The 69,785-nt window shown below is 51.3% G+C and overlaps 4 protein-coding genes and 2 pseudogenes across 4 annotated transcripts; all 6 read left to right on the top strand.

Moving 5' to 3' along the window:
* The first annotated feature begins 13,285 nt into the window (after positions 1 to 13,285).
* On the top strand, positions 13,286 to 16,060 carry LOC135460903 (maestro heat-like repeat-containing protein family member 9). The gene is made up of 8 exons (XM_064737873.1): positions 13,286 to 13,383; positions 13,643 to 13,707; positions 13,817 to 13,966; positions 14,150 to 14,298; positions 14,619 to 14,766; positions 15,015 to 15,202; positions 15,296 to 15,433; positions 15,898 to 16,060. Exons 1-8 carry the CDS (start codon positions 13,293 to 13,295, stop codon positions 16,058 to 16,060), a joined length of 1,092 nt encoding a protein of 363 aa, XP_064593943.1. The 5' UTR covers positions 13,286 to 13,292.
* A 218-nt stretch (positions 16,061 to 16,278) lies between these two features.
* LOC135460904 (uncharacterized) lies at positions 16,279 to 18,365 on the top strand. Its single transcript, XM_064737874.1, has 6 exons — positions 16,279 to 16,522; positions 16,657 to 16,809; positions 16,968 to 17,069; positions 17,443 to 17,545; positions 17,823 to 17,879; positions 18,152 to 18,365. The coding sequence occupies exons 1-6, from the start codon at positions 16,355 to 16,357 to the stop codon at positions 18,349 to 18,351; spliced, it is 783 nt and encodes a 260-aa protein (XP_064593944.1). The 5' UTR covers positions 16,279 to 16,354; the 3' UTR covers positions 18,352 to 18,365.
* An 8,584-nt stretch (positions 18,366 to 26,949) lies between these two features.
* On the top strand, positions 26,950 to 33,324 carry LOC135460906 (zinc finger protein 850-like; annotated as a pseudogene).
* Positions 33,325 to 33,933: 609 nt separating this feature from the next.
* Positions 33,934 to 36,406, top strand: LOC135460905 (zinc finger protein 420-like). The gene is made up of 2 exons (XM_064737875.1): positions 33,934 to 34,099; positions 34,470 to 36,406. Exon 2 carries the CDS (start codon positions 34,479 to 34,481, stop codon positions 36,204 to 36,206), a length of 1,728 nt encoding a protein of 575 aa, XP_064593945.1. The 5' UTR covers positions 33,934 to 34,099; positions 34,470 to 34,478; the 3' UTR covers positions 36,207 to 36,406.
* Positions 36,407 to 36,448: 42 nt separating this feature from the next.
* Positions 36,449 to 37,657, top strand: LOC135460902 (uncharacterized; the record flags this gene model as incomplete). The annotated part of the gene is made up of 1 exon (XM_064737871.1): positions 36,449 to 37,657. A coding segment is annotated over exon 1 (1,209 nt), but the record flags the coding sequence as incomplete, so codon positions are not given.
* A 3-nt stretch (positions 37,658 to 37,660) lies between these two features.
* On the top strand, positions 37,661 to 48,551 carry LOC135460901 (zinc finger protein 208-like; annotated as a pseudogene).
* The last annotated feature ends 21,234 nt before the right edge of the window (positions 48,552 to 69,785 follow it).

Below are 69,785 nucleotides of genomic sequence, written 5' to 3'. Positions count from 1 at the left end.
CTCTTTCAGGTTCACTTTTTATATTGTCCTTTTTTCTAAATTCTTGGATGACGTGGTCTGTTTTCTGCGCGTGCTCCTCCTGTTGCTAGGGGTCTTTTTTCTGACTTCTGGTGGTCGTGGGATGAAGGCCCCAAGTCTTCCTCTTTGGCTGCTTTCCTTATAAGGCATACCTATAAGTCCTTTTTTCAAAGCACGGCATTCTTGCAAGGTTAATAATTGTTACCATATGTGTTTCAGAAAGTCTCCTATATCTATAGGGTAGAATTTCTGCAGAGCATGCAATTCTACAAGGTTAGTAATTATTACCAGATGTGACTGAATCTGGTTACAAAGGGGGGGTTTGTAGACTAAGCAGTACTTAAACGTTTCCCATACAGCCCTATAGATATTCTACAAAATCTATTTAGCTATTGTTTTAATTTAAATCATCATCTAGCTATTAATGAATAAATATATTGTTACTTATTACAATCCCCCATTTCTCTTTTTACCAATTTTGTTCATTAAACCTTTTTAGCTCCTTCCTAGCAAGCGCTAACTGATCTATTTCATCAGTTAAGCTCTGTGCATTAATTATACCTGCTAATTTCTTTAGTCTTTTCATCATATTCCAATTCACAACAAATTGAACTGCTGACAATATAAATCCTAGTACAATCAGAAATAAAAGAACCACAATGGGATGGCACATACTGTTTAAGACACCAGTGGCAGTAGGTGGCCATCCGAACAGGGTGTCCCACCACCTATAATTGTTATCTTGCTTCACTCTTTCTACTACCTGGTGTATTTTCTCTACATCATGTTGAACAGTTACTAGGGTCTTCTGTTTGCTTTTCCTGATTTTCTCAAGAATTTTGATCAGATTCTGGTGAAACAATAGTTGTCTCACTAGGGTGAAGTTCATCCCAATCGGGGTGGGCATTAACTTGTGAATCAGCGTGTAGTTGGATTGTAATAGGTGATGAGAGGTAACTGTGGCTTCATAAGTGGTGTCACACCCTGTAATCTTGGTGAAGTTACAAGCACAGAAGTTTGAGTGATTCTTTGTACCCACCATAACATTTTCTACTAGCACAAAATCACAGAGCGTTCTAAAACACGTGCACCCATTGCCTATGTATATAAGAACTGTTTTAGAAACCTCGTTAGGGCGAATCTCAAAATGGCAAATGTTTTGCTCTGTGTCCAAACAGATATCTTGAGCTATAATTACATCGCCCTCGCAAATGAATCCCAACTGTTCTCGTACAATACAAGATTCCAAGTCAACAGTTTGCCATTTGTCACCAAGCTGACGGGCCCATCCTCTATGTTCTGTAGGATAGAGGACAGCTCCGTGATGGTTTATTCCTAATGCAATGACAGGAAAAACTAGATGTACATTGGCATTTTGTATGGTCAAGACAAAGGCAGTGACTGTATTAGAAATAGGGTTATAGGTAAAATTCACCAGTTTCCACCAGGGTTGGAATTCCCTTTCAAATTCAGTGGCATTGTCCCAAATTATTTTCCGAATTTCTGTGGGGAAAGTGCCTTCCTCGCCCTCTCTTATAATTGCAGCAGAGACTGACTGCATCCGTAATTGTGCCTGGATACAGCTGAGGGCTAAGGAGACATTATTTTGTGTGGCACCAAGTGCATCAATCACCAATTTGTGATCGTTCACATTTACTCTTTCCCAATTTGGCAAAAAAATGTTTGACAACGTCCACTGGTGTGTCCCCAAAGCCAGTAGAGATGACCTCAGTGGTTGCTGTAATTTGGACAGATCTCTGGCCGTAGCAGCCAGTTTGTTCATTAGTACCTCCGAATCGATGCTACTCAGAATTCCCAGTCCTGTGCCTAGAACACCAGTCACATCTCTAAGTTTCCTTGTTTTAAAAGAGCTGCGTTTCCTGAGCCAAGTAGTCCAGCCTTCAAAAGATGTTTGCAAAAACGGAGAACAAGCTGGCTGGACTTCTGAAACATTGGTCTGCATTAGCAGTTCGACCTGTTTTAGAGACCATGCTGGATTAAATAATATTTGTTGTTGGCCAGTTTTTTTGATTATATAAGGTCCTATTTTGAAAATTTTTGGTGTGAGTGTGACCGGTGGTGTAGGTGAAACGGTGATAATGTGAGGTTTAGTAGTGGTAGATTGTGTTTTAATATTTATTGTGAATTTAAAGGAAAGGCCTGGTGTATCTTTTGTCCAGAGACAGACTACCTCTGCCGTGTGAGTTAATGTGAAGTTTTGCCAGCAGTCTCGTGCTGGGTATTCACAATTTATTTGTTTATCCTCCTGACCCATGGAAACACTGATTGAGATTGTGTTAGTATAGTCTGATCCATTAACCATTCGACATCCAATATTAATTTGTTCTCCCACTATTCTTTGAAGCTGCCAACTTTTCTGCCTCTTCCATTCGTGTTTGGCATATGGCAGACCGTCATGCAGAACTAAAGTTAGTAAACTCAAACCTGTGGTATTTCCCATAGATCCGGTAAATTGCAAAAAGGCCTGAGACTAGTCAGTGATCAGGGTCCGTTTGACTAGGGTCTTGTTCCCTTTGTAAGGCTGATGGGGGTTTCCCCAGGCAGTCCGGAAGCTCAGGATTATAATGATAAAAATAGCTCGCCAAGCAGGGCAGGGTCCTAGCAACAAATTTTGTTCACCTCTTATAACCATATCTCTTTTACCTGGAGCATTCCTGTGCTCCGTCCCTGTTCCTGTGGCCCGTTGCTCTCCCCCACTCCTCCTTACCTCTCTGCCTCGCCTGCCAGCCCGGGTGCATCGGTCTGCAGGGATCATTATCTTCTCGGCAGCAGGGGTAGTCTTCAGGGGGTGCATTATTTGGGCTATCCCTTTCACTCCTGCCCCCACTCCTAAGGGCAGGCTGTCAGGCCTCCAGGCAAAGGATCTCTCTTATTTTATGGCAGATTCTCTGCCGTTCCTAGCGAGCTTTACAGGGCCTGAGTCCCACTCTCTGGGTTTTTCCTCCGAGCCTTACGGGCTCGTTTCTTATATATTCGGAAGTAGCGGCGTACGGTACTATCCCAATTTCGGGGCTCAACTTGCCACTCTATGGGGACATGAATCTTTTTCCCTTCACACACCTGGCCTAATATCACACTCTGATTTTGGCAGATGATCCTATATGATTGGTGATGTATTGCCCAGGCCAGGGCCCAATGTCTCCTCTGCTCTATATTTTCAATTAATGCTATTGCTTCCCTATAAGGGATTTCTCTTTGTCCTGGGGCTGTTGCAAATTTGCTTAGAGCCGTGTAAGGGTTTTCCCTCCTCCAACCCCAATCACAAGTATGACACCAGATACCCCCACCTAATTGTGATTGGAAAACCCACCATTTGAGCCTACATCCCCCGCAAAATATTTTTATCCATGCCCTACAGATGGGATCACCACATTTAATGCACCCAGGTCTATTAGACAGTGGCCGCCTTATCTCAGCGAGGACCTCAGCCACTGATATCAGATCATCCCATGTGTGCCAAATAAGAGGACACTTCAGTTCCTTTCCCACCCTTTGAATATTGTCTCTGACCAGTAGCTGCAGTCGGTGTTTCTCCCTCTCAGTCATTCATATTACCAGTTGCTATGCGTTCTTATGTTTTCCGAAGAGTCAATCGTAGATCTCCAGGGCGACTGGTCACCTCCCAAGGCGTGTCTGCAATGATGGGTCCTTTCACTCGATTGGCATGTGTCCAGCCTTTTTCAGTAGTTCGGATGGCTGTCTCTGTGGTAAACAGAACAACATAGGGACCTTCCCATTGGGGTGTTAGGGAGGTCTCTTTCCAAGTTTTAATTAGGACTCTATCTCCAGGTTTAAGCTTATGCATTGCTATGTCCAAAGGGGGTCTTTGTACCAATAGCCCTTTTCGTTTTAGTTCCTCCCTTCGTTTCATTAGCTGTTGTATGTAATTCTGAATTTCACTATCTTGGATACAGGGATGGTTTCCTGGTAGCTCTAAGTCGTAAGGCATTCCATAGAGCATTTCAAAGGGAGAAATTCCCACATCCGTCCTTGGTTGGGTTCTAATGTTTAGCAGCACCATGGGTAAACATCTGACCCACGACATTTTAGTTTCCACCATAAGTTTAGTGAGTTGCTTCTTGATTTCTCCATTTGCCCTTTCTACCCTGCCTGAGCTTTGAGGGTGCCAAGGGGTGTGATATTTCCATTTAGTACCTAAGGCCATGGTTACCTCTTTTAGTACTTCATTTGCGAAATGGGGGCCTCTATCAGAGTCTAATATTTCTACTAATCCATACCTAGGGATTATTTCTTCCTGTAAGGTTTTAATCACCACGCTTGTAGTAGCCCGTGATGTAGGATATGCTTCTACAAAGTGGGTTAGATGATCTACCAGTACCAATAAGTACTTGTACCTCCCTACTTTTGGTAGCTCAACTTGTGAAATCTACTTGTACATGTGAAAAAGGTTGGTGTGCCAATTCCCTTCCTCCTGGAATCCTTTCTCGAGCTTGATGCCTATTAACCCTCTGGCATGTTATACATCCCCTAACTACTTGTTTTGCTATATCATAAATTCCTATACACATATTGTCATGGTTTGAGCCTGGCACAGAGCCAGTGCCCCCCCATGAAAATGCCTCACCCTGGTGTCTGCTGTGAGATGTGACCAGGAATAAGCAAAACAGGCTCTAACTTAAACATAAAGGACACTTTATTACTTAAACTACAGAAAATAGGAAGACCCTAGGAAAAGAGAAAAGAATTGAAAACCTTACAAAAAACCATTTTCCTCCTCCCACCACCTGACTTCCATCCAATATTTCCCAAACACCCTGTACAACACTTTAGTATACTCAACATCATGCATGAAAGGAAAGGAGTCCTTCTCGTTCCATAGTTCTCCTGGAAACACCTGAAACTCGTGTGCTTCTCTGTTACTTCGGCACCGCCCTGAAAAAAAAAAAGGTCCTTTCTGCCGCCTTGTAACATCGTCCTTCCATGCCTGTGCTCTACACTGCGCATGCCAGAGCTGCTTTTAGGGTTGTTTTCAGGATGCCTTTCTCACTCCAAAAAGGCACAGTCTCTGCTTTTGGGACTCTGTCCCCCCCATATTTTTCCAACCCCTGGGCGGGGTTCCTCACGAAAGAACCTTCTGGTTTTGAGCACTGTCCCCTAAATGCGTCTGTGTCACAGGAACAACGAGCCATAGCCACGAGAAAAGTCCAGCCAAAAGGCCACTCCAAATCATCTCCCCGATCCTATCATCTCCACATTCATTCTTATCTCCCTTCTTATCACTTCGAGAGATTAGCATTTTTGCAAGGCCCCAATCATGAAAGAAAGGTTAAAAGTTTTCAGTCCTCGGTCCGGAGCGACTCCACGCACGCTGCCACACGCTGCCGCTCCGCGGGACTCTCTCCTTCTCCTTGGCTGGCTGCTCTGCTGATGGGGGGGGCTGCTGCTGAGGCTGACTCTTGGATCTTCCACCCTTCCCTCCTCGAGCCCGAAGCCCTCAAACCCATCATGTCCAGGCCGGGCTACCGCATGGCCGGCCTCCCCGTCCAGACAACAGCTGGGGGGAGAAGATCTGAAATCCCTCGCCGCGATTCCAAAAGAGGAGGTTTCCAAGGGCATGCCTTGCTTTTAACCCTGTGTATTCTGGAGGTTGTTCAATCCCACTGGCCACACCGGACGCCAGTCTCAAACCCAAAACCTTCATTGGTTTGACCACAGCTTCCCAGAATTCCCACTCCTTCCTGGTCAAACCACGACACATATACTTAATAGTAAACTGATCTACTAAGGCTTGGGTTCCCCAGTGAGTCTTTTCATGTAACTGCTGCACTATCCTCTGAGCTACAGACTTTGGCAGCACTTCCCTATCATCTGATAATTTTCAAATACTCTCATTCTCTGTTATTCCCATTCTGTCTAATTTTTCCCTTTCCTGGGCTGTGAAGCTCAGGACACAAACTCTTTCATCATCTCGCATTCTCCTTGTTCCCTGCTCCTGGAATTTTCTGAGGGCAGCTTTCTTTGCTTCTCTGTCTGCTATGTTGTTTCCTCTGATCAGATGGGAGGGACCCTTTTGATGTCCTTTAACATGCACTATTGCTATTCTCTTTGGGCCTCTTAATGCTTGTAATACCTGAGTGATTAGTTCCTGATGTATTAATTCTTTTCCTTGGGAATTTATTAACCCTCTTTCTTCCCAAATTTTTCCAAAAGTATGTATCACTCCAAAGGCATACTTTGAATCCGTATAGATGGTCCCATCCTTAGCTTCCAAGAATTTCAGAGCCCGCAATACCGCATAAAGCTCACAGGCCTGGGCTGACCAACTAGGACTCAGAGGTCCAGATTCTATTATTTCTAAATTTTCACCTCCCACAATGGCATATCCAGAGATTCGCTTTCCCTCAACAACCCTAGAGGAACCATCCACAAATAACTTTTCTCCCTCTTCCAGTTCTTCCTCTTCGAGATCCGGTCTAATTTTTGTTTGTTTCTCTATGCTATGTAAGCAATTATGAGTTAAATTCTCCTGTGGATCTCCAAACAGGAATTCAGCAGGGGTTTGCAGAGAGGTGGTTTCAAGTATCAACCGAGGGGATGACAGTAAAATGCCCTCGTATTTCAAAAGTCTGGAGTCTGTTATCCATTTTTCTGCCTTTTGTTGCAATACTGCCCGTATATTATGGGGAGTAAAAACTTTCAGTTCTCCTCCATAGGTAATTTTGAGAGCTTCCTCCACTAAGAGGGCTGTGGCTACTATAATCTGCAAGCATGTTGGCCATCCCCTACTTACTGGATCCGGTAATTTAGAAATATATGCTACTGGTTTTCGACTGCTGGCCCAGTCCTGAGCAAGTAGCCCCAAATGCTACTCCTGCCTCAGTATTAACGAACAAATAAAAAGGTCTCCTAACATCGGGGAGGCTTAGCACCGGGGCATTAGTCAATTCCTCTTTTAGTTGTTCTAATGATTCTTCATCCTTTTCAGTCCATTTAATCAAACCTTCAGTAGTTAGTTTTTCATACAAGAATTTTACTTTGCCACTAAAGTTTTCAATCCATTGTCTGCAGTATCCTACGAGACCCAATAGCTGTCTAATTTGTCTCTTATTTGTTGAGGGGGGCAGGGAGAGGATTCCCTTAACCCTCTCTGGATCTAGTGTTTTAGTTCCTTTACTGAGTCGGTGTCCCAGGTACTTCACTTCTTCTTCTACGAATTGCAATTTATTTTTGGACACCTTCAGCCCCTGAATGCTCAAAAAGTTTAAAAGCTTAATGCTTTCTTACCTAACTGCTTCCTCACTCTTTCCAGCTATTAACAGATCATCTACATATTGAACAAGGGTTATTCCCGGGTTTGGGGTATAGGTTTGCATTATCTGTTCTAATGCATGCCTAAATAAATTCGGGGACTCAGTATATCCCTGTGGGAGCACGGTCCACCTCAGTTGTTGCTTTCGGTGGGTATCGGGATCTTCCCATTCAAATGCAAAATAGTCCCTACATTCTTCCTTCAAGGGGCATGCCCAAAAGGCGTCTTTTAAATCTATAACACTATACCATTGGTCATCAGGTTTCAATTGACTGAGCAATGTATGGGGATTAGCTACTACAGGGAACCGGGCAATAGTTCTCTTATTTATTTCCTTTAAATCATGTATTAGTCGGTATTTCCCATCTGGTTTTTTTACAGGTAAGATGGGGGTGTTGAAGGGAGACATACAAGGTTCCAGGAGCCCTTGTTGTATTAACTGTTCTATTTCTGGTTTTAGTCCCCTTCGCCCATCGTCTGACATGGGATATTGTTTTATCCTCACCGGGATTTCTGGGTTTTGGATAATAACTGTGAAAGGCTCTATATTCAGTCTCCCTGCTGTGTCAGGGGTATACCAAACCTCCGGGTTTATCTTCTCCTCGTCAGTGGCCCGTAGGGGGCACAGTCGGACTTTCAACTGTTCTTCTTCAATATTTATATTTGTTTCTAATTCCACCATTAAATCCCTACCTAATAAATTGTAATCGGCTTCAGGAACTAGTAGCAAGGATCCTATCCCTATTTTTTTCTCTGATTCTATTAAGACATCTTTAATTACAGGAACTTTGAAAGGTTCCCCTTTTGCCCCAGTAACTTGTACTGTTAAAGGTGAAATCTTACATCCCGGGGGCAAAGACTGAACTGTTCATCTCTCGGCCCCCGTGTCTACAAGGAAGGTTATGGGGGTTTGCTGGGGACCCACTTTAAGTTTTACCAAGGGCTCTGATGACATTTGAGTCCCCAGTAAATAGAGCCCTTGACCCCCCTAATCCTCTTTGAACATTTTCTCATCCCTAAGCCTCTTTCGACATTCCCTCTTCATGTGTCCTTTTCCACCAGAGTAATAGCACACTGTTCCTTCTCTCCCCCCAGCTGGGGGCCCTCCTAAATCCCGGGCACCCCTCCTCATGTCATTTCTTTCCCGTGGCGGAGGGTTGTTTTGCTGCCCCTCCCTTACTGCTGCTACCATCATCCGAACTTGCCTTTTATGTGCTTCTTCCTCCCGTCTAACATATACTTTCTGAGCCTCCCTAAGCAATTCATCAAGTCCTCTGTTCTGCCAGTCCTCTAACTTTTCTAATTTCTTTCAAACATCTTCCCACGATTTAGCTACAAACTGTGTTTTCAGGAGTGCTTGCCCCATAGGCGTCTCTGGATCCACCCCTGAGTATAACTGAAAACTCTTTCTTAATCTTTCCAGCCATTCGGTGGGGGTCTCATTCTTTCCTTGGCACTCTCTGAATGCCTTGCTTATATTTTGTCCCCGGGGCACAGCCTCCTGTATGCCCTGGATTATAATGGTTCTTAAGTCCTGCCTATGACCACGATGGTTGGGGTCCTGATTATTCCAATTAGGATTTTGCAAGGGCCATTTGACATCAGCCGCAGGACCTTGAACATGCTGGGCGTCCCAAATTCTCATTCCTGCCCTTCTAATCATCCCTCTCTCCTATGTTGTAAAAAGTATGCCTAGAATGGACTGTATCTCTACCCAAGTATATACATTTGGTCCCAGGAACTGATCCACCCTTTCTGCTACTCCTATAGGGTCTTCTAATAATTTTCCCATCTCTTTCTTAAACTCACGGACATCTCCTGAGTTTAAGGGGACAGTGACAAACCCCATCCCAGCTTGAGGTCCTCCTAATGCTATCTCCCTAAGAGGGAACAACCCACTGCTCTCTCCTTCCTCAATTACTGTTTTCATTTGGCTCCGAGTATGCCTCCTGTAATCCGGGGAGTCTGTGACCTGCTGTTTGTCAGGGGCTGATGCCGGAGGAATGTTTGGAAGGGATACAGGGGGGGCTGGGGCTGGTGGTGGTACATATGGGGGAGGATAAATAGAAATCTCTTCCGCCACTCGGGACTTTTTCTTTCTATCTTCCTCCCCTTGGCTTCCCTTAAGGGGGAGCAATCTAGTTATTTGCTCATTACTTCCTACCAACCACAATTTAGCATAAGCACTCTCCTCCAGGTTTTCTGGCTCTTTGGAATTCACATAGATATTCAAGGCTTGACAGACCCAGTCCTCAGAGGATCCGAAAATGGGCCAGTATGTATTTCCCGAATCCAGTTTCTTACCCCCCCATATTGCCATGCAATAATTTATCATTTTTGCTTTATCCTTCCCTTTTCTGGAGGGAAAATCATCCCAATACTTAATCATTAATCCTAACGGACTATCCTTAGGTATTGGGGGTAACCGGGGGCCCTCCCCCATGGGGTCAGAAGGCTTGCTTTCCTTCTGCCCCATCTTCCAAGGCACATCCACGCACACACACACACACCCCCCTCGGTCGTGGCTCGCTCCCTCGCGGGCTACGAGAAACGCACTACTGGAGGGTCCCTCTTGTGTTGTCCTCAGTTGGACGTCTCATTCACTGTGCCCGGGGATTCCAACCCCAACCGAGCGGTTCACCCATATACTCACGCGTCCTGCGTCTTCGCTCGGATCTTCGTGCCCAAAGTTTACAGGGTTACCGGTGTTTCCTTGCTTATACTCGAATTTAGGTTCATCGGTCCAGAGGGGGGGTCGGTTGAGAAGATCAGGGCCACCAAAGGGGTGGGGGCGCCCCCCCCGAATTCTCAAACCAACCCTGTCTCAGGATCCGAGTCACGGCACCAAATTGTGATAAACGAATCAACCGAATTTAAGAATTGTACAATAATCTTTATTATGCAAGCAAGAATAAGCAAGATTCAGCGCTGGGCGGCCAGGAGATTTCGCTCCCTTAGGCCCGCCCCTCCCCCCTTTAAAGTTCGCTTTTTATTGTCCTTTTTCTCCGGATTCTTGGATGACGTGGTCTGTTTTCTGCGCGTGCTCCTCCTGTTGCTAGGGGTCTTTTTTCTGACTTCTGGTGGTTGTGGGATGAAGGCCCCAAGTCTTCCTCTTTGGCCGCTTTCCTTATAAGGCATACCTGTAAGTCTAATTTTTTTAAGCTCGGCATTCTTGCAAGGTTAATAATTGTTACCATATGTGTTTCAGAAAGTCTCCTACATCTATAGGGTAGAATTTTTGCAGAGCAAGCAATTCTACAAGGTTAGTAATTATTACCAGATGTGGCTGTATATGGTTACCAAGGGGGGGTTTGTAACTTAAACACTTCTTATAAGTTTCCCATACAGCCCTATAGATATTCTACAAAAGCTATTTTAGCTATTGTTTTTTTTAATTTAATTCATCATCTAGCTATTAATGAACAAATATATTGTTACTTATTACATCTGCAGTTTATTTTCACAAAAATGCTATCTTTTTGTCAATAAGAATTACTTTGAAAGGACATCAGGTTACAGGACAAATAGAGAGCAAGAGGTGTTTTCCATGTGCCCCCAAAGAAAAAAGCGATACTTTTGTAGCAACCTTTATTTAATCTTCTAGTTTTATGCTTATCAAGATGAGTCCCAGAGACGCATCCAAGTGGCGTGATCAGATAAAACTGTACTGCAGGCATTTCTCAGGAGAGAGCCTCCAGCCCAGCCATGGTATATCCCTCAGATCCATGGCGCTTTTCCATACCCGATTCCCACTCTTTCCCATGACTGTGAGAATCCTACCCATTGGCCCAAGCCCTGCTCAGATCAGTCTTTAGGAAAACACATAAAGTCTTTTGTGATTCTGCAGCACAACCCAATGAATCTGCTTCTTGCCTGTAACAGCTGCCAGTGCTGTGCTCTCAGATAAGACCTGGTGGGGCTGAGACCAGAGCCCAGTGGATTCTGTGTCTGCCATCACCTGTTGGGACAAAAAGGGCACTGATCCACCCCTCGGTGTGGCTGATCTCAAAGCCCATCCTGTTGTGTCCTCAATGGGGGCAACAGCTTGTAAGAGGCTCAGGCTGGCTGTGGCTTCTTCCCACTGCTTGCCAGTGCTCATGCTTGGGCTTTGCCAGCCTTGCTGTGCTCGCTGCCCTGGCCCTGAGGGCTGGAGGGACTGCAGAGGCTGGAGCCTTCCTTAGCTGGGAGAGGGGCATCTTTGAGCTCAGCCTGCTCATAAACAGGTCAGGCTCCTGATGCTGAAAGCCCCTTCGGGATCAGTTATAGCATGAGCTGCTCTGCTTTACAAATGGAAATAAATTCCTTTGGCCAACTGCTGAAAGGTGGGGAAGATGTTCTTCTCTCCTGGGAATGCATCTCCCTGTGCTTTGTTTCCTGTCAAGAGAACTCTTCAAAGGACTGTACAGAATCAGTCTCTGTGCCAGCCATCTGCACTGCAGGGCTGCCTGTCCTGTTGCTCTTGTGGTTGTGGTTGTTGCTACCCAGCTGACCACAAAGGGCTCAGAGCCCCAGACAGTGGGGCTGCCTTTTGTATGTCCTGGAAGCTGGGATCTCTGCTTTAAAGTCAGCATCCTGCATTTTGTTTCCCTCAGAGAGAATGGTGAACCAGGAAAATCCCATTGTGATATACACCGAAATGGAACACATTGGCAGCGGGTGAGTCCAACCGCAGTTACTCCTGCACAGCCATGGCCCAGGTGTTTTTCTGGTGGAATGTCTATCCAGTGTGAAGTCAGGCCAGCTGCAACCATGTTCACACACTGGGGATAGATGACCCCATCTCTCAGTGCTGCTCAGAATTTGTGAGTGTGCTCAGAAGGCATTGTCAGTGACATCTCCATGCCGCAAAGGTCTTGCCTGCATCAAGGAACAGGACCTGGAAGATCTCCTTGTATCTCAAGTGTGGGACCGCTCTGTGTTAATTTTGTGAGCAGTTTTGTATGTCTCAAAATCATAGTGCCCCATCAATGAGACAAGAAGAAACTTGCTTGCCTGGAAGACCAACCTACTACCCAATCAAAGTTCTGTGACATAACAGTTCCCAAGAATATTACTTTCCCTTGGTTTGCAGAAGGAAATACTCTGTGCTCAGGATAGGAACCAAAAAGTTTAGAATGTGAAATCCAAGACGAAAGACTAAACCCCATTCAGAAGTTGAACCCCAGCACTTCAGGAACAGGCCCTCATCTATGGGTGGATGGAACACCTAGGATTTTCCCAGTTGCTGGGAATGGTTCTTAAGGTCCCTGGAGTAAAACGGGGCTTCCCAGCAACTGCGCATCGTCAAGATGACAAAGAATTGTCTTGGTTTGAAGAGAGAGGTGTCTGCTAAGGAAGGCAGAAGTCTTCTCTGGAATGGAAAATGTAAATCCCCTCCCTTCAAATGATTCTCATTTAGAAATTCAAATGCTCTCAGGGAAAGATATGGGGATAGGCCTGAGCCCGCAGAGCAGGGCGGCCTTTGCTTATGGTCTGAGCCCTTCCTAAAGATTCTGTCAGGCTGTCTTAGACACCTGGGGCCAGGGATTCCTTCCAAGCTGGGCCACTTTAGCGGGGCTGGGGCCGGCCCCAGGGCAGGAGGCAGTGTGTGCAAGGGCCCTGGGTGGCACGCTGCAGCACGGTCACCGTGCCATGGAACGGAACCCGGTCTCCAAGGCCCCTTTGTGACACGTGGGAAATAGAAGCTTGCCCGGTGCTGGGAGCAAACAGCGGGGCACAACGGGACAGAGCAGTGCTGTGAGGAGCCCCCACACAGCGCACTCGTTCCCGTCTGACCAGGAGCTTTTCTGCAGCGTTCTTCCTGCAGCTGAGCTCAAGGCCAGAGCACAGGACTCGGTGACCCGTGGCCTTCCAAGGCTTCTATTCTGCAGCTGCCCCCAAGGGCAGAGCGTGGGACTTGGTGCCCTGGAGCTTTCCCAGGGCACCTCTCCTGCACGTAGCTCCAGCCACAGACATGGAGCAGAGACCCCCGAGAGTGCCCAAGATGGCCTGGGTGGAGGAGGAGGAAGAAGGCCCTGGAGCAGCCCCAGCACAGGAGACTGAAGAGGTGGTGCCCTTCCATCCACCACAGGGGGGTGAGTGGCAGAACTGGGCTGCAGGCCTGGAGCCTGCAGCCAACTTGGCCCCATGCCATGCCATGCCATGCCATGCAATCCCCTGGGGAAATGCCCACGGACAGGCCGGAAGAGGCGCCAGGCAGACACCCCTCAGCGGCCTCGCTCCATCCCCCTGGGGCATCGCAGGGCTCTCCCTGCCTGGGGAGTGCAGGGCTGGGCTGTGTTCTCCGGCCTCTCCCGCAGCCCCTCAGCTCTGGCTGCGCTCCCTCTTTGCCAGATGAAGCTGTGGAGCGCACACATGAGCAGGAATCCAGCCGTGGCCGCTTCCATCGAACAGCGCAGGTACCTGCAGCCACCCCCACCCGGGCTGGGCCTGCTGTCCCTGCTCAGCCCAGCACCGTGTGTGCAGCACTCCATGCAACATCCGCGGCTTCTTGCCCTTCTCCTACAGCTCGTCTGCGGCTTCATCCGGAGCATTCGGCAGGAAGAGACCCGCACCATGGGCACTGGGCTCACAGCTCACTCCGAGCTCCTCAAGCATGAGACCAGTGCCGCCCTGCTGGATTTGCTCCTGGAGAAGGGTGTTGCCAGGCCAGAACAAGTAAGCAGCCTGGGGCCAGGCTTCAGTTCCCCCAGGAGTCACGTGGCTTCCCCAGCCACGCCTGCTGCTCCCTCAGAGCCTTTGGGGCCATGGCAGTGCGCTGGCAAGGAAAGCACTTCTCTGGGGAGCCTGGGGACATTGCTCTCTCTGGCAGCTTTCCAAGTCTCCCCGTGCCTCCCGCAGGTGCCTGCCATGGTGAGGTACATTCACCGATGGCTCCTGGCCAATGATTCTGCCCAGCACAGGCTGGACAAGGCCCTGCTGAAACTCACCAAAGCACAGCCGGCTGACGCAGTCGTGACGCTCCTGCGTGTGGCCCCGTCCTGTGACAGGTATGGGGCCCACCTGCCCAGAGGGCTCAGGCCTCCCAAGCCCATCACCCTGTATCGCCTGGCCCAGGTGTCTGAGCTAGAGAGTTCCAGAACCCTCTGGCTGCTGCCTTTCCCAGCCCTGGCACGTCAGCCCCTTAGCCTGCTGCCATGCCGCCTTGCTGCCCCTCAGGGCCCGTCCTCACACAGCTTGGCTGCCTGGCTGCTGCTGGCAAGGGCCAGTGGGCAGAGGAAGAGCCGGCGGTCAGCCCAGGCCCCTAGGGATGCCCAGGCCACGCTGCTGTGTCTGAGATCCCCCCTGAGACAGAGCTCTAATCCCGCAGAGCTGCCACCTCCATGTGGAAGACCATCATGTGCTCGTCCAGGACCGCGGAGCCAGTGCAGCTGATCCTCCTGGATGTGCTGGGGAGCTGGCCAGAGTACAGCACGTGCACCTCGGATGGGGACAAAACGGCTGTCTTTGCCCTGGCTGTGAGTTTCCGCAACTGGCCTTTGCTGGCCCCAAGGCCGCCTCTCCAGCAGCTCTCCATCCTCCTTCCCCCACTGCATCTGCCTGCCTCAGGCGCTGGCCGGAAACCTGGCCCAGGGCCAGCTTCAGCCCCACCAGGCCCCGTGCTCCCCTGCCAAGGTCTCTCCGGGCCTCTCCCTGGCACGCTCGGGCCCTGCCACACGGACACCTCGGCACTGAGCGCTGTCTCGGGGGGCTTTGTCCTTTGCAGGCGACCGTGGTGATGTGGAAGATCCTCCAAGAGTCCTCTGTCCCACGTGTAGTGAGGCCATATTTCCCCCGCCTTTTTGTTCATCTGCTCTTCCAAGTGTTCTCCAGCACAGAAGAGATGCCAGAGGAGGTCCAAACCTTCTGGAAGGATTGCCTGGAAGAGCACGGTCTTGTCATCAGCCCCAACAGGTGCTCCATCCCACTCCTCCTGTCCCTGCCTGACACGTGGCCTGCAAAGGAGCCAGTGCTGCCAGAGTGACCTGGGCTTTGCTGTGCACACAGGTTTGCAGTGCAGACCCTGAAGTCCCTGCTCTGCCAAAAGCAGTACAAGGATGTGGTGTTGTCAGTGGAAGGCAAGCGTGGCTGGGACACGCTGCTCTGTGCTGACACCCGCCACTATGCCATGGGTCTGCTGGCCAGGTGAGACTCACTTTCTCCCCATTGATCCTGCCATTTGTGCTCTGTGCCCGAGCCGTCCCACACATTCCCCGAGACCCTGGGACACACTGAGGGACAGCTAAGGACACACTGAGGGACGGCCAAGCAGACTGGAAAAGGCTGCGAGGGGAGAGAGCACAGGAGGAGACACCTCCTAAAGGGCCCAGGTCCCCATGCAGAGTGGTGGTAAAAGACCACCAGGCTCTGTAAGCCTGTCCTTGGAGAGATTTGCTCAGCTTCCTGGTCCCTTTTTTGCCCTCCTAGGGAGATGCGCCACGCTTGTCATCGCTTGTGTTCCAGTATTGCACTCCACCTCCTCTGGCTGCTCAGCACACAGGAGCCACACTGGGATCTGCCCGCCCTGGCATTCCTTGTGGAGGTGAGCCGGGTGTCCAGCGCTGCCTGGCTGTGCTGCCTCCCAGCTCTCTGCCCTCTCGTGGCCGCAGACACCTGGGACGGTGCCCGCACCCTGTGCTGCTGCTGCTGCTGCGTCCTGGGCCCAGCCCTGTGCGGCTGCGGGCTCCTGCCGGCCGGCTCCCCCATCACTGGCCTGTGCCTTTCAGGTCCTCGTGTGCCTGGATTCTAGTGAATGTGGCGACAGTGTTGTGAAGGTCTCTTCAAGGTACCTGCAGAGCGAGTGCAGGGAGAGGCGTCGCCTGGCGCTCAGGGCCCTTCTGGAGCTCATTGATGATCCCTCAATGGTGAGAAGGGGGCGGTGGCTGAAGCTGCACTGGGAACGCAGTCGCTTGGCCTGGCCTGGCCTTTGGGCACTGGGGCAGCTGCTCCCAGCTCTCCTGCCTCCTGCTTCAGCTACCCCAGTGCTTCAGGACAGTCCTTTGGCCTCTGGGCCCTGTGGCAGCAGGGTGGGACTTCACAGACTTGTGTTGCGCACAGGCCGAAAGAATGTGGAGCTTGACCGAAAGCCTCATGCGCCTACTGGCGGACAAAGATGCAGAGACAGCTGGGATGACACTCATCACACTCAGCTTTATACTCCTGCACAAACACATGCTGATGTCAACCCCCATTGCCGTGCAGCTGGCTGAGGCACTCCTGCCGCTCTTTGACCACGTAAGGCTCTGTGCCCCCAGCTACAGCCACTGGGTGCTGCCTGGAAACTGTGTGCCCTGTGCATTTCCAGCCCTGTGCCCAGGGCGCCCGGAGGAGCCCATGCTGAGGTGTTTTTTCATTTTTTTTTCATCTAGGATAATAGCCAGGTACAGCTGCTCTCCATAAAACTCTTCCGAGACATGATGGAGTACTTGGAAGAGAGAGAAAACCCTTTGGAAAGCCCTGTGCAACAGAGCCTGCTTCCACTCTTCTTCCACTGCAATGATGAGAATCAGCATGTGGCAGAGGTGAGGACTCGTGGGCTGCTGCTGTCCGCCTGGCACGGGGCTCGGCTGCCTCCTGCCCTGCGCCTGCTGGACCGCAGCCTCCTGCAGGCCATGGCAGGGGGAGGCGGGTCCCGAGCCCTGGGCTGCGGGGCCATCTCCGCGTCTCTGCTGCTCTCCAGGCTTCTCGGGAAACGCTGCTTTATGCGGTCAAGTTCATCAAGAGGAGGGATCTCAAAAAGCTGCTGAAGGAGCAGAAACTGTGGAAGTTCAGCAAGTGCCTGGTAAGGACGGCCTGGAATCCCCAACTCAGCCAGGAGAAGGCCCCTGAGGGCGGTGCTCAGTGTGCGGGCCGGGCAGCTGTGCCCCTGCGCGCTGCTGCAGCCAGAGGCCGCGCGGGCTCCTCTCCAGGCTCCCGTGGGCCCGAGCCGGGTGCCCATGAAAGCCCGGCCCGGCGGAGCTGCGGGGCAGGGGCGGCACCGCGGCTCCCCGGGCAGCAGCCGGCCCTCTCCCCCTCCCCTCTCGGGAGCCCTTGGCCAGCGGCTGCTGGCCGCGCCTCAGGGCTGTGTGGCCGGGGGAGGCCGGGGCTTGGCGCAGGCAGCGCCCGGCCCAGGGGCTGAGCCCGCGCCAACCCTTCCCTCCTGCCGCTCTCTCCAGCTGGCAGAGGACAGGAGCAGAGCAGCCGAGCACCTGCGCCGAGCCCTGCGCTACCTGGAGAGCCCACAGGAGCCCCTGCGAGAGGCGGCCATCAGCTTCATGGGTGAGTTACGAGCCCGGGCTCCCTCCCCGGCCCGCCGCAGCTCGGCCCCGGCCCCGCCTGCTGCCCCGGCAGCGGCAGCCGCGCCCGGCGCCGTGGAGCCCCGCCTGGCCTGGGCATTGCTGCTGCCGCCCTCTGACAGCCGTGCCCTGGGGCGACAGCGTGTGCCGCATGGGCTGAGCTGAGCCCTGCCGGGCCGGCAGCCCGTGTGGCCACAGCGCCGCAGCGGCGCTGGCAGGGAGCTGTGCTGCTGGGGCCATGACAGGCTCTGTGTTCACAGGCATGGCCGGGCGGCACCTGAGGGGGCAGCAGCAAGAGCTGCAGCTGATCTGCGCTGGTGAGTGAGGGCAGCGGGCTGACAGCGGGGGCTGCCGGGGGGAGCTGCAAGCCCTGCCCCGGCTGCGGAGGGCTCTGCTCCCGTGGGCAGAGCACACGGAGATTTCAGGGCCACGCGGGCCATTCGTGGCCAGCAGCTTCGGGTTGATCCCCTTGCTCCCTTCTCCCTCCTGGCCATGGCAAGAGCCGGCTGGGATGGCCCTGGCAGGGGGCTCTTCCTCGGCTCCCTGCAGCTCCAGCTTCTGACCGTGCCTCTGTTCCTCTCTCTCGCAGCCCTTGAAGACAAAACGAACGACGTCAGCCTCGCCGTCGGAAGCCTGGCAATTCAAACGCTGTGCATCCTCAGGTCAGGAGAGCGGGCTCCCATCTCCAGGTTCCAGTGGCTCCAAAATCACCTGCGCAGGGCGTGGAAGACACGGCCTCGTCCGTCATGGCTCGGCTGCCTGCCCTGCCAGAGCTCTGTGGAGGATTGATCCCAGAAGCTCTTTTTGCTGGGGCCCCCTGAGTCAAGTTTTATTTTGGTTTTCTTCAAGAATTTTATTTTATTTATTTTTTTTCTTTTACCATGTAAATATAGACTATGTTAACATACACAGACTCCCAGGATCTTTCTTTTGCTGCCCAGGGTCCGTACGGCATAGGGGAGGAGGGGGGGAAAAGGATGCTCGCACTCAGCCAGCTGCGCAGGCGCGCAGTGGGCCCGGGGAAATGGCCAGAAGCCCCTCGGCCTTTGGTGGTTCTGCTGAAGCCTTTGTGCTGCCCACAGAGCGGCTGGGCAGGGGCCGGAGCTGCGGGGATCCCTGCCAGAGCGGTGCCTGGAGATGGCCACAAGCCCTGGGCCAGGCAGGAAGCGCCAGCCGTGTCCTCCTGCCCGTGTGCTGCCGGCTGCCTTGCTGAGGGCTCCCAGGTGCCTCTGCATGGGGCTGCTCTGGAGCTGCTGTGGGGCTGCGGCGCTGCTGCCGGGCAGCTTGGCCGGGCTGGGGCAGCCCCTGAGGGGCTGGGCCGCTGGCAAGCCCTGGCCAGTGGGCTGTCAGAGGCCACAAGCAGCCCCCTGGCAGCCGCCTTGTTCCTGCCAGAGTTGACCTGCAAGACGCATCCTGGGCACTCTGCAACTAACAGCATCAGTGTTGTTGGAAACCCAAATGCAGAGAAATCTCAGACCTTTGGTCTTGTCAGCAAAGCTTAGAATTAAACACAGGATTTGATCTGAGACCTTGCAAAGGGCTCCCAAACTTAGGTGCTAGGAGCGAGAATGCGGATTTCCAGTTTATAGCAGCGACACGGGGAGGAAAGTTGAAGTGGAGGAAAGTTTAGAGTTTTCGAGTTCAAGATCTAGGAAAAAAACCAAGTAGTTACAATGGTAAACAAGAAGTTTAGGATGCAGTGCTGTAGGTTTGTGTGTCATAGCATGACTGGCTAAGGAAGCTTACACTGTCAGCATGATGTGGGAACCCAGGAAATTCCTCTGGCTGCCCTGCAGGACTCGAGACCCTGTCAGAGGGCTCAGAGAGCTTGGCACAGAGCCCAAGACCCCTGTGCCTTTGATTTAGCCCTTGGAAAAAACAATCCCCAACCTTGTATGAAGAATGACCAGCCACAAAAGTTGAAGTAGAATGATAGTGAATTTATCCCAGAGTGGAAAACTAGATTTTGAGGGTTTTTAGAATGGGGCTTCAGGGGGCCAGATGGAGCAATCTGGGCACGTCCAGCCTTTCTCCTTCTTCTTGGCCTCCATCTTCTGCTGTGATGTTGGCATTTGAGATTGGTCTAGAGTAGAAGCTCGCTGTCTAACATAGACGATAGGGATTGGAAAGTAATTGTAACTATTGTACAGGTAGTTTTTAGTAGAAAAAGATAACACCACCCCAGAGGAGGCAGAGTGCCTTAGACTGTCTTGCTGAGCGGAGCTCGGCAGGACAGGAGAAAGAATTTTATAGATAAGATACAATCAACAACCTTGAGACTGAGAAATGAAGAGCTCCGACTCCTTCTTCCACCACCGGGCTGGGAAAAGAGACTCTCTAACTTATCTCGCGGTCACTCTGACCAGCTAGACACTCCGAGAGCATGAGTCCGTAAGATGAAATCTTGAAGATTGGGTCCAAAACATAAAAATCCTTGTTGGCCGTGTCTTCTTGGCCAAGAAATCCTTCAAAGCTCTTGTCACTACAAGTCTTGCGGCCCTGTGAGCCATGCGGTGGAGATGTGAGCCCAACTCACCCTTCCTGCCTATGTAGAAGAGAAGAAAAAGCAATGGCATCATCTAAAAAACTCAGAGGTCCGCTCTCTAGCTCGTTCCAAACTCCTTCAACTCCCCAAAAGTGGGATTTAGCTACAAATAGATGACAAGGACTCTCAGGGCTGCCTCTCTGACTCCAGAGCGGCTGCTTTAGAATCTTTCACATAACCCTGTGTAGTCAGGTGCCAGAAATGGATCATTTGAAGAAACTTTCCCAACTGACTTGCATGGAGGCTTGTTTGAAGGGTGTTTGAAGAGAAAGTTTCCCAGCAGAGGTCTGGGCTTTGGCCTAGCTGTGTCCCCTGCTGACTGTGAAGTGTGCCATCAGCTGCAGGGCTATCCCGGCTAAAAAATATCATCGAGTCACTTGGACTTGCTCTTTTTGGCCTATAAAAGCTGGACCCACTTTCGGGGCAAATTTGGAGAGCTCATCTATGGGTGGATGGAACACCTAGGATTTTCCCAGTTTTCACAAGCATATTTTTGTGAAATTTTTTCTTTCGGATTTTTTCTTTTTTGAGGACCTGAGGCCTCAGAAACAGAATGTAAACAATGGTTACCTGCTTCTGTGGAATGCATCAGGTGGATCCATGATTGGTCTCCTGTAGATGTTTGGATTTATTGACCAGTCATGGGAGAGATGTCTCTCCCTCTCTCTCCGAGTTAGCTGCCTTTGTTATTCATTCCTTTCTATTCTTAGCTTAGCTAGCTTCTGAGGAAAAATTTCCTTCTATTTCTTTTTGGTATAATTATAAGGTAATATATATATATAATAAAATAATAAATCAAGCTTTCTGAACATTTAGTCAACATTTTCGTCTCTCCCTTTACCTGAAAACCTCTGTGACCACGGTCACATATGGTGACCCTCGAGTGGATGAGGAAGAAATTCATCACTTGGTGAGATCACCAGAGGGGCATTGCTACATTTGGGTAAATCCCGGGTATGTGGCATTGATGGTCACCTCACAAGTGACCAGAGAAATGGATTCTAGCCAGGAGCTGAAGAACTGAATATCCTGATTTGGACAGAGTTCACAGCAGGGCTGATCACAGAGAGAACCTTTTTAATGTCTCCGGGAAGATGTTTGGAAATCCCAGAAGCACCAAGCAGCTGGCCAGAGTGTGCTGGACACTGTCACAAGGTACTGTTAGCTTTTTGCTTCCTGAAGATGCTGCTCTTCGCAGATTGTGGCTGCACATGTGGAGGACCTCTCCCACAGAGGCAGAGGTTCATTTCTCCCCCTCAGAGGAGAAACTTATTGCCCTCTGGAAAAAATGGGGTGAAGAGGACAGAATTCCCCTCTTGGAGAGACATTTCTATGAGTTTTTTCGATGGGCAGAGGTCTTTGGGTTTTTAACGAATGGCTCTATGCCCTTGAAATGCTCGTATGGGAATGCATGGAATCCATTTTCCAAGCCATTTTAAACCATGGATTCGGGTCCCCCTGCATTTATCCAGTGTTCAGGGCACTCTTCTCGGATTTGAAACGGAGAGCGGCTGCCTTTCCCTGGACTGCTGACTGCAGGAGGCAAGCCCCGTTCCCCCAAATTCCCGCGGGAGAAGATCCTTTGGGGGAAGATGATCTGCTGCTTTCCAGGTCCCCTGGCTTGCAGCGGGAGGTGAAGTCTTGCCCGCAGCCGAAGAAGTTTTTTCCCCCGGCGTTTTCAGAGCATGCTCAGATGGAGCCGCTTTTTCCCTCCTCCGTTGCTCTCAGAGGGGGTTTGAGTGGGCTGAGCCGCCCCTGGAAGCTCTGCAGGCATCGCCCCGGCCGGCCTCTTGGACCCCGCATCGCTCAGACCTGGGGGCGGCATCGGTGCCCAAGGTCCCACCTCCCGAGTTTGCGGGGCTTCCCCAACCCTCCCCGCGGGTGCGGGCGCTTCCCCACACGGCCTCTCCCGTCCCTCCAGCAGAGCCTGTGGGCGCGGCAGCCCCGCCTGTGTCTGCGAGCTCAGACACACTGCTTCCCACCGCTTCCCGCAGCTGTGCCAGTGTTTCTAGGCAACAGCGATCAGGCACCGCTTCCACTGCTTCCCGCTGCTGCGCCGGTTTTGCTAGGCGATGCACTCAGTGATAATGGCAGTTGCTGCCAGCGTGCATCCCAGGCTGCGCCGCCTGCAGATGCACCAAGAGCCGACCCCATGTGGGTCCCCGCAGCCCCGCTCACGGTGGCCCTGCCTTCGCCCGCAGCGCCGATGCCCGAGGTTGGAGTTGAGACCAGCGACTCGGCGCCACGGCTGCGACTGCACTCTGTCTGGCCTTGCCGCCCCCACCGGCCACCCTGGGAGTTCTGCCGCCTTCGGGAACTCCGTCCTCCGTGTCTGTGTCAGAGGCTGCCCTGGAACTGGCGGCATATCCGAGCTCAGACCGTCCCGGGCCGTTTGCCCTCGTGACAGCGGCTTCAGCGGCCGGCCTCTCCTTCTGTGGAGGAGGCATGGCTCAACAGCTGAGTGCGGGTGCGGCCCGGCTGCCTTCTTTCAAGCTCAGCGTTCTTGGCGGGTTGGGGGGTGTTTGGTCGGTTGTTTCCCCTTGGGGGGTGCGAATCTCCCTGGCGTCCCTCGCGTGCCCCAGTGGCGAGGGGGAGGTGGGTCCTGAAAGTTCTGCCTTTGGTCCCCAGCCCAGAGGGGGTGCGGCTGGTACTGGGAGGCAGATGGGAGGAACCCCTTTTGCATTTGCATTGCAGAGGCAAGGGAATGGTGGAAAGCCATCATTGCTTGTTTTCTGTAGGGAACAAACATTCCCAAACCCGAGATGGAGATTCTCGGGACAGTTTCTGTCCCCCCACTGCCGGCATGCATCGGTGATTTTGGGGGAAGGAAGCGTTTGGTCACTTGTTCTGCCATTGCACTGGCACTGTGGTGCCAGGCTGTGACAACACAGAGCCCACCTCACAGGCCGGGCCTGGGCTGTTTGGCTCGGTTCCCTGGGCCAGGGCCACCGCCTGGCCGGCTGTTGGGTTTGGGGGCTTTGCTTCCCTCATCAGCACCTGGACCACTGTTCTGTGGAACATGTCTGGGGTTCCTGATCCTTCCATGTGGGCCAGGGCCCACTCAGGGCCTCTCAGGCTCCTCTCTGCTGCTGCTGCTCTTTCCAGAAAAAAAAAAAAAAAAAAAAAAAAAAAAGAGTTGAAAGAGCTAGTAGCAGCTCAAAAGCATTGAAGAGCCAAAAATTACAAGTAGTTCAATAAAGGAGTGTGGCCAAGGCATTCAAGAAATTTTCTCAAAATTGTTTGATAAATGTCAATGGATTTTTGATAATCATTGATGATTTTTCTTTAGCAATTTGTTGTTTCAGGATTCTGCAAGCCTGTTTCAGGACCAAAAGGTACTTTCAGAAATGTCAAAGAGGAACATCTTCAGTCCATGGACTTTCTCCTGAAACTCAGCTGTTTGGAGTTTAAGCAATTAATTTCTTTACATTGTTTTTGCAGTTTCTTATGTTGTAAGATTGTTTTAGTGATATGATAGAATTTTATGTTCTACAAGAAAAGAATTTCCCTGATCATTCCACATCAGCACTTGATTGAGGTTTTTCATTGGCAACAGATAACCCATCAAGTGTTTGTTCTTTCCACTGCATGGGTATGGCAGACGAAATTACAAACACTTTTCTTTTTAATTTAACTAAACCAGAAAGGGTGATATGTCACAGACATATTTTATGAAAGATCCTTTCCTTAGGATTTTTCCTCCTGAGAATCTGAGAGACCTCAGGAACAAAATGTAAACAATGGTTATCTGCTGCTGTGGAATGCAACAGGTGGATTTCTGATTGGCCCATGTTGGTTGTTTCTAAATAATGGCCAATCACAGTGAGCTGGCTCAGACAGAGAGTTCGAGCCACAAGCCTTGGTTATCATTCTTTGCTATTCTATTCTTAGCCAGCCTTCTGATGAAATCCTTTCTTTTATTCTTTTAGTATAGTTTTAATATAGTATATATAATTAAATAATAAATCAAGACTTCTGAAACTTGGAGTCAGATCCTCATCTCTTCCCTCATCCTAAGACCCCTGTGAACATGGTCACAGTGACAGGCTGCCAGGGAGACAGGGTGACCGGAGCTCTGCCACCCCCACATCCCGGGCACAGGCGAACCAGGGGCATTTCCGTGGCACCCCTGCCACGCTTCCCCTCCCCCCTGCCGACCCCCCCTTTGTCACTCCCTCAGCGGGGGGGGGCTTGGTGGCACCACAGGACCCCTGTCTGTGCCATCCCTGAGGTGGAACCTGTGCTTTTTGTCGCCGCCACCCGCCAATTTGTCACCAGTGCCCCAAAACAGGGGGTGGCCCACATCCTACAGTGGGGGGAAGGGACAACAACAACATTTTTGGTGTCTCCCTAACCACTTCCATCCCCCCAAGGATGCTGTGCGACTCTGCACCGCCCCCCCCATACCTCCTCCTCCTCCTTCACCTGTGCCCCAGGAAGTGATGGCACTGCTCCCACTGGGGACATGCCAGTGACACCGAGGGGACACCATGGGTCACCCATCAAAGGGACTGCAGGGTCACAGTGGCTCCTGGAGTTACAGCTAATGGCTCCTGCAGTGACAGCTGGGGGTCCCACCATGCTGTGGTGACAATTTGGGGGGTGGGTGCTCTTTTGGGGGTCTCCAGGGTGGGTCCCAAAGTCACCTCCCATCACCACAAAGTCACCTCCCCAGGCCTCGCCTCAGTTTCCCTCTTGCTCTGCAGGGACCATGTGGAGCTGATGTTATAGCATTGGGTTTATTTTGGAGGATTTTGGGTTGGGGGCTACTGGGATGGGCTGGTGGGACAGTGGGATGAGCCAGGCTGTGGCCAGGTTGGTGGTCATCTGGGCTGGGGGCAGGCCAGGCTGGAGTGCTGCAGGGCCAGGCACTGTCCAGATCAGAATCCAGCTGGGATCCAATGGCTCTGGTGTCCATCTGGACCAGTGTCCATCCAGAGTGGGATCCATGGCTCTGGTGTCCATCTGGACCAGTGTCCATCCAGAGTGGGATCCATGGTCTGGTGTCCATCTGGACCAGTGTCCATCCAGAGTGGGATCCATGGTGTCGTGTCCATCTGGACCAGGGTCCAACCTCTCCTGCCCCATCCATCCCATACTCTCCGGCCAGGGCCACTCCTCACTACAGAGTGGACAAGACCCTCGGTCAGTGCCAAGATGACCCAAAACCCCGTCCCAGCAACTCCACCAGGCCACCCACCCTGAGCCCCAGTGTCACTGGTGTCCCCTGGAAGCCAGGCCAGCTCTGGAACTCCTGGAAAAGGAGATCCACAGTCCTGGGCTGGGGACTCAAGGGCATCCAGGATGGTGAGCACTGAGTCCATGTGGCATGGGGGGACAGTTAGGAACACAGCTGGGGACATGCCTGGGTGGACGGGGGTGGGGGGTGAAGGGGGTTTAGGGGTGGGGAGAGGGTTGGAGGGCGGGATGCACCCAAAACTTCACCAAGTCAAAGGGGAAGATGTTCAAAAAGGGGGGGTGAAGGATGGAAAATAGGGAAAGGAGCGCTGGGAGGGAACTGGGAGCGCTGGGAATGTACTGGGAGTGCTGGGAGGGAACTGGGAGCGCTGATTTATTATTTTGTATTAGTTATTATTTATTATTTTATAGGGCTGATTTATTATTTTATGATGTATATTACATTAAAATTTATTATTTTATGATAGATATTATATTAAAAGAAAATTATATACTAAAACTCTCTATATTATAAAATATATTAATTAAAATATATTTTATGTTATATATTATATTAAAATAAAATAAATATTAATAGTATATATATTAATTAGAATTATAGTTGTTATTTTATTATATATTAAAGATAATTATTTATTAAACCCATAGATATTAATATAGATATTAAATAAAATTATATTTATTATTTTATATATATTATAATAAGAGAAAATTATATATAAAAACAATATGTCTTACTTTAAAATATATTCTTTATTTTATGATATATATTATATTAAAAGAAAATCATATAATTAAATTATATATATTAATATATTAATTAAAATGTGTTTATTATCTTTTTATATTGTTTTATATTTAAGGAGAATTATATATTAAAACTATATATATTAATATATTAATTTAAATTATATTTTTAAGATATATATTGTATTTAAAGAAAATAATTTAATAAAACTGTATGTATTAATATAGCTAATAAGTAAAATTGTATATTTAAAGATATATATTATTTTAAAAGTAAATTATACATTAAAACCATACTAAAAATAGAAGGAAAGATTTCTTTAGAAGGCTCAAAAGGAAAAAATCCTGAAAGGAATGATATCAAAAGCTGCTGACCCTGAGAGAATCCGAGCCTGCTCCCCGTGATTGGCCATGAATTAGAAACAAATTAAAAACAAATTAAAAACAAATTAAAAACAACCAGTGCGGCCCAATCCCGGCCGCGCCTCTTGCATTCCGCAGCCGCAGATAATTCTTGTTTATCTTTTCCTCAGAGGCTCCTGAGCTGCTCAGGAGAGGGGAAAAAACCCTAAAAAAAGAGATTTTTCAGGAAATCTCGAGGAAGGCAAGGACCCTTTTAACCCTCTGTGTGCTGGGGCAGCTGCCAGCTCGGCCTGGGGGGGGCAAATGGGGGCGTGGGGGCAAATCCTGTCCTGGGATGGGGGCAAATCCCAAATGCCATCCTGAATTGTGGGGCAAATCCCATCGTGTCCTTGTGGGGCAAATCCCAAATGCCGTCCTGAATTGTAGGGCAAATCCCATCGTGTCCTTGTCCCCATTGGGGCAAATCCCATCGTGTCCTTGTCCCCATGGGGCAAATCCCATCGTGTCCTTGTCCTTGCTCCCCCCGAGCAGGAGCTGAGCATGGAGAGCAGCGAGGAGCCGGTGGCAGAGGCCGTTTGGAGCGGCTCCACGGCTCGGCAGGGAGAAGCCAATGGGGAGGAGAAGCCCCACAAGTGCTCCGAGTGTGGGAAGAGTTTCAAGAGGAGATCCTGCCTGATTGTGCATCAGAGAACCCACACGGGATCTGAGGGGGAAAAACCCAGCCTGGAGCAGGGTCAGAGCTCAGAGCTGGGGGTCCAAGAGCAGCTCCAGGGTGGGGAGGAGAAGCCCCACAAGTGCTCCGAGTGTGGGAAGAGCTTCAGGTGGAGATCCTGCCTGATGCGGCATTGCAGAATCCACACGGGGGAACGACCCTACGAGTGTGATGTGTGCAAGAAGAGGTTCTCGAGCGGCTCCAATCTTCGTAGTCACCAGTGGGTTCACACCGAGGAGCGGCCGTTCTGCTGTCCTGATTGTGGGAAGGGATTCAGGGAAAATTCCGCTCTCACCACCCACCGGCGCATTCACACCGGGGAGAGACCCCACGAGTGTCCCCAGTGTGGGAAGAGTTTCACCCACAGCTCCAGCCTGACTGTGCACCTGAGGATCCACACTGGGGAGAGGCCCTATGAGTGTCTCCAGTGTGGCAAGAGTTTCACCAAGAGCTCCAATCTGATTATCCACCTGAGGAGCCACACCGGGGAGAGGCCCTTTGAGTGTGCTGAATGCCATCAGAGGTTTTACACCAAGTCCGATCTCGTCAGTCACCAGAGCATTCACACCAACGAGCGGCCATTTTGCTGTCCTGATTGTGGAAAGGGATTCAGGCAAAAGTCCAGCCTCGTCATCCACCAGCGAATCCACACTGGGGAGAAGCCCTATAAGTGTGGGGAGTGTGGGCAGAGCTTTAGAAACAGCTCCACCCTTTCAGCCCACCAGAGAACCCACACGGGGGAACGACCCTACGAGTGTGACCAGTGCCAGAAGAGGTTTGTGAGGAGCTCTGACCTCCTGGTGCACCAGCGCTCACACACGGACGAGAGGCCCTTCCAGTGCCCCGACTGCGGGAAGCGCTTCAACCTCGTCTCCATCCTGAACAAGCACCGGCGCATTCACACCAGGGAGAGGCCCTACAAGTGTGATCAGTGCAATAAGAGGTTCCTGACCAGCACCAACCTCCTCCATCACAAGCTCATCCACACCGAGGAGAGGCCGTTCCACTGTCGTGACTGCGGGCAGAGCTTCAGGCAAAACTCCGCCCTGATCACCCACCGGCGCATCCACACTGGGGAGAGACCCCACGAGTGTCCCCAGTGTGGGAAGAGCTTCAGACACAGCTCCACCCTGACTGCCCACCTGAGGAGCCACACCGGGGAGAGGCCCTATGAGTGTGGGGAGTGTGGGAAGAGCTACACGTCCAAGTCCCACCTGACTTACCACCAGAGGAGCCACACGGGGGTGCGACCCTACGAGTGTGACCAGTGCAAGAAGAGGTTTGTGAGCAGCTCTGATCTCGTGGGGCACCAGCGCTCACACACGGACGAGAGGCCCTTCCAGTGCCCCGACTGCGGGAAGGGCTTCAAAAGCGTCTCCCACCTCAACAGGCACCGGATGATCCACACCGGGGAGAGGCCCTACGAGTGTGGTCAGTGCAAGAAACGGTTTCGGAGCAGCTCCAATCTCCTCAGTCACCAGATCACCCACATCGAGGAGAGGCCGTTCCAGTGCCGTGACTGCGGGAAGGGCTTCAGACGCAAGTCCCACCTCAACACACACCGGCGCATCCACACTGGCGAGGGACCCCACGAGTGTCCCCAGTGTGGGAAGCGCTTCAGAACGAGGTCCACCCTGACTGTCCACCTGAGGAGCCACACTGGGGAGAGGCCCTACGAGTGTGATCAGTGCGGGAAGAGTTTCACCCATAGCTCCCATCTGACTGTCCACCAGCGCATCCACAGCGGGGAGAGGCCCTACAAGTGTGATCAGTGCCAGAAGAGGTTTCTGAGGAGCACTGATCTCCTCTGTCACCAGCTCATCCACATCGAGGAGAAGCCGTTCCACTGCCATGACTGTGGGAAGGGCTTCGTTCACAAAAGCAACCTCATCGTCCACCGGCGCATCCACACCGGGGAGAGACCCTACCAGTGTCCGCAGTGTGGGAAGAGCTTCACCAACAGCTCCACCCTGGTCACCCACCAGATGATCCACACCGGGGAGAGGCCCCACGAGTGTGGGGAGTGCGGGAAGAGCTTCATTTACAAGTCCCACCTGATTTACCACCAGAGGAGCCACACTGGGGAACGACCCTACGAGTGTGATCAGTGCAAGAAGAGCTTCCAGAGCAGCTCCCATCTGCGCATGCACCAGCGCATCCACACCGAGGAGAGGCCGTTCCGCTGCCCTGATTGTGGGAACAGCTTCAAGCACAACTCTGAATTCGTCGCCCACCAGCGCATCCACAGCGAGAAGAGGCCCTACAAGTGTGATCAGTGCAAGAAGAGGTTTCTGAGGAGCGCTGACCTCCTCCGTCACCAGCTCATCCACATCGAGGAGAAGCCTTTCCAATGCCGTGACTGCGGGAAGGGCTTCGTTCAGAACAGCAACCTCATCGTCCACCGGCGCATCCACACCGGGGAGAGACCCTACGAATGTAATCAGTGTGGCAAGAGCTTTCCTCAAATCTCCAGCTTGACCAGACACCAAAAGAGCAAGCACCATGGGCAGCCCTTGGTGGGAAGAGCTCCGTGCGCTGCTCCAGCTCCATCTCACACGGGAGGATCTGCTCAGGATGGTCCCCAGTGAGCCCAGGTGGGCAGAGCCCCCTTGATCCTTGTTTGGAGCACACCTGGCTGGGGGCTCCACATCCACCTGGCTCCCCGTGGTCACCTGAGCTCATCCACAGTCCAAGATCAGAAATCCATTATGGAGAGCACATTTGTCAACCTTCTGATATCAGAATTTTTTTTTTTCGTTATTTTTTCCTTAATTTTTTCCAACGTTTGGTGGCCTTCAGCAACACTAGATAGGCATGGATGTCTTCTCCACCATGAGAGGATCTGCCCTGGATGGTCCCCAGTGAGCCCAGGGGGGCAGTATTAAAGACGTTGAACTGAAACAAGGATGGGCATGAGGGGGATGCTGGGTCCATGGAGTTGAGGGTGCCTGGGTCAGATTTGGGGGCTCCTCAGGGCTTTGGGCACCCCAGGCCCAGCAGCTCCATCTGGGGCAGCAGATCAAGGACCCCCTGCCCTGGCAGTGTCCCCACGTCCTCCCGTCCTGGTTCCTGCTGTCCCCTGTCCAGGATCCTGCTCTCATCCGAGTCCAGATCCCATTCCTGGTTCAATACTTGTCTCTCTCCCATATTCTCTATCTGGATGCCATTCCCATATTCACTGTCCTGTTCCCATTTCCCGATTCCAATCCCCAATTCCCATTTCTCTATTCCCTGTCCCGTTCCCATTTTCTGATTCCTGATCCCAATCCCAGCCCCTCTCCTGATTCCCAATCCCAGTCCAGTATTCACGCTCCATTTAAATAAAATGTGTCATGGATATATTTTATTAAAAACTACTTTCCTTAGGATCTTTTTCTCCTGAGAAGCTGAATGGCCTCTAAAATTAAGCTATAAACACTAATTATCTGGTGCTGTGGAATGCAGCAATTTCATCTTTGATTGGTCTAGTGAGGTTGTTGCTAATGAAGGACCAATCACAGTTTAGCTGTCTTGAAATTTGGTTACTCACAAGATTTTATGATCATTGTTTCTTATTATTTTCTAGCTTTCTGATGAAATCTTAGTTTTCTATTACTTTCGTATACCTTTAATATAGCATTTTCTTTTACTGTACTATGTATATCATAAAATAATAAATCGTCTTTCTGAAAATAAAAACACGGAGTCAAAATTTCCATCCCTTCCTCATCTTGGGACCCCTGAGACCACCACAGGGTCCCTTTTCCGTTCCTGGTACCCATTCCCATTCGCGGTTTTTTCCAGCCATGACGTCACCGAGCAAACCCTGCGCTCCTCCCTCCCACCAATCCGAGCGCGCGATCGCTCCCTGATTTGCATAACCACGCCCTCGCTCCCCGCCTGCTTTTGGGTGCCGGCGCTGTCCGGGCAAGACTCGGAGCAGAGGAGGAGCGGGAGGGAGAGGAGGGGGAGAAGGAGGAGGAGGAGGAGGAGGGACAAAGGAAGAGGAGGGACAAAGGAACAGGAGGGACAAAGGAACAGAAACACCGGGAGGAAGAGGCGCCTCAACACCGCGCCATTCCCCCGCTCCGGCCGCAGCTGCCCCGGCCCCGCCGGCATCGCCGCCCGGAGCCCGCAGGTGAGCGCAGAGGGGGAGCTCGGCCCGACCCCATCGCGGGGGGCTCCGGGAGGGTTTTTGTGGGGGGCAGGGGAGGCAAATCCCATCGTGTCCTTGTCCCCACGGGGGCAAATCCCATCGTGTCCTTGTCCCCGTGGGGGCAAATCCCATCGTGTCCTTGTCCTTGCTCCCCCCGAGCAGGAGCTGAGCATGGAGAGCAGCGAGGAGCCGGAGGCAGAGGCCGTTTGGAGCGGCTCCACGGCTCGGCAGGGAGAAGCCAGCGGGGAGGAGAAGCCGCGGAGATCCCTGAGCAGGAGGGGCTGCAAAGGCAGAGCGCGGGGATCCGAGGGGGAAAGAGCCAGCCTGGGCCATGGAGGGGCTCAGAGATCCGAGCTGGGGCCCCGTGAGCAGCTCCAGGGTGGGGAGGAGAAGCCCCACAAGTGCTCCGAGTGTGGGAAGAGTTTCAAGCGGAGATCCTGCCTGATTGTGCACCAGAGAACCCACACGGGATGTGAGGGGGAAAAACCCAGCCTGGAGCAGGGTCAGAGCTCAGAGCTGGGGGTCCAAGAGCAGCTCCAAGGTGGGGAGGAGAAGCCCCACAAGTGCTCGGAGTGGGGGAAGAGCTTCAGGTGTAGATTCAAACTGAATGCCCACCTGAGGAGCCACACGGGGAAGAAGCCCTATGAGTGTGATGAATGCCATGAGAGGTTTTCCACCAACTCCCATCTCGTCAGTCACCAGCGCATTCACACCAACGAGCGGCCATTTTGCTGTCCTGATTGTGGAAAGGGATTCAGGCAGAAGTCACACCTGGTTATGCACCGACGTATCCACACCGAGGAGAGACCCTATAAGTGTGGGGAGTGTGGGAAGGGCTTCACCTTGAGCTCCCACCTGATTTACCACCAGAGGAGCCACACGGGGGAGCGACCCTACCAGTGTGACCAGTGCCAGAAGAGGTTTGTGAGGAGCGGTGATCTCCTGGTGCACCAGCGCTCACACACGGACGAGAGGCCCTTCCAGTGCCCCGACTGCGGGAAGCGCTTCAACCGCGTCTCCACCCTGAACAGGCACCGGATGATCCACACCGGGGAGAGGCCCTACGAGTGTGGTCAGTGCAAGAAAAGGTTTGACAGGTCCTCCCATCTCCTCCGTCACCAGCTCATTCACACCGAGCTGAGGCCTTTCTACTGCCCTGACTGCGGGAAGGGCTTCAAGCAGAACGGCACCCTCATTACCCACCAGCGCATCCACACCGGGGAGAGACCCCACGAGTGTCCCCAGTGTGGGAAGAGCTTCAGAGACAGCTCCAACCTGACTGCCCACCTGAGGATCCACACTGGGGAGAGGCCCTACAAGTGTGAGCAGTGCCAGAAGAGGTTCCTGAGTAGCTCTGATCTCCGCCGTCACCAGCGCAGTCACACCAGGGAGAGGCCCTAGGAGTGTGATCAGTGCCAGAAGAGGCTTTTACGCCGCGTCTGATCTCCTCAAGCACCAGCACTCATGCACGGGTGAGAAACCCTTCCGCTGTCCCGATTGCAAGAAGGGCTTCTGGAGTAACTCTGCCTTCATCACCCACCAGCGCATCCACACCGGGGAGAGGCCCTATGAGTGTGATCAGTGCCAGAAGAGCTTTTACACCTCGTCTGAACTCCTCGGGCACCAGCGCATCCACACGGATGAGAAACCCTTCCGCTGTCCCGAATGTGGGGTGGGATTCAAGCACAACTCAGGGCTGGTCACACACAGGAGGATCCACACCGGGGAGAGACCCCACAAGTGTCCCCAGTGTGGGAAGGGCTTTTCTCATATTTCCCACTTGAGCAGACACCAGAAGAGCCAGCACTGAGGGCAGTCCTGGGTGGGAAGAGCTCCGTGTGCTGCTCCAGCTCCATCCCACACTGGATGGTCTGTGCTGGATGATCGCCAGTGAGCCCCAGTGGGAAGAGCCCAGGTGATCCCAGTTTGGAGGACACCTGGCTGGGGGCTCCACATCCACCTGGCTACTCGTAGCCTGGATTTTCTTTTTTTTTTCTCTTTGTTATTTTTCTACACGTTTTTAAATACAAGATTAATAATAAAGACATCTAAAAAAGATGAGGATGTGGACATGGGAGGATATTCCAGGGATGAGAGGGATGCTGGGCCAGAGGGAGTTGAGGGTTCCTGGGACAGATTTGGGGTTTCCTCCTGGCTTTGGGAACCCCACGGTCCCCATTCGCTGTCCCCATTCCCATTGCCGGTCCTTATCCCCAGTCTGGGTCCCCATTCCCGGTCTCCATTCCCTGTCCCCATTCCCGGTCCTGGTCCCCAATACTGGTCCCCATTTCGTGTTCCCGTTCCTGGTCCGCATTCCCGGTCCCCATTCCCTGTCCCTAGTCCCGCTCCCTGTCCGCACTTCCGGTTCCATTCCCATTCCCGCTCTCCATTCATTGTCCCGATTCCCGGTCCCCATTCCCGGTTCCTGTTCCTATTCTCTGTCCCCATTCCCGGTCCCTGTCCCCATTCCCGCTCCCCATTCCCGCTCCGCTCTCTCCGGACGCTTCAGCACCCCCCCAACATGGCGTCACCGAGCAAACCCCGCTCACCTCCCTCCCACCAATCCGAACGTGCGATCGCTCCCTGATTTGCATAACCACGCCTTCGCTCCCCGCCTGCTTTTGGGTGGCGGCGCTGCCCGGGCCGGACTCGGAGAGGAGGAGGAGCGGGAGGAAGAGGAGGGGGAGAAGGAGAAGAAGGAAGAGGAGGGACAAAGGAAGAGGAGGGACAATGGAACAGGAACACCGGGGGGAAGAGGCGACCCAACACCACGCGGTTCCCCAGCTCCATCCGCAGCTTCCCCGGCCCCGCCGGCATCGCCGCCCGGAGCCCGCAGGTGAGCGGAGAGGGGGAGCTGGGCCCGACCCCATCGCGGGGGGCTCCGGGAGGGTTTTTGTGGGGGGCAGGGGAGGCAAATCCCATCGTGTCCTTGTCCCCGTGGGGGCAAATCCCATCTGGTCCTTGTCCCCGTGGGGGCAAATCCGATCATGTCCTTGTCCCCATAGCGGCAAATCCCATCGTGTCCTTGTCCCCATGGGGTAAATCCCATCGTGTCCTTGTCCCCGTGGGGGCAAATCCCATCGTGTCCTTGTCCCCACGGGGGCAAATCCCATCGTGTCCTTGTCCCCACGGGGGCAAATCCCATCGTGTCCTTGTCCCCATGGGGCAAATCCCATCGTGTCCTTGTCCTTGCTCCCCCCGAGCAGGAGCTGAGCATGGAGAGCAGCGAGGAGCCGGTGGCAGAGGCCGTTTGGAGCGGCTCCACGGCTCGGCAGGGAGAAGCCAACGGGGAGGAGAAGCCGCGGAGATCCCTGAGCAGGAGGGGCTGCAAAGGCAGAGCGCGGGGATCCGAGGGGGAAAGAGCCAGCCTGGGCCATGGAGGGGCTCAGAGATCCGAGCTGGGGCCCCATGAGCAGCTCCAGGGTGGGGAGGAGAAGCCCCACAAGTGCTCCGAGTGTGGGAAGAGCTTCAGGTGGAGATCCTGCCTGATGCAGCATTGCAGAATCCACACGGGGGAGCGACCGTACCAGTGTGACCAGTGCAAGAAGAGCTTTATGAGCAGTGGTGATCTCGTGGTGCACCAGCGCTCACACACGGACGAGAGGCCCTTCCAGTGCCCCGACTGCGGGAAGCGCTTCAACCGCGTCTCCACCCTGAACAGGCACCGGATGATCCACACCGGGGAGAGGCCCTACAAGTGTGATCAGTGCGAGAAAAGGTTTGACAGGTCCTCCCATCTCCTCCGTCACCAGGTCATTCACACCGAAGTGAGGCCTTTCTACTGCCCTGACTGCGGAAAGGGCTTCAAGCACAACAGCAACCTCATCACCCACCAGCGCATCCACACCGGGGAGAGACCCTACAAGTGTGAGCAGTGTGGGAAGAGCTTCAGGTGTAGGCCTGAACTGACTGTCCACCTGAGGAGCCACACGGGGGAGCAACCCTACCAGTGTGACCAATGCCAGAAGAGCTTTATGAGCAGCCGTGATCTCGTGGTGCACCAGCGCTCACACACGGATGAGAGGCCCTTCCAGTGCCCCGACTGCGGGATGGGCTTCAAAACCGTCTCCCACCTCAACAGGCACCGGATGATCCACACCGGGGAGAGGCCGTACGAGTGTGACCAGTGCAATAAGAGGTTCCTCAACAGCAGCCACCTCCTCCGTCACCGGCGCATCCACACCGGGGAGAGGCCCTACAAGTGTGATCACTGTGGGAAGGGCTTCAAGCACAGCAGCACTCTCATCACCCATCAGCGTATCCACACCGGGGAGAGACCCTACGAGTGTGATCAGTGTGGGAAGGGCTTCAGAGACAGCTCCAGCCTGACTGTCCACCTGAGGAGCCACACCGGGGAGAGGTCCTACAAGTGTGATCAGTGCCAGAAGGGCTTTTACACCTCGTCTGATCTCCTCAAGCACCAGCGCATCCACACGGATGAGAGGCCCTTCCGCTGTCCCGATTGTGGGGTGGGATTCAAAGAGAAGTCAACCCTCGTCAAACACAGGAGGATCCACACCGGGGAGAGGCCCTACAAGTGTGATCAGTGCCAGAAGAGCTTTTACGCCTCGTCTGATCTCCTCATGCACCAGCGCATCCACACGGATGAGAAACCCTTCCGCTGTCCCGAATGTGGGGTGGGATTCAAGTACAAGTCAGGTCTGGTCAAACACAGGAGGATCCACACCGGGGAGAGACCCTACGAGTGTCCCCAGTGTGGGAAGGGGTTCACAGACAGCTCCGGCCTGACTGTCCACCTGAGGAGCCACACTGGGGAGAAGCCCTACGAGTGTGATCAGTGCCAGAAGAATTTTGTGAGCAGCGGCGAACTCCGCAAGCACCAGCTCACCCACACCGGGGAGAAGCCCTACAAGTGTCCCCACTGCGAGAAGAGCTTCTCCAGGAACTTCGCCTTGGCCAAGCACCAACGCACCCAGCATTAGAGTCCACCCTGGGTGGGAAGAACTTTGTGATCTGGTCCAGCTCCAATGGTCTCAGAGCTCTGGGTGATCCCAGGTGGGCAGAGCACAGGTGATCCCTGTTTGGAGCACACCTGGCTGGGGGCTCCACATCCTTCTGGCTCCCCGTGGCCTGGATTTTCTCTTTGTGCTTTTTAAATCTGAGTTTAGAAATAAAAGATATTAAACGAAGACGAGGTTTGGGACATGGGGGCATCTTCCAGGGGATGAGGGGGATGCTGGGCCAGAGGGAGTTGAGGGTTCCTGGGATGGATTTGGGGTTTCCTCAGGACTTTAGGCACCCCATGGTTCCCATTCCCAATCCCTCTCCCAATTCTCGGTCCTCATTCCCGGTTTCCATTCCCGGTCCCCTTTCCCATTCCCTGTCCCCATCCCCGCTCCGTGTCTGCATTCCCTGTCCCCATTTCCCATTCCCTGTCCCCATTCCCGCTCCGTGTCTGCATTCCCTGTCCCCATTTCCCATTCCCTGTCCCCAGTTCCCATTCCTTGTCCCCATTCCTGTCCCCATTCCCGCTCCGTGTCTGCATTCCCTGTCCCCATTTCCCATTCCCTGTCCCCATTCCCGCTCCGTGTCTGCATTCCCTGTCCCCATTTCCCATTCCCTGTCCCCATCCCCGCTCCGTGTCTGCATTCCCTGTCCCCATTCCCGCTCCGTGTCTGCATTCCCTGTCCCCATTTCCCATTCCTTGTCCCCATTTCCCATTCCCTGTCCCCTTTCCCATTCCTGTCCCCATTCCCGCTCCGTGTCTGCATTGCCTGTCCCCATTCCCATTCCTTGTCCCCATTCCCATTCTCGCTCCCCTCTCACTGAACGCTCCGCCCCCCCCCAACCCGGCCACGACGTCACCGAGCAAACCCCGCGCTCCTCCCGCCCACCAATCGCAGCGCGCGATCGCTCCCGGATTTGCATAACCACGTCCATTCAGGCCGGCCCCGCCCGGCGCTCTTCGCTCCCAGTTCCCTCCCAGCGCTCCCAGTTCGCTCCCAGCGCTCCCAGTTCCCTCCCAGCGCTCCCAGTATCGCTCCCAGTATCGCTCCCAGCGCTCCCACTTCCCTCCCAGCGCTCACCGTTCATTCCCAGCGCTCCCAGTTCCCTCCCAACGCTCCCAGTATCGCTCCCAGCGCTCCCAGTTCCCTCCCAGCGCTCACCGTTCATTCCCAGCGCTCCCAGTTCCCTCCCAACGCTCCCAGTACCGCTCCCAGCGCTCCCAGTTCCCTCCCAGCCCTCCCAGTATCGCCCCCAGCGCTCCCAGTTCCCTCCCAGCGCTCCCAGTTCCCTCCCAGCGCTCCCAGTATCGCCCCCAGAGCTCCCAGTATCGCTCCCAGGGCAGAGAGGAGGGAGAGAAGGAGGAGCGAGAGGAAGAGGAGGGACAGAGGAGGAAGGAAAGGAGGAGCAAGGGCGAGAGAAGGAGGAGGAGGAGGAGGAGGAGGGACACGGGGGACGAGGAGGAGGAAGAGGAGGGACAGAGGAAGAGGAGGAGCGGGAGGAAGAGCGGCCGCATCAGCCCCGGAGCGCGCAGGTGAGCGCGGATGGGGGAGCTCGGTCTTACTGGGAGCGCTGGGAATGAACTGGGAGCGCTGGGAGGGAACTGGGAGCGCTGAGAGGGAACTGGAAGCATTGATTTATTATTTTGTATTAGTTATTATTTATTATTTTATGGGGCTGATTTATTATTTTATGATGTATATTACATTAAAATTAATTATTTTATGATAGATGATATATAAAAAGAAAGTTATATACTAAAACTCCCTATATTATAATGTGTATTATCTAAAATATATTTTTATGATAGATATTATATTAAAATAAAATAAATATTAATAGTATATATATTAATTAGAATTATAGTTGTTATTTTATTATATATTAAAAGATAATTATTTATTAAACCCATAGATATTAATATAGATATTAAATAAAATTATATTTATTATTTTATATATATTATAATAAGAGAAAATTATATATAAAAACAATGTCTTACTTTAAAATATATTCTTTATTTTATGATATATATTATATTAAAAGAAAATCATATAATTAAATTATATATATTAATATATTAATTAAAATGTGTTTATTATCTTTTTATATTGTTTTATATTTAAGGAGAATTATATATTAAAACTATATATATTAATATATTAATTTAAATTATATTTTTAAGATATATATTGTATTTAAAGAAAATAATTTAATAAAACTGTATGTATAAATATAGCTAATAATTAAAATTGTATATTTAAAGATATATATTATTTTTAAAGTAAATTATACATTAAAACCATACTAAAAATAGAAGAAAAGATTTCTTTAGAAGGCTCAAAAGGAAAAAATCCTGAAAGGAATGATATCAAAAGCTGCTGACCCTGAGAGAATCCGAGCCTGCTCCCCGTGATTGGCCATGAATTAGAAACAAATTAAAAACAAATTAAAAACAAATTAAAAACAACCAGTGCGGCCCAATCCCGGCCGCGCCTCTTGCATTCCGCAGCCGCAGATAATTCTTGTTTATCTTTTCCTCAGAGGCTCCTGAGCTGCTCAGGAGAGGGGAAAAAACCCTAAAAAAAGAGATTTTTCAGGAAATCTCGAGGAAGGCAGGGCCCCTTTTAACCCTCTGTGTGCTGGGGCAGCTGCCAGCTCGGCCTGGGGAGGGCAAATGGGGGCGTGGGGGCAAATCCTGTCCTGGGATGGGGGCAAATCCCAAATGCCATCCTGAATTGTGGGGCAAATCCCATCCTGTCCTTGTGGGGCAAATCCCAAATGCCATCCTGAATTGTGGGGCAAATCCCATCCTGTCCTTGTCCTTGTGGGGCAAATCCCATCGTGTCCTTGTCCCCACGGGGGCAAATCCCATCGTGTCCTTGTCCTTGCTGCCCCCGAGCAGGAGCTGAGCATGGAGAGCAGCGAGGAGCCGGAGGCAGAGGCCGTTTGGAGCGGCTCCACGGCTCGGCAGGGAGAAGCCAACGGGGAGGAGAAGCCCCACAAGTGCTCGGAGTGTGGGAAGAGCTTCAAGAGGAGATCCTGCCTGATTGTGCACCAGAGAACCCACACGGGATCTGAGGAGGAAAAACCCAGCCTGGAGCAGGGACAGAGCTCAGAGCTGGGGGTCCAAGAGCAGCTCCAGGGTGGGGAGGAGAAGCCCCAAAAGTGCTCCGAGTGTGGGAAGAGCTTCACCTCGAGCTCTACTCTGACTGTCCACCAGAGGAGCCACACGGGGGAACGACCCTACCAGTGTGACCAATGCCAGAAGCGGTTTGTGAGCAGCTCTGAACTCGTGGGGCACCAGGGCTCACACACGGACCAGAGGCCCTTCCAGTGCCCCGACTGCGGGAAGGGTTTCAAAAGAATCTCCCACCTCAACAGGCACCAGCGCATCCACACAGGGGAGAGGCCGTACGAGTGTGATCAGTGCAATAAGAGGTTCCTCAACAGCACCCACCTCCTCCGTCACCGGCTCATCCACACCGAGGAGAGGCCGTTCCACTGCCGTGACTGCGGGCAGAGCTTCCGACGCAACTCCCACCTCATCGTCCACCGGCGCATCCACACCGGGGAGAGACCCCACGAGTGTCCCCAGTGTGGGAAGACTTTCACCCACAGCTCCACCCTGACTGTCCACCTCAGAAGCCACACCGGGGAGAGGCCCTACGAGTGTGATCAGTGCCAGAAGGGCTTTTACACCTCGTCTGATCTCCTTGTGCACCAGCGCATCCACACGGACGAGAGGCCCTTCCGCTGTCCCGATTGTGGGGTGGGATTCAAAGAGAAATCAACCCTCGTCACACACAGGAGGATCCACACCGGGGAGAGACCCTACAAGTGCCCCCAGTGTGGGAAGGGCTTCATAGACAGCTCCAGCCGGACGATCCATCTCAGAAGCCACACTGGGGAGAGGCCCTACAAGTGTGATCAGTGCCAGAAGAGCTTTTACACCTCGTCTGAACTCCTCAAGCACCAGCGCATCCACACGGACGAGAGGCCCTTCCGCTGTCCCGAATGTGGGGTGGGATTCAAGCACAACTCTGCCCTCATCGCCCACCGGCGCATCCACACCGGGGAGAGACCCCACCAGTGTCCCCAGTGTGGGAAGGGCTTCACCACAAGCGGCACCATGACCAAACACCAGAAGAGCCAGCACTGAGGGCAGCCCTGGGTGGGAAGAGCTCCGTGCGCTGCTCCAGCTCCATCTCACACGGGAGGATCTGCTCTGGATGGTCCCCAGTGAGCCCAGGTGGGAGGAACCCTCTTGATCCCTGTTGCGAAGACACCTGGCTGGGGGCTCCACATCCTCCTGGCTCCCCGTGGTCACCTGAATTTATCTGCAGTCGAAGATCAGAAATCCATTGTGGAGAGCACATTTGTCAACGTTCTGATATCAAAAGTTTTTATCTGTTATTTTTTCTGTCATTTTTTACAACCTGTGGTGGCCTTCAGCAACACTAGATAGGCTTGGATGTCTTCTCCACCATGGGAGGATCTGCCCTGGATGGTCCCCAGTGAGCCCAGGGGGGCAGTATTAAAGACGTTGAACTGAAACAAGGATGGGCATGAGGGGGATGCTGGGTCCATGGAGTTGAGGGTGCCTGGGACAGATTTGGGGGCTCCTCAGGGCTTTGGGCACCCCAGGCCCAGCAGCTCCATCTGGGGCAGCAGATCAAGGACCCCCTGCCCTGGCAGTGTCCCCACGTCCTCCCGTCCTGGTTCCTGCTGTCCCCTGTCCAGGATCCTGCTCTCATCCGAGTCCAGATCCCATTTCTGGTTCAATACTTGTCCCTGTCCCATATTCTCTATCTGGATGCCATTCCCGTATTCCCTGTCCCGTTCCCTTTTTCCTATTCCTGTCCCCAGTTCCCATTTCTCTATTCCCTGTCCCGTTCCCATTTTCTGATTCCTGATCCCAATCCCAGGCTCTCTCCTGTATTCCCAGTCCAGTATTCACACTTCTGTCATAGATATATTTTATTAAAAAATCATTTCCTTAGGATCTTTTGCTTCTGAGAAGCTGAGAGGCCCCAGAATGAAACTTTTATAATAAGCATGTGCTGGTGTGGAATGCAGCAATTTCATCTTTGATTGGTCTCGTGTATTTGTTTGTAATTAATGGCCTGTCAAAGCTCAGCTGTCTCAGACTCTCTGGTCACTCACAAGATTCTTTTATCATTCCTTTCTATTCCTTTCAAGCCTTAATATGAAATCCTTTTCTGTATTCTTTTATTAGAGGTCTAATATAGCATTTTCTTCTAATAAAGTATATCGATAATAACATAATAAATGAGCTTTTTGAAAATAAAAAAATTGAGTCAAAATTTTCATCTCTTCCGTCATCCTGGGAGCCCTGAGAACACAACAGGGTCCCTTTTCCTTCCTGGTCCCTGTCCCCATTCCTGGTCCGCATCCCCGATCCCGGTCCCAGCCATGACGTCACCGAGCAAACCCCGCGCTCCTCCCTCCCACCAATCCCGGCGCGCGACCGTTCTTGTATTTGCATAACCACGCCCTCGCTCCCCGCCTGTTTTTGGGTGCCGGCGCTGCCCGGGCCGGACTCGGAGCGGATTCGGAGGGGGGGAAGGAGGAGGAGGAGGAGGAGGAGGGACAAAGGAAAAGGAGGGGGAGGAAGAGGAGGGACAATGGAATAGGAGGGACAAAGGAACAGGAACACCGGGAGGAAGAACCGCTCCAACACCGCGCGGTTCCCTCGCTCCGGCCGCAGCTGTCCCGGCCCAGCCGGCATCGCCGCCCGGAGCCCGCAGGTGAGCGGAGAGGGGGAGCTCGGCCCGACCCCATCGCGGGGGGCTCCGGGAGGGTTTTTGTGGGGCAGGGGAGGCAAATCCCATCGTGTCCTTGTCTCCGTGGGGGCAAATCCCATCGTGTCCTTGTCCCCACGGGGGCAAATCCCATCGTGTCCTTGTCCTTGCTCCCCCCGAGCAGGAGCTGAGCATGGAGAGCAGCGAGGAGCCGGTGGCAGAGGCCGTTTGGAGCGGCTCCACGGCTCGGCAAGGAGAAGCCAACGGGGAGGAGAAGCCGCGGAGATCCCTGAGCAGGAGGGGCTGCAAAGGCAGAGCGCGGGGATCCGAGGGGGAAAGAGCCAGCCTGGGCCATGGAGGGGCTCAGAGATCCGAGCTGGGGCCCCGTGAGCAGCTCCAGGGTGGGGAGGAGAAGCCCCACAAGTGCTCCGAGTGTGGGAAGAGCTTCACGTGTAGGTCCACACTGACTGTCCACCTGAGGAGACACACTGGGGAGAAGCCCTTTGAATGTGCTGAATGCCATCAGAGGTTTTACACCAACTCCCATCTCGTCAGTCACCAGAGTATTCACACCAAGGAGAGGCCCTTCCGCTGTCCCGATTGTGGAAAGGCATTCAGGCAAAAGTGCAGCCTCGTCATCCACCAGCGAATCCACACCGGGGAGAAGCCCTATGAGTGTGGGGAGTGTGGGAAGAGCTTCACCTCGAGCTCCAACCTTTCAGCCCACCTGAGGAGCCACACGGGGGAACGACCGTACCAGTGTGACCAGTGCCAGAAGAGCTTTATGGGCAGCTCTGATCTCCTGGTGCACCAGCGCTCACACTCAGACGAGAGGCCCTTCCAGTGCCCCGACTGCGGGAAGGGCTTCAAAAGCGTCTCTAACCTCAACACACACCGGCGCATCCACACCGGGGAGAGGCCCTACGAGTGTGGTCAGTGCAAGAAACGGTTCCTGAGCAGCTCCGTTCTCCTCAGTCACCAGCTCATTCACAGCGAGGAGAGGCCGTTCCACTGCCGTGACTGCGGGCAGAGCTTCAGGCAAAAGTCCGCCCTGATCACCCACCGGCGCATCCACACCGGGGAGAGACCCCACGCGTGTCCCCAGTGTGGGAAGAGCTTCAGAGCGAGCTCCAGCCTGACTGCCCACCTGAGGAGCCACACCGGGGAGAGGCCCTTTGAGTGTGGGGAGTGCGGGAAGAGCTACATGTCCAAGCACCAGCTGATTTGCCACCAGAGGAGCCACACGGGGGAGCGACCCTACGAGTGTGACCAGTGCAAGAAGAGCTTTATGAGCAGCTCTGAACTCGTGGTGCACCAGCGCTCACACACGGACGAGAGGCCCTTCCAGTGCCCCGACTGCGGGAAGGGCTTCAAAAGCGTCTCCCACCTCAACCAGCACCGGCGCATCCACACCGGGGAGAGGCCCTACGAGTGTGGTCAGTGCAGGAAACGATTTCGGAGCAGCTCCAGTCTCCTCAGTCACCAGCTCATTCACACTGAGGAGAAGCCGTTCCACTGCTGTGAGTGCGGGAAGTCCTTCAGGCGCAACTCTGCCCTGAACCAACACCGGCGCAGCCACACCGGGGAGAGACCCCACGAGTGTCCCCAGTGTGGGAAGGGCTTCATACACCGCTCCAGCCTGACTGTGCACCTGAGGAGCCACACCGGGGAGACGGCCTTCAAGTGTGATCAGTGCCAGAAGGGCTTTTACACCTCGTCTCATCTCCGCATGCACCAGCGCATCCACACGGATGAGAGGCCCTTCCGCTGTCCCGATTGTGGGGTGGGATTTAAGTACAACTGTGCCCTCATCGCCCACCGGCGCATCCACACTGGGGAGAGACCCTACCAGTGTCCCCAGTGTGGGAAGAGTTTCACCCAGAGCTCCAGCCTGACTGCCCACCTGAGGACCCACACCGGGGAGAGGCCCTACAAGTGTGATCATTGCCAAAAGTACTTTTACACCTCGTCTGAACTCCTCAAGCACCAGCGCATCCACATCGGGGAGAGGCCCTACGAGTGTGATCAGTGTGGGAAGAGATTCATAGACAGCTCCCACCTGACTGTCCACCTGAGAAGCCACACTGAGGAGAGGCCCTACAAGTGTGATCAGTGCCAGAAGGGCTTTTACACCTCGTCTCATCTCCTCAGGCACCAGCGCATCCACACGGACGAGAGGCCCTTCCGCTGTCCCGATTGTGGGGTGGGATTCAGGCACAACTCTGCCCTCATCATCCACCGGCGCATCCACACCGGGGAGAGACCCTACCAGTGTCCCCAGTGTGGGAAGAGCTTCACCACAAGCGGCAGCATGACCAAACACCAGAAGCGGCAGCACTGAGGGCAGCCCTGGTTGGGAAGAGCTCCGTGCGCTGCTCCAGCTCCATCTTGCACGGGAGGATCTGCTCAGGATGGTCCCCAGTGAGCCCAGGTGGGCAGAGCCCCCTTGATCCTTGTTTGTCGGACACCCGGCTGGGGCCTCCACATACACCTGGCTCCTCGTGGCCTGCATTTTCTTTTTGTTATTTTTATACACGTTTCTAAATGCGAGGTTAATAATAAAGACGTTGAACCAAGACAACGATGTGGACATGGGGGGATCTTCCAGGGGGTGAGGGACATGCTGGGCCAGAGGGAGTTGAGAGTTCCTGGGACAGATTTGGGGCTTACTTAGGACTTTGGAAACCCCACGGTCGCCATTCCCTGTCCTCATTTCCATTACCGCTCCTTAATTCCAGTCTGTGTCCCTAATACTGGTCCCCATTCCCTGTTCCCATTCCCTGTCCCCAATCCCGCTCCCTGTCCGCATTCCCGGTTCCATTCCCAGTCCCCATTCCTTGTCCCGATTGCCGGTCCCTGTTCCCATTCCCGGTCCCCATTCCCGGCCGCTGTCTCCGGACGCTCCAACTCCCCCCCGCCGTGACGTCACCGAGCAAACCTCGCGCTCCACCCTCCCACCAATCCCAGCGCGCGATCGCTCTCTGGTTTGCATAACCACGCCCTTCTTCCCCGCCGGCTTTTGGGGGCCGGCGCTGCCCGGGCCGGACTCGGAGTGCAGGAGGAGCGGGAGGAAGAGGAGGGGGAGGAGGAGGAAGAGGAGGAGGGACAAAGGAAGAGGAGGGACAACGAAACAGAAACACCGGGAGGAAGAGGCGCCCCAACACCACGCGGTTCCCCCGCTCCGGCCGCAGCTGCCCCGGCCCCGCCGGCATCGCCGCCCGGAGCCCGCAGGTGAGCGGAGAGGGGGAGCTCGGCCCGACCCCATCGCGGGGGGCTCCGGGAGGGTTTTTGTGGGGGGCAGGGGAGGCAAATCCCATCGTGTCCTTGTCCCCACGGGGGCAAATCCCATCGTGTCCTTGTCTCCGTGGGGGCAAATCCATCGTGTCCTTGTCCCCACGGGGGCAAATCCCATCGTGTCCTTGTCCCCGTGGGCTCAAATCCCATCGTGTCCTTGTCCCCACGGGGGCAAATCCCATCGTGTCCTTGACCCCACGGGGGCAAATCCCATCATGTCCGTGTCCCCGTGGGGGCAAATCCCATCGTGTCCTTGTCCCCTCGGGGGCAAATCCCGTCGTGTCCTTGTCCTTGCTCCCCCCGAGCAGGAGCTGAGCATGGAGAGCAGCGAGGAGCCGGTGGCAGAGGCCGTTTGGAGCGGCTCCACGGCTCGGCAGGGAGAAGCCAACGGGGAGGAGAAGCCGCGGAGATCCCTGAGCAGGAGGGGCTGCAAAGGCAGAGCGCGGGGATCCGAGGGGGAAAGAGCCAGCCTGGGCCATGGAGGGGCTCAGAGATCCGAGCTGGGGCTCCGTGAGCAGCTCCAGGGTGGGGAGGAGAAGCCCCACAAGTGCTCCGAGTGTGGGAAGAGCTTCAAGCGGAGATCCTGCCTGATTGTGCACAAGAGAACCCACACGGGATCTGAGGGGGAAAAACCCAGCCTGGAGCAGGGTCAGAGCTCAGAGCTGGGGGTCCATGAGCAGCTCCAGGGAGGGGAGGAGAAGCCCCACAAGTGCTCCGAGTGTGGGAAGAGCTTCAGGTGGAGATCCAGCCTGATGCAGCATTGCAGAATCCACACGGGGGAGCGACCGTACCAGTGTGACCAGTGCCAGAAGAGCTTTTTGAGCAGCGGTGGTCTCGTGGTGCACCAGTGCTCACACACGGACGAGAGGCCCTTCCAGTGCCCCGACTGCGGGAAGCGCTTCAACCGCGTCTCCACCCTGAACAGGCACCGGATGATCCACACCGGGGAGAGGCCCTACGAGTGTGGTCAGTGCAAGAAAAGGTTTGACAGGTCCTCCCATCTCCTCCGTCACCAGCTCATTCACACCAAGGTGAGGCCTTTCTACTGCCCTGACTGCGGAAAGGGCTTCAAGAACAACAGCAACCTCATCACCCACCAGCGTATCCACACCGGGGAGAGACCCTACAAGTGTGATCAGTGTTGGAAGAGCTTCAGGTGTAGGCCTGAACTGACTGCCCACCTGAGGAGCCACACAGGGGAGCGACCCTACGAGTGTGACCAGTGCCAGAAGAGCTTTATGAGCAGCCGTGATCTCCTGGTGCACCAGCGCTCACACACGGACGAGAGGCCCTTCCAGTGCCCCGACTGCGGGATGGGCTTCAAAACCGTCTCCCACCTCCACAGGCACCGGCGCATCCACACCGGGGAGAGGCCCTACAAGTGTGATCACTGTGGGAAGGGCTTCAAGCACAGCAGCACCCTCATCACCCATCAGCGTATCCACACCGGGGAGAGACCCTACGAGTGTGATCAGTGTGGGAAGGGCTTCAGAGACAGCTCCAGCCTGGCTGTCCACCTGAGGAGCCACACCGGGGAGAGGTCCTACAAGTGTGATCAGTGCCAGAAGGGCTTTTACACCTCGTCTGATCTCCTCAAGCACCAGCGCATCCACACGGATGAGAGGCCCTTCCGCTGTCCCGATTGTGGGGTGGGATTCAAGCACAACTCCCACCTCATCGTCCACCGGCGCATCCACACCGGGGAGAGACCCTACCAGTGTCCCCAGTGTGGGAAGGGCTTCACCCAGAACTCCGACCTGACTGTGCACCTGAGGAGCCACACTGGGGAGAGGCCCTACAAGTGTGATCAGTGCCAGAAGGGCTTTTACACCTCGTCTCATCTCCTCAGTCACCAGCGCATCCACACAGATCAGAAACCCTTCCGCTGTCCCGATTGTGGGGTGGGATTCAAGCACAACTCCCACCTCATCGTCCACCGGCGCATCCACACCGGGGAGAGACCCTACCAGTGTCCCCAGTGTGGGAAGGGCTTCACCCAGAGCTCCCACCTGACTGCCCACCTGAGGAGCCACACTGGGGAGAGGCCCCAGGAGTGAGATCAGTGCCCGAAGAGGTTTCAGAGCAGCTCCCATCTCCTCAGTCACCAGCGCATCCACACCGAGGTGAGGCCGTTCCGCTGCCGTGACTGCGGGAAGGGCTTCAGGCTCAGCTCTGCCCTCATCAGGCACCGGCGCATCCACAGCAGGGAGAGAGCCCACGAGTGTGATCAGTGTGGGAAGGGCTTTTCTAAAACCTCCACTTTGACCGGACACCTACAGAGGCAGCACTGAGGGCAGCCCTGGGCGGGAAGAGCTCCGTGCGCTGCTCCAGCTCCATCTCACACGGGAGGATCCGTGCTGGATCATCCCCAGTGAGCCCAGCTGGGCAGAGCCTCCTTGATCCCTGTTGAGAAGACACCTGGCTGGGGGCTCCACATCCTCCTGGCTCCCCGTGGTCACCTGAACTCATGCGCAGTCCAAGATCAGAAATCCGTTGTGGAGAGCACATTTGTCGACTTCTGACCCCAGAAAAAGTTTTTCTGTCATTTTTTCCGTAATTTTTTCCATGAGGGGGATGCTGGGTCCATTGAGTTGAGGGTGCCTGGGACAGATTTGGGGGCTCCTCAGGGCTTTGGGCACCCCAGGCCCAGCAGCTCCATCTGGGGCAGCAGATCAAGGACCCCCTGCCCTGGCAGTGTCCCCACGTCCTCCCGTCCTGGTTCCTGCTGTCCCCTGTCCAGGATCCGGCTCTCATCCGAGTCCAGATCCCATTCCTGGTTCAATACTTGTCTCTCTCCCATATTCTCTATCTGGATGCCATTCCCAAATTCCCTGTCCTGTGCCCATTTTCCTATTCCTGTCCCCAGTTCCCATTTCTCTATTCCCTGTCCCGTTCCCATTTTCTGATTCCTGATCACAATACCAGCCCCTCTCCTGATTCCCAATCCCAGTCCAGTATTCACGCTCCATTTAAATAAAATGTGTCATGGACATATTTTATTAAAAAATCCTTTCCTTAGGATCTTTTTCTCCTGAGAAGCTGAATGGCCTCTAAAATTAAGCTATAAACACTAATTATCTGGTGCTGTGGAATGCAGCAATTTCATCTTTGATTGGTCTAGTGTGGTTGTTGCTAATTAAGGACCAATCACAGTTTAGCTGTCTTGAAATTTGGTTACTCACAAGATTTTATGATCATTGTTTCCTATTATTATCTAGCTTTCTGATGAAATCTTAGTTCTCTATTACTTTCATATACCTTTAATATAGCATTTTCTTTTACTGTACTATGTATATCATAAAATAATAAATCGTCTTTCTGAAAATAAAAACACGGAGTCAAAATTTTCATCCCTCCTTCATCTTGGGACCCCTGAGACCACCACAGGGTCCCTTTTCCGTTCCTGGTACCCATTCCCATTCGCGGTCCCCTCCAGCCATGACGTCGCCGTCCAAACCCCGCGCTCCTCCCTCCCACCAATCCGAGCGCGCGATCGCTCCCTGATTTGCATAACCACGCCCTCGCTCCCCGCCTGCAATGGGTGCCGGCGCTGTCCGGGCCGGACTCGGAGCAGAGGAGGAGCGGGAGGGAGAGGAGGGGGAGAAGGAGGAGGAGGAGGAGGAGGGACAAAGGAAAAGGAGGGACAAAGGAAGAGGAGGGACAACGAAACAGAAACACCGGGAGGAAGAGGCGCCCCAACACCACGCGGTTCCCGCGCTCCGGCCGCAGCTGCCCCGGCCCCGCCGGCATCGCCGCCCGGAGCCCGCAGGTGAGCGGAGAGGGGGAGCTGGGCCCGACCCCATCGCGGGGGGCTCCGGGAGGGTTTTTGTGGGGGGCAGGGGAGGCAAATCCCATCGTGTCCTTGTCCCCGTGGGGGCAAATCCCATCGTGTCCTTGTCCCCATAGCGGCAAATCCCATCGTGTCCTTGTCCCCATGGGGTAAATCCCATCGTGTCCTTGTCCCCGTGGGGGCAAATCCCATCGTGTCCTTGTTCCCACGGGGGCAAATCCCATCGTGTCCTTTTCCCCGTGGGGGCAAATCCCATCGTGTCCTTGTCCCCTTGGGGGAAATCCCATCATGTCCTTGTCCCCATAGCGGCAAATCCCATCGTGTCCTTGTCCCCATGGGGTAAATCCCATCGTGTCCTTGTCCCCGTGGGGGCAAATCCCATCGTGTCCTTGTTCCCACGGGGGCAAATCCTATCGTGTCCTTTTCCCCGTGGGGGCAAATCCCATCGTGTCCTTGTCCCCGTGGGGGCAAATCCCATCGTGTCCTTGTCCTTGCTCCCCCCGAGCAGGAGCTGAGCATGGAGAGCAGCGAGGAGCCGGTGGCAGAGGCCGTTTGGAGCGGCTCCACCAGTGTGGATGCACCGGTGTTTGATGAGGGTGCAGTTGTACTGGAAGCCCTTCCCACAGTCGAGGCAGCGGAAGGGCCTCTCCTCTGTGTGAGTGCGCTGGTGCTTGATGAGATCGGACTTGGTGTAAAACATCTTCCTGCATTTATCACACTCGTAGGGACCTTCCCCCACGTGGTCTCCTGGTGTTTGATCAGGTCAGGACGCTTGCAGAAGCTCTTCCCACACTCGGGACACTTGTAGGGCTGTTCCCCTGTGTTTCTCTTCTGGTGTCTGCTCAGTTCGTAGCTCCTTCTGAAGCTCTTCCCACACTGCCCACACTCGTAGGGCCTCTAGCCCGAGTGGATTACCATGTGGATGATCAGGCTGGAGCTATGGCTGAAGCTCTTCCCAAACACCCCACACGTATAGGGCCTCTCCCCTGAGTGGCTCCTCTGGTGTTTGATCAGGTCAGGACGGTCATAGAAGCTGTTCCCACACTGGGGACACTCATGGGGCCGTTCTCCTGTGTGGATCCTCCGGTGTCTGCTCAGTTCAGAGTTCCTCTTGAAGCTCTTCCCACACTGCCCACACTCATGGGGCCGTTCCCCAGTGTGGATTCTGCAGTGGATGATCAGGGAGGATCTCTTACTAAAGCTCTTCCCACATTCTGAGCACTTGTGGGACTTCTCCCCATCCGGAACTTGCTCATGGACCCCCAGCTCTGAGCTCCGGTCACCTCCCAGGCCCAGGGTGGGTCTTTCCTCCTCAGATCCCCGTGATCTGTGTCTGCAGCCCCTCCTCGTGAGGGATCTCCAAGACTTTTCCTCCCCGTTGGATTCCTGTGCTGTGGAGCCGCTCAAAACAGCCTCTTCCACGAGGTTCTGCCGTGGGGATTTGTCCTCCCTGCTCTCCATCCTCAGCTCCTGGTCTGGGGGAGGAAGGACAAGGAGAGGATGGGATTTGCCTCCGTGCCACAGGGAAGGACAAGGAGATCCCCCCAGTGCGTCCCCAGCAGGACAGCTTTGGCAGCGGGGTTGTCCTGCAGCTGGGGGCCGTGCTGGGCTGGGAGATGGAGCAGGAGAGAGGGGGAAAGGGGCACTGACTTCCTCCTCACCTGCATTAAGCTCCCAAGACATCTTCCTCTTGCTCATGGCCTCCTCCTTTTTCATCCTGCAAAGGTTTGGGAATAACGAATCCTGGTCCGGGGGGAAAACAAGGCTTACTGAATTGGCTTTGATGGTGCCGCTACCCAAGAGTGAGACAGAGTAGAGATCCATTCTGAATTAGGTGAAGTGTCTAGGAGAGGTGAAAAGTCTGCGAGGCCAAAGCTGAAGGAAAAACTCGCATGCCAAGACAGCAAGGAGACAGAGAAAGAAAAACAGAAAAGACCACGAGGTCAATTTGCCCCCGACCTAGGAATTCCTTTGATAAAGAAGAGCTGGCGATAAATGTCACATGGAATGAATATGTATGAACCTATTGTGAAACTGTATGCATATGCATTTGGAAGGGGGACAAAAGGAGACCTGAGATCTTCAGGGGTACGCATGCCTTTTGAGGAGAATTTTCTCTGCATGCGTCCGGCCGTAAATAAACATACCGAGCTTTACAACTTTTATAAAGTTATGAGGTTTCTTCTTTTCTCCGCAAAACATTTTGGCGAGCCAAGCTGGGAGTTCTCTGTCCCCGCAGGGGTATGTGGAGAGTTTTATTAATAGTTGGTTAGCTGAGAAAGGCCATACTGACATAATGCCGCTGGTTAAGCTGAGAGAGGGAAGTCAGCAGTCAGCAAGCTGAAAGGAAATGTCAGCAATTAGCAATCAGTGACCTTGCTGCAACATGAGGATAGGGAGTAGAGATTATTCCTGAATATCTCCTGAGAATATGTAGAAAGTATCAAAAGTAGAACCATAGGAATGCAGAAGTAGGTGTAGCTGCTGATATGTAACTAACCAATCCTGAGCTCAACTTTTGCAATATGCATGAAGTTCATTATGAACTGTATTTAACCCGCCGTACTGAGCAATAAAATTGGGCCTGTGATGATCAATGGATGTCCTGGTCTCCTTCCATCGACAAATGGCAACAAATGGTGGAGAATGCGGGCAACGCTGAATTTATGCGGCCAATGCTGAGCGGGCAACGCGGAACCTATGCGGCCAACGCTGAATCTCTGTCCTTTTTTCTCGGATTAAAAGGAAAATGGAACTTGCCACGGTTGCCACGGTCGAGGAAGTTGGGTGTGAGTCCTTGCAGCCGGGACGGTGCCGGATTTTAAAAGCACCCTTGAGGATCACAACGGTGACTCAAGTCTCTACGTGCCGCCGGAGCCTGGAGAGCTGCAACAGCGCGCGCTGATTAATAGGTATCGATAGGCAAGCAGCATACGATCTCTTCTCCTCATATTTAGAAAGGCGAGGAGTAAAAGAGATAGATATAAAAAGGGAATTACCGGGGTTATTAGCTTACGGCCATGCTAAAGGTATATTTAGTAACCCGCACACAGTTCATGAGCTATCAGAGTGGAGAAAGTTTGGGGAAATAGTGTTGGATACAATGTTAGACGGTGATAAGTCAGCTAAGAAATTCGGGAAGTTATGGCGGGTGGTGTATAATGCGTTACTTCAGCAGGTCTCTGAGAGAAAGGCAGCAGAAAGGGCGACAGAAGCTCGTAAGAGGAATATAGGATATGGTCGTGAGGATGATCCCTTAGCACCTTCTGTAACTAGAATACTTATGCCTAAGAGTCCCCAGTATAGTGGTGTGGAGGATTTGCCTATAGACATAGTGGAACCGTCTGCACCTCCCTTGTCAGAGGGGGAAGGCAAGTCGGATGGGGGAGGTAAGAGCAAAGCAGCTTTGCCTCCGCCGCCGGCTTCAGGCGGGTCGGATGGTGGGGGTGGGAGCAAGCCAGCTTCGCCTCCGCCGCCAGCTTTGCCTCCGCCGCTACCCCCGAGCAGGCCGGCTCCGGTTACACCTCCAGCGGGGGGGTCGCTTCCCCCGCGCGAGCCAGCCTCTGCTTCACTGCCTTCCCCGTGCGAAAACTCGGTGTCTGCACCGAAATGCCGGCAGCATAGCACCCCCAAAGAGCCAGCTCCCATCCCAGGGGCACACCGTGATCTATGGGGGGAAATGGCTAATCAAAGGAGGGAAGCTTGGGCTGCTTTGGCAAAAGAAGTAATGCAAATGGGGGATGGCGAGGCAGTGAAAATAGCTTCTAGCCTTGCATGTCCGGTTACATACGCACCACAGTATGATGCACAGGGGAACCTTACGCATAATATAGCAGCATATTCTCCGTTAGATTGGAAGTTGTTAACCCAGCTACGTTCCACGGTTAGTCAGTTTGGAGTAAAAAGTGAGTGCTTTGCAAAATAGTAATTCAGCAACCCAAAGAGTGTTAGCTACTTTAGGAGCAAATTGGACCATTGAGGAAGCATTAGAGCGAATGGCGTTAATGCCAATAGCTTCGCAGGCATTCATAGCAGAAGTTCTAAAGGAATTAGGATTGGGGTTACAAAAGCAGGCAGAGTCTAATCAAAATCAGGTGTTAGCTGCTCAGAATCAGGTGTTAGCTGCTCTTGCTCCTCTCCGAAGTGGCTCACTGGCATTCACGCAAGGAGGTTCAAAGCCATTTATCAAGTGTTACCGGTGCGGCAATGAGGGACACACATGCCGAGCTTGCCGAGCGACTGGCATTTGGTGTCAGCACTGCTGATCCAGCTCCCACAACACTACGACTTGTAGGCGCCGGTCGGGAAACCATCAGCAGAGCGCGCTTCACGGGGGCCGCGCCCAGACACAAGTTGCCGCCGTGACATCGGAGACACCAGCTGCCGCAACATTGCTGCCACCTCCTGTCTGCAACTGGCAACAACAGGGAGCCTCGGTTTGGACTTAGCAGGAGCAGTAGACGTCACACTAATGACGAATCGGCCTGAGAAGATACCAACTGGAGTAAAGGGTCCTCTTATATTAAATGGACAAACATGTGGAACATTATTATTAGGACGCTCTTCTACAACTATGTTGGGATTATTTGTTTTGCCTGGAGTTATTGATGCAGACTTTACAGGGGAAATACAAATCATGGCTTACACCCTTTATCCTCCAATTAAAATAACAAAAGGACAACGCACTGCACAATTGGTACCACTATCACAAATGACATTGGGAATACAACCATTTACTGGGCAAACACGGGATGAAAAAGGTTTTGGCTCTACTGGTGTTACACTTTTAACTGTGGATTTACAAAATAGACCAAAGCAAAAAGTTGAAATTACTTATGGGAGTCAAAGCATAACCCTTTATGGATTATTGGATACAGGAGCAGATACCAGCATTATTTCTCCAGAAGCATGGCCACGACATTGGCCTCTATTCCCATCAGCAAACATGCTCACAGGAGTAGGAGGATTTACATTGGCAAGCAGGTCACCTTCTTTGTCTGTGTGCATTGAGGATCAACAAATATCTGCTGTGTTTTCAATTGTGCAACTGCCTCCTACAGTCTCCTGTTTAATTGGAAGGGACATTTTAACACAATTGGGAGTGGTGTTAACTAATCAGCACCCTTTGGGGTAATTGCCATTGCTTGGACTTTCCCCATTCCACTCACCTGGAAGACGGATACACCAGTGATGGTTAAGCAATGGCCACTAAAAGGGGAAAGCCTTATTCATGCTTATGAATTGGTAGAGGAACAATATTCAAAGGGACATTTACAACTTTCCACGAGCCCTTGGAATACACCTATTTTTGTGATCAAAAAGAAATCAGGGAAATATCGTTAAATACATGATTTGCGGGCTGTAAATGACCAAATGGAACCTATGGGGGCCTTACAGCCTGGTCTTCCAAATCCAGCTATGATTCCAGAACACTGGCCACTCTTAATTATTGACCTAAAGGATTGTTTCTTCACCATTGGCCTGCGTCCTAATGATATGAAGAGATTTGCTTTTACTTTACCAGCAATAAATCGTGGGGAACCAGATAAAAGATTTGAATGGACATCTCTTCTGCAGGGCATGCCTAATTCTCCCACTTTATGTCAGCTTTATGTTGATGCAGCATTACAGCCACTACGTCGCAGATGGCCAGCAACTATAATATATCATTACATGGACGATATTTTGTTTGCACAGCAACAACCATTTTCCTCTTTGCAGATTGACATTATTAAAAATACTCTTGCTGCATATTCACTTGTTATTGCTTCAGAGAAAATTCAAACTACAAAACCCTGGAAATATTTGGGATGGACTTTGATGGATCAAATAGTGATACCTCAAAAATTGGAATTACAATTGGACATTAAGACTCTACATGATGCACAGAAGTTGCTGGGAGACTTACAGTGGCTGAAACCCATTGTGGAAATACCAAATCATTTGTTAGAAGCCCTACGGCCTTTGTTAAAGAGTGTTGACCCTACTACTCCTGTATACCTGACAAAGGAGCATCGTCTTGCCTTGCAGCAAATCAGTAACTGTGTACAACAGGGGGACGTGTCTTGTCGACAACTCGACCACCCTATTGACCTTACTATCTGGAATAGCCCTTGCCACCTGCTTGGTGCTCTCTCTCAACAACAGAAGAAAACGGGGGAGATTCGGGTGTTGGAATGGTTGTCTCCACCATTACAGCATAAGAAAACAATATGTTCAAAAATTGAACAATTGGCTGCATTAATCAAAAAGGGGCGTCTCAGAATTCTTGAAGTGAATGGTAGAGAACCTGCTACCATTAGATTGCCTATGGAAAAAGAAACCTTGGACTGGTACCTGATTAATTTGAAGGATTAACAGGAAGCATTATTGACATAGTCTGCAAAAGTAGATACCAGCAAATTAGTGCCTAAAGTTTTGCAATGGATGACAGAATGGAACTGGATTACTCGACCCTTGAGAGAAGAATGCCCTATAGAAGGAGCTATTACAGCCTTTACAGATGCAGGAAAGAAATCAAGGCGTGCTGCTGTCACTTGGCAAGAAAAAGGACAATGGAAACATCAACTCCTCACAGCAGACCCTGCGGATAGTTTACAATCTTTGGAATTGTTAGCAGTAGTATGGACAGTATCCAACTTACAGGAGCCTTTAAATGTGGTTACAGACTCTATGTATGTTGCAGGAGTAGTCAGACGAATAGAGGAAGCAGCAATTAAGGAAGTGAATAATAAACGATTGTATGAGTTGTTGGTACAATTAAGGAAAGCTCTACGGGAGAGAAATGCAGCGTATTCTGTGATTCATATCAGGAGCCATAAATGGTCTGAAGGTTTAGGAGAAGGAAATGAACGTGCAGATAAATTGGTTACCCTACCCATTGATAACTCTTGTCCTATTGATAAGCATACATTGGCCAGAGAAGCACATAGTAGATATCATCAAAATGCAACAGGATTAGCAAAGCACTTTGAATTGAGTTTGTCAGAAGCTAAGGCTATTGTTAGAGCATGTCCAACATGTAGTTATCATAATGGTGGAATAGGTTTAGGCATTGGAGTTATTCCTCGGGGTTTGGAAATAAATGAGAAATGGCAAATGGATGTTACACATATAGCTAGATTTGGTAAAGTCAAGTGTGTGCACGTCACTATAGATACGTATAGTCATTACATATGGGCTACGGCTCAAGCAGGAGAGAAAGCTATACATGTTATCAGACACCTGTTAAGTTGCTTCGCTGTCATGGGAGTTCCAAAAAGTATCAAAACGGATAATGCTCCAGCTTATGTGAGTGCTAGGGTTCAGAAATTTTTGAATCAGTGGTCGGTTAAGCATGTGACAGGTATTCCACATTCCCCTACTGGACAGGCAATAGTGGAAAGAGCAAACGGTACCCTTAAGCAATATATTGAAAAACATCAAGATTTGAGAGATCCACAAGCATGTTTGGCTAAGGTGTTGTATGTAATTAATCATTTATGTATTTTTGGGGAAGATGATACCCCTCCTGCAATTAAACATCATCCAAGGTCAGGTCAGGAAAATACTAAGGAAACAGAGGTCTGGGTTAAGTATAAGAACCCCAGTACAGGATTATGGGAAAAACCTGCAAAAGTATTATATTGGGGTCGGGGGTATCTTTGTGTTTCCTCACCTACAGGGCCTCTGTGGGTGCCTGCTAAGTGAACTAAACCTGTTTTTGATGCAGCCTTTGGTGGACCGCCTCACGGAGGAGGACAAGGAGCGACTGGGGAAGAAACTGTTTCTGGTCCTACAACCGCTACTGCTACAGCTGAAGGGATACTCGAAAGCGGTGGACAGAGCACTGACATACTACTGTCGGACAACCCAGGAGCTGATTGGTTTTATTAACTCATTATCAACTTTTTGTTTAACAAATCCAGCAAAGGAACATTGCCTTGACTGTCATGATTAATTTTCTATGATTAGGACACTTTTACAGTTGTGGGACCCTCGGGAGGATATAGTTGTTGAGGAAGATAACGAACAAGAACTACGATTATGAAATAAAATACGTCTTGTGTTCAAGAAAGACCTTGAGCTATTAGCCTCATATAGTAAAAAAGCTAAAGAGGCTTTGCAATCACCACCATTGAATTGGTTGCATTGGATTGAAGAGACAGACTTTTATACTGGTCCTTACTTACATTCACTTCCTTGTTATGTTTGCAAAAGGGATAATGATAAGTGCTATGCATGGGTAGCTTTGCATTGTGCAGATTGTAATCAGGTTTATTGGTATTCACAAAGGTCAATAGGATATTTATGGTGTATACCTTGTTTTGGAAAGTGGATTAGAAATTTTATCTGGGTTAGAGCTCTTGAACAAAGTACTGGCCTGCCAGGACGGACAGGATTACAGCTTTTTGAGAGTGCAGAACAAGCAATTATAGCATATCTTAGGTGGAAGTTGCAGGAAACACTTAGAATATTTGAAATTACTAAAGCCTCACGCATCATAGCAGCTCGCTGTAAAGCTGATTTGCCTTCAGACTTATCTTATGCTATACCTGTAATCAAAGATGCTGATTTAGAACTAGATCAGTATATTCAAAAATTGATTCAGCCTCACAATAGACAATCTGGCAAACCAGGGAAAAGACAGCGAAGAAAGAAGGAGCAAAGCAAGCAGAAGGACAAATGAGGTTTGTTCTTGTTATATTGATCAATGCTGTAGCAAGTGAAGCAGTAGAAATAACACGTTTTAGTCAGCCAACAGAAAATTTATGGGTGACGCTTGCTAATCAAATTAATCAATCATCGCTTTGTCTTAGTCTTGGAGGAGTCACTAACCCATTTCGAACATGCCTGGTGGGACTTCTGGTGTGGTCTCCTGGAGAATTTTGCAGTTTGATAAAAAATCGAACCTTATGTATGCCTAACATGTCAAACATCAAATTGCCAGGGCAACAAGGATATACTGCAGGTCAGAGTGATGGCTATCGTCAATGTTTACTGATCCAATCACTCAACACCTCTTTGCATTCTCCTCCTGAGGAATTGGATCTTTTTGGCAGTACAAACGCCAGTTTGTTCAACACTACAACTGGTGGATGGTTTAGCTTCGAATTTCCAAACCGACCGAAAGAAACATGGGCCACCCTAGATTCATTCCTGAATGTGAGTGGAATCTCTCCGCAGCATTACAGTAAATGTAACAGCACAAAAATCACGGCACCAATGAAATTACCCACAGGAATATTTTTAATTTGTGGAGACAGGGCGTGGAATGGTATACCAGCTAGACCACAGGGTGGACCCTGTTATTTGGGAAAATTGTCATTGTTTCACCCTAATGTGTCCTTGCTAATGCAGCTGAGTCAAAATTCAAACAGAAAAAGACGTAGCATACATGACTTAGACTGTAGTGAAATAGGAGATCCACAGTTTTGGGGTACATTCAAACAGGTGGTTGTTTCAACTATCTTGCCGGGAGGATCTGCCAATAAGGCTATGAATTTAGCAAAGCAATTAGGGTGCTGGGCAAAGGATGAGCTGAACAAGACATCACAAATTCTAGACATGCTAACTGCAGATGTGCAGAGTGTTAACACGCTGTTTTGCAAAATAGAGCTGCCGTAGATTTTTTGCTCTTAGCACAAGGACATGGATGTGAAGAGTTTGAGGGAATGTGTTGCATGAATCTGTCTGATCATTCGGTGTCCATTCACACTAAGATAAAAGAACTGCTACAGGGACTTCACAATCTCAAGGAAGAAGAAGGTTTAGGAATTGACGAATGGCTTAAAAGCTTAGGACTTGGGCCATGGCTGAGGAACCTTGTGATCTATGCTATAGGACTGTTGGGTGTAGTCTTACTGTTTTTGCTTAATTTGCCTTGTATCTTTAATTGTATTCAAAACATGGTCAGCCGTACAATAGCAAAAACCTGGCAAACTAATCTCCTTGCTCAAGAAGAAAACGGGGGAAATGTGGAGAGTTTTATTAATAGTTGGTTAGCTGAGAAAGGCCATACTGACATAATGCCGCTGGTTAAGCTGAGAGAGGGAAGTCAGCAGTCAGCAAGCTGAAAGGAAATGTCAGCAATTAGCAATCAGTGACCTTGCTGCAACATGAGGATAGGGAGTAGAGATTATTCCTAAATATCTCCTGAGAATATGTAGAAAGTATCAAAAGTAGAACCATAGGAATGCAGAAGTAGGTGTAGCTGCTGATATGTAACTAACCAATCCTGAGCTCAACTTTTGCAATATGCATGAAGTTCATTATGAACTGTATTTAACCTGCCGTACTGAGCAATAAATTGGGCCTGTGATGATCAATGGATGTCCTGGTCTCCTTCCGTCGACAAATGGCAACAGGGGTAGGAGGGATAGATGGACCTCCAAGGCGTGCCCTAGGATTTTTTCCTGGTGGGGCTCCGCTCGTCTTGCTTGCCACCTGCAGAGACAGACAACGACCCGCTGGCCTGCGGAGGAGAATAAGGTATGTACTGAGGGGCCCCAGGAGAGGGAAAGGAGAGCAAGAGAGTAAACCACCCAGAGACGTCTGGGTATAGCTGATGGAGCAGCTGTATTAGAGACGGGGTTCATCGTTCTGATAGAGCGGAACCGGTATTGGCTCTGGGGGTGAGCCAGGTGAACCCGTGTATGTGTGTATTGGGGGTTCATTGTTCTGAAAGAGCAGAACTGCTGAGCCCGTGTGTGTTTTGTTTGTGTGTGTGTGTGATGTCCGGACACTGTGTCACTGTATGGTCAATTTATTCTGTGGTCAGTGCACTGTGTTTCTAATCGTGCAAGTGTATAAGTGTATGGTATATAAAAGAGAGTAGATCTACAGTGCCCTACAGTGCGGGGGGGTCAGTACTCCCCGTGTTTGAAGCAGCCGAGTGAGGCCAGAGGCGCCGGCTGCAGCAGGCTGCGGAGGCAGGGAGAGAAGTGCCCGCGGAGAAGAGAGTGGAGGAACGTCAGTGATGATATTTATTGTGTTTAAATTTAGTGATTTGCGTAGATTTGGTACATTTTAACCGTGAGTATGAGCTCAGAGAGTTCCTTTGCCTTGGATGTTTGGACTTGATCTCTAGACTGTGTGCTGTTATTTTGATTGTGTCCAGGAAAAATTGATGTGAGTAAATGCTGAATTATGGTGTGCTGTGTTGTGTTGAGAAAAGTGAGCACTTTGAGAGATATGCCCTTTCCCAGTGATTTTGTGTGGTGATTTTCTTCTGCTGCATTGTGGTAATTTGATTCTCAGATTGTATAGTGGTGTTTGTGGAGACTTTAAGATTTTGTTGCAACAAGAGTAGCATATTACACAGGAGAACTATAGTACGGTGATTTATGCTTAACTACGATAAAGCGAGTTAAAGGAATTCCAAGAATTCTCCCCCTCATAGCAATTCAAGCCTTGGCTCTAGTGAATTTGAGATAAAAGGGGTGTCTGTGTCTGTGGGCATATCAGAGTTTCGGCTGTGACAAGTACAGCCTTTTTTTGCAAGGCAGTAAAACAAGTGTAAGTAGACACAGTGCTTAATTTTGTAAAACAGAGTTTAGATAGAAGAGATGAATTAGTTAATGAGACTTCAGCTGGTACCATAGCAAGTCTGGACTGAGAATAGTCTGCTGTAGGGATTTAAAATTTTCTGTAACAAACAGAAGAGCCTGCCTTTGTGGGCGATTTTGGGGAGCCTTTGGTACATCAAGAGGCTGGCACGCTGCATGAGGTGACAGTGGCTGTCCCCTGGACACAGGGACAGCTCTGGCTGCCCTGTCTCCCCAGGGAACATGGGAATGACCTGTGGGCAAAAGCTGGATGTGCAGGTATTATTGCAGCGCGGTGTTTGTGAGAAACGCTAGTTCTAATAAGCGTCAGGGCACATGCCCCGAGTGCAAGTTAGAGGTTTCTGATCAAGCGGATTCAGAACCTAAGGTCTTTGAGCTTGTGTGTGGGAAGCACATCTGGTACCTGCCAGCTGGAGCTGTGTGTGTGTAGGAGGAAAACTGAGAAACTACTGTGAAAGTCTGTGAAAAGAGGTTTGAGTGGAAGCGAGATAGGGCAGGGAGAAAGAGGTAATGAGAACTGACCAGAGCAAAGAGGTTCCTAAATTAGCCCCTTTTGGGAGGGGCTCAATGGGAGAAGGCTGCCAGTAAGAGCAGCTCAGAAAATAAAAAGATTTATAATACTTCATTGCAGTTAGTACTGTTTTAAAATAGGAAGATAAATGGGATGGGGTTTTTGTATGCTGAAATGTTTTTTTGTTTTAAGAAATCACTCAGAATGGCAAAGAGACTGTGAGATCAGACTGCCCTCTGGTCTTGGCCCTTGAAAAGGAGAACAAGGCAAAGAGAAAGTAAAGCAAACGTTTTGTTCAGCATACAGCATAAGATAGCAATGTATGAAGTCAAACAAAGATTATCATGCTGAAATGCAAAGCAATCCCAGTTTGCAAAATGAATACATATGATTTGTTAAGGTCCCAAGGTAAGGGAGGGAGGATAAAGATGACCTCCCCAAAAGGGAAGAATTTTAGTCGATACAAGGGCCATATATTCAGTTTTAAATAAAGCTTTAGTACCTGTGGAGAATGTTTATGTTATAGTGTGGGGAATGAACAACTGGCCAGTCTGAGAAGGCATACTTTTGCAAACCTTTAAAATAACGTGTACTATGTGTACCTAAAAGCTTTTGTACAATTCGCTCAATTTGCTAAACATTCTCAAATGAGAAAGGTTACTCTGGAGGCAAATGATATAAAGAGGTTAGGCTTAACATTAACAGACACCGAAATTAAAGACATTAGTAAGGAGATATTAGAATAAGTAAATAAGTGTTTTCAAGGGTATGGGCCTCTGCTGTACCAGGGGGAATGAAAGATGCCCCCCCATGGTAATCAAGCTTAAAGAAAGAACACAACTAGTGAGAACTGAGTAGTATCCTCAAAAGGAAGATAAGGAAGGAATCAGCCCAATAACTGATAGTACTGGATTAAGGGCTGTTAATAAGATGACACAGAATTTATACCCTGTGGTAGCAAATCCATATACTTTACTAACTTGTTTCGCACCTGAGCTAACCTGGTTCACTGTCTTAGGCCTAAGAGATGCCTTCTTTTGCCTCCCTATCCATGAAGCCAGCCAGAAAATTTTTGCATTCAAACTCAAGCTCACATAGTCCATGTGCCTGAAGGCTTCAAAATTCCTCACTCCCATTGGAGAACAGCTTGCAAAGACCCAGAGTCCCGGGAAGCTCCACAAGAGGAAAGGAGGCTGTTGCAGTACGTGGATGACCTTCTAGTAGCCACTCGGACGAGGGAAGCAAGAGAAGCCTGGACGGTAAGCCTTTTGAATTTCCTAGGACTCCAAGGATGCAGAGTCTCAAAGAAAAAGGCACAGGTAGTGAAACAGAAGGTAATCTACCTAGGGTAAGAAGTGAGTGCTGAGCAGCAGACTTTAAGGCAGGGAAGGCCTATGCCAAACCCTGAAACCCCAGACACCAAAAGAACTCTGAACCTTCTTAGGCATGGCAGAGTAGTGCCAGCTGTGGGTTTATAATTATGGACTGTTCGCCAGACCCCTCTATGCTCTTATTGCCAATGGAAACAGAGATCTCCAGTGGACATAAGACACCACACGGGCCTTTCACCAGCTAGAGAGTGCCCTCATGTCGGCTCCAGCTTTGAAACTTCCAGATGTAAGTAAACCATTCTTTCTATTTTTCCACGCAAGGAATTGCCCTGGGAATATTGGCTCAAGACTTGGGTCCATACCAGAGGGTAGTTGCTTACTTCTCCAAGCAACTAGATGCAACAGCCAAAGGATGGCCAAGTTGCCTCAGAGCTGTAGCAGCAGTTGTGCTGAATATTCAGGAGGCACACAAGTTTACCCTGGGACAAAAATGACTGTGCTAGTGTCCCACACAGTGTCGGCAATATTGGAAGTAAAGGGTGGCCACTGGCTTTCACCACAGAGGTTTCTGAAATACCAGGCCATCATGGTAGAGCAAGATGATGTAGAGATAGTGGTGACTAATATTGTCAACCCAGCTTCTTTTCTCAGCAGAAATCAAGGAGAAGCAGTACACCATGATTGCCTAGAGACCACTGAAGCTACCTACTCCAGCCACCCAGACCTAAAGGACACTCCTTTAGACAATGCGGAGACCTGGTTCACTGACGGGGGCAGCTACGTTGCCAATGGGAAGCGACATGCTGGGTATGCAGTGACCACCTACAGAGAGGTAATCGAGTCTGGACCCTTACCAACAGGTACCTCTGCACAGAAGGCTGAGATAATTGCCCTGACCCGTGCCCTGGAAAGGGCAAAAGGGGGGAGAATAACCATCTACACAGACTCGAGGTATGCATTTGGAGTCATACATGTACATGGAGCCATCTGGAAGGAGAGGGGACTGCTGACCTCACAGGGAAAGAAGAGACAATCCAGCTGTTGGAAGCAGTTCAGCTACCTGAAAAACCCTATTAAGGCACACCAGAGAGTGAGCTTAAAATTGGAGGAAAGAAATGAGCTGACGGATGGAGAGGCAAAGAAAGCAGCAAAGGGTGAGGTACAGATTTTCCTCGAAGGTAAGCCATAATACAATACTACTAATCAAAAGAGACGTACAACTGCAAGGGATGGGCTACCATTGAAAGAGAGCTAGTGATCCCTTCCCATTTTCGTGGTTACTAGTGAAGGAAGGGCACCACAAACACACTAGGGCCTAACTGCTTAAAACCTTTTATAGAGTGTGGCTCCTTTCTCAAAACGACCAAGGCTGCCAGTGATACAGAGTGCATTGGAATGAAGTGTTGACTTTGAAGCAGTAATTTCCACAGGCTTTCTAGAACACACATCTGATTGAAACAATCATATTGTTGTCAGGAATTTATATGCCACTATCACTCAGGTAAGCCGACAATGTGATCCTTGCCTCCAGACTAACCCCAAAATACTCCCCGGCTGAAACTCGGTCAGACTGGGAGAGGCCATGGGCCTGTACAGCAGTGGCAAATTAACTTTTCAGAACTCCCAAGGAGGAGGGGGTATCAGTATTTACTGGTATTGATAGATACATTTTCAGGGTGGCCAGAAATATTCCCCACCAGAACTGTCAAAGCTCAAGAGGTGACCAGATTATTTTTACAAGAAATAATACCGCACTTCAGAGCTCCAGCCACAATATCCTCAGATAAAGAATCACATTTCATTTCCAAAATAGTGCAACAGATTAGTAGCCATCTGGGCATAGACTAGGAACTTCACACCCCATACGCCCCCAATCAAGCGGCCAGGTGGAGAGAATGAATCATTTGATTAAGCAGCAAATCATAAGACTGGGACAAGAAGTTAATCTACTCTAGACCAAGCTCTTCCACTAGCACTATTGCAAATTCAAACTAAACCTTTTGAGCTAAAGGAATGCTGAATCCTTTTGGAATGCCTTATAGAAGACCATATAGAATACAAAGGGAATGTCCAGAATGTCCACCTACATGGTGGCTTTAAGCAAACAGCTCAGAGTAATTGAGAAACATGTGGCTGGAACTCGGAGCAGGGAGTTAGATAGCCTGGGGATGATGTATATGTTAAGTCTCTTACAGAGAAGACTTCAGAACCACAGTGGGAGAGACCACTGCAAGTACCTCTCACCACCTTCACTGCAATCAAAATCAAGGAGCAGAATGCTGGATCCATCACTCTCGGGTGAAGAAGGCCCAGAAGCCCCTTCAGGAGTGACACCAAGAGACAATGAACTGAGACTAAAACTTACTCGGGCAAAATGAGTATATTGCGGTCGGGAGTAGCTCATACTTTAGTGTACAGAATTGTTTTGTATGTAATTATAACTGAAGTTTTAGAACTAGAGAGTACCTCTACCCAAAGCAATGCTGAATGGCCTTGGTCCCTGGCATTTAATCAGTATACTGGATCCATGGGAAAACCTTCTGAGATAAAAGATTTAAACATATCTACTGTAGTAATCCACGAGAATCAGGTATGTGAGGAGCAAGAACAGCAGGAACAGGACACCCAGGCAATGGCTGGTAAAGGGTGCTGAACTGCAGGTGGTAAATTAACCCAAGCAAGGAAGGTGATTTTCCTTATTTATAGCTATCCCTTGTCCTACTGAGATTTGGATCAGTGATTGTCCCAGTCTGAGGCAGTTGGATTCTGCTTAAAAGAGGTAGAGAGAGACCCCCCCCTCAGAGCTCAGCAGCAGGCTGTAGGATTTTGAGCATCACTTTTGTGCTGAGTGTTTCAAGTAGCAAAAACCTGATCCCAGTTTCTTCTGAGGCACTGCAATTAATTTAAGCTCTTCTCTCAGATTTCCCCTTCATTATTTACTTGAGGCTTGGACCTGCCCTGAACACAGTCCACAGCTTGATCTTAGCTAGGGGCAAGGTGGGTGATGTTTTGTAGACCAGGAGAGACTTTCCTGCTTGCCACACATCTGGGAAATCAGGTGCTTTGGAGGGGGAAGGAGAGGTTAGATTCCCTGAGGTCTCTACATTTCAGAACAAACATCTGCTTCAAGTATGACCTAAACCTCTGTCATATTACAGTGACCTTAAGGGGTCACTGGGTGAGAGAAGGACGAGAATCTTGTTCCTTGATCAGAAGGCTTGATTTATTGATATATAATATATAATACATTACAACTATACTAAAAAGAATAAAGAGAGAGCTTGCAGAGACTGCTATGCTAAGAATAGAATAGCAAGAATGAATAACAAAGTTCTGTGTTCAGGGAATCTCCCCTGAGCTGCTCCTGTGATTGGCCCTTAATGGTACACATGGAAGAAGAGCCAATCACAGGAACCCCTGCCACATTTCACAACAGCCGATAACAATTTGTTTACATTCTTCTTCTGGGGCCCTTTGCTTCCCAGAAGATGGACAAATCCCAAAGAAAGGATTTCTATGAAGAAATGTCTGCGACATCTCACCTTTCTAAATTATATAAATGAAAAGAAAAATGCTGATGTGAAATGAACAGGAGATTTCTTCAACTGTAAAATATACAATACTAACAAATCACTAAAACAATCCTACAATCTAAGAAAATGCAAAAAACAATGCAAAGAAAATTCAAGTCCAAGCAGCTGAGTTTCAGGAACAGTCCATGATCTGGAGTTGTTTTTCTTGGACATCTGAGAGTCCTTTTTGGTCCTTCAATGCTTCAGTGCTTCAAGCTGCTGCCCACTGTTTTCAATCTTTTTTATTTAATTTTTTTTTTTTGATCGAAAAAGAAAAGAGCAGCAGCAGAACAGAGCAGTGCCAGAGAAAGGAAGGCCCTGGGGGCCCTGGCCCATGATGGACCAGGAACCCCAAAACTGGCCCACAAAGGGGGACCAGGACCAGTAGGAGAAACCACAACTCCCAGAAACACCAAGATGCCAAATTCTGGCCCTGGCCCAAAAACCTCCTGAGTCAGGCCCTGCATTCCCCTCTGGGGTCTGGTGATGTTTGTTTCCCACAGCAAACCAGCTATGGTCTCCTCCATCTGTGCCCTCTCCCTCTGCACTGCAAACACAGCAGGTTTGTCTCTCATCCACCCCATGGTTGCATCCCCACCCCCTCCGGGCTGGGGACCAGAGGCAGAGCTCTCGGGATGCACCTGCCCCCCCATGCCACTAGGGCGCAAGAGAGGCGGCAGAGATGGCAGCCTCCAGGAGACCATCCCCGAAAAAACACCCCTGAACCCGCCGAGAATGCTGATCTTAAAAGCAGGCAAACACATCGCCCCCACAGTCAGCCGGCGAGCACTCCCCGCTCCACGGAAGGGGAGGCCAGCCGCTGGGGCCGCTTCAGGGGCAGCCGGTCCGGGATGGTCCGAGCTCCAACAAGCCGCCGGTTCCAGGGCAGTCTCTGACGCCGACACGGAGGACACAGCCTCCGACAGTGGCAGAACTGCTGGCGGCTGGTGCAGGCGGTGGGAGAGCTGGAACCGGGGAGGGAATCACGCTGAGTGTAGGAGCAGCCGCGGGTTGTTCCGAGGGTCCCGATGGCGCCGTCTCCAGCACCATCCTGAACAGGGACCGTCTCGGCTTGAGGCGGTGGGAAGGCCGGTGGAGCTGAAGCAAACTCCCCCGCCGAGCCAGAAGCCGGAGAAGCGTCGTCATCGCCTAGCAACAGCGACTCAGCCGCAAGAAGGGAAGCTGGTGAAGCTGCGGGCGGGGCCGCCTGGAGAGGCAGAGACGGGATCACACAGGGAGACGGAGCTGGCAGGGGCGGGGAGGCCCCAGAGACCGTGGGCGGGACCGCCTGGAGTGGCGGCCGCGCCGGTGAGGCGGGTCTGGAAGGCGGACGCAGTGCCGGCAGGGGCGGCACCAAAGGCGCTGGCTCGAGCAGCGCCGCCTCCTCCCATCCCCCCGGAGAGAGAAAAGGGGGGGAGGAGAAGAATTTGTCTGCGCAGGCTCCGGAGAAAAAGTAAAAAAAACTTCTTCGCACAGCGAAGTTCCAGCCTCCCCCGCCGCGATGCAGGGGGCACTGGGAAGCCCCCACTCATCCCCCACCGGGTCTTCTCCCACTGGGGACAGTGGAAACAGAGCCTGCCCATAGCAGTTAGAAATCCATTGAAAAAAAGCTGCTCTCCGTTTCAAAACTGGGAAGAGCTGTCTAAATGCTGAATATACAGGAGGCAAAATACGTTCCCGACTGTAGACAGAATAAAAGATGGAATCCATGCACTCCCACACGAAAATATCCAAAGCATATAGGATTTCAGTAAAGAACCCAAAAAGCTTTGCCCATCGAAAGAACTTATAGAGATCTGTTTTTTCCAAAAAAACTCCGTCTTCTCTACACCATTCTTGCCAGAGGGCAATAAGTTTCTTCTCTGAAGAAGAAAAATGAACCATGTCCTCTGAGGGGTGTATCCCCCATATAAACAGCCATAATTTTCTCACGGCTGAACCCTCAGGGATAGAAAAGCAAACAGTACCTTCTGAAAGAGTCCAGCTTGCTCTGGCCAGCTCCACGGGTATGCTGCTCATGTCTACCATGTTTCCTGAAGGTTTTCCAGAAGAAGGTTCACTTGTGGTCAGCCTTGGCTGTGAACTCTGTCCAAATCAGGATCTTCAATTCTGCAGCTCCTGGCTTGAATCCACTTCTGTGGTCACTTCAAAGCAACCATCACATGCTACACATACAGGGTTTTTCCCAGTGCAGCAATTTTGTTCCTCTGGTCTTATCAAAGTAATTTTTACTCTGACACGAGGGGTCACCAGATATTACAGCGACCTGAGGAGGTCACTGGGTGAGAGAAGGACAAGAATCTTGTTTCTTGATCAGAAGGCTTGATTTATTGATATATAATATATAATACATTAAAACTATACTAAAAAGAATAAAGAGAGAGCTGCTAAAATAAGACTAGAATAGAAAGAATGAATAACAAAGTTCTGTGTCCAGGGAATCTATCCCTGAGCTGCTCCTGTGATTGGCCCTTAATGGTACGCATGGAAGATGAACCAATCACAGGATCACCTGCCACATTTCACAACAGCCGATAACAATTTGTTTACATTCTTTTTTCTGGGGCTCTGCTTCCCAGAAGATGGACAAATCCCAAAGAAAGGATTTCTATGAAGAAATGTCTGCGACACTGGGCCAGAACCGAAAACATAAAGTGGACCTTTCATACTCCTTACTACCCTCAGGCTAATGGGATCGTGGAAAGGACAAATGGCCTTTTGAAGTGGTTCCTTAAGCCACAGAAAGCAAACTGGGACTGCCGGCTGTGGGAGGCTGTTAAGGGGGTAAATGGCAGGTGGGGGGTGAATGGCTGCCCCAAAGTCACTGCTTTTTACCATACACCTCCAAGCATTGTCCCTTCGCTGGAGGGTCCTGACAATCCAAATAATCCATCACATTACCCTGGACAACCTGTCTTAGTGGACCTCCCCACGGTGAGCAAGGTACCACTTGTGCTGAAAACCCCTCTGAACAAACATGCATGGGTAGCCTCTGATGCTCTTGGAAAAGAGCACCGCATACATACACGCTGGATAATCCCTTCGTCTTAAACTCCTTTCTGCCTCTCAGTGGCAGGAGTTTTTGTTGTTTTTGCTTTTACAGGAGAATCCCGAGGGACATGAGAATCATCTGAAACATGACAACCTTGCTAATACTTTTCTGCGTATTACCACAATTTCATGAACAACGCCCTGGTGAGCAGCTGTGGCCCCAAGCCATCATTCAGCACACCAATGTTCTTGGATCCTATCCCAAGGGTCGTTACCCGAGCCTGGCCACCCTAGTGCAGCATGACTCCAAGATGTACCGCCCAAATGAGTGGAGATGGGACCAAAACGAATTGGTCAGAACCCTGACAGGAACAGTTGGTGAGTCAATGGTGGTAACATGCAGAAAGGTGGAAGGAACTCTCCATGAAAAGGCCACCTCCATCATAATTGCTGGAAATTTTATGGAAACAGGTGGAAGGAATCATCTGGACATGCCTTCAGCAAAATTATGTCCCACAAAGAAATGGGGAAGTTCCAAAATAAAAAGTGCCCTGGCTCTGCGTTGCTGCCAGGAACATATTGGTAGTTATGCTTTGGGTGCCCAGACTAACAATGTTGCAATTACAAGAGAGTGTAATGATGAATCACTTGATTGCTGGTACAGTTTTACTTTGTCAAACCTATTTACGTGACATGTCGTTGGCAGAAGGACACAGCTAGTCCATTCGGATTAAGAGGCTTGGTTTACACATTTAAG

Source organism: Zonotrichia leucophrys, unplaced genomic scaffold, assembly GCF_028769735.1.
Source record: "Zonotrichia leucophrys gambelii isolate GWCS_2022_RI unplaced genomic scaffold, RI_Zleu_2.0 Scaffold_122_136869, whole genome shotgun sequence".
Taxonomy (NCBI): Eukaryota; Metazoa; Chordata; class Aves; order Passeriformes; family Passerellidae; genus Zonotrichia; species Zonotrichia leucophrys.
Note: the sequence above shows the minus strand (reverse complement) of the source record. Positions and strands in the feature narration are given on the sequence as shown.

Bases quoted from the DNA above. Each gene is read 5' to 3' on its own strand.
- LOC135460904 (XM_064737874.1), top strand. From the start codon at position 16,355: ATGTGGAGCTTGACCGAAAGCCTCATGCGCCTACTGGCGGACAAAGAT. The intron at 16,523-16,656 runs GTAAGGCTCTGT...TTTTTCATCTAG, and splicing joins TCCTGCCGCTCTTTGACCAC to GATAATAGCCAGGTACAGCT. The intron at 16,810-16,967 runs GTGAGGACTCGT...GCTGCTCTCCAG, and splicing joins AGAATCAGCATGTGGCAGAG to GCTTCTCGGGAAACGCTGCT.
- LOC135460903 (XM_064737873.1), top strand. From the start codon at position 13,293: ATGGCCTGGGTGGAGGAGGAGGAAGAAGGCCCTGGAGCAGCCCCAGCA. The intron at 14,299-14,618 runs GTATGGGGCCCA...CTAATCCCGCAG, and splicing joins GTGGCCCCGTCCTGTGACAG to AGCTGCCACCTCCATGTGGA. The intron at 15,203-15,295 runs GTGCTCCATCCC...CTGTGCACACAG, and splicing joins CTTGTCATCAGCCCCAACAG to GTTTGCAGTGCAGACCCTGA.
- LOC135460905 (XM_064737875.1), top strand. From the start codon at position 34,479: ATGGAGAGCAGCGAGGAGCCGGTGGCAGAGGCCGTTTGGAGCGGCTCC.